General features: G+C 40.7%; 5 protein-coding genes across 10 annotated transcripts in view; 2 read left to right on the top strand and 3 right to left on the bottom strand.

Moving 5' to 3' along the window:
- LOC111979131 (ras GTPase-activating protein nGAP) overlaps positions 1 to 13,004 on the bottom strand; it is a 108,014-nt gene extending 95,010 nt beyond the window's left edge. Inside the window, exon 1 of the mRNA XM_024009449.2 lies at positions 12,776 to 13,004. Coding sequence (XP_023865217.1) covers positions 12,776 to 12,902 — 127 coding nt within the window. The 5' untranslated portion in view covers positions 12,903 to 13,004. The remainder of the gene's footprint in view (positions 1 to 12,775) is intronic.
- A 1,216-nt stretch (positions 13,005 to 14,220) lies between these two features.
- Positions 14,221 to 16,023, bottom strand: ankrd45 (ankyrin repeat domain 45). Its single transcript, XM_024009843.2, is given in 6 exon segments — positions 14,221 to 14,394; positions 14,575 to 14,713; positions 14,809 to 14,903; positions 15,198 to 15,302; positions 15,305 to 15,364; positions 15,599 to 16,023. Coding segments are annotated over 6 exon segments (753 nt in total). The 5' UTR covers positions 15,921 to 16,023; the 3' UTR covers positions 14,221 to 14,362.
- A 162-nt stretch (positions 16,024 to 16,185) lies between these two features.
- Positions 16,186 to 23,595, top strand: LOC111979353 (kelch-like protein 20). The gene is given in 12 exon segments (XM_024009842.2): positions 16,186 to 16,315; positions 16,939 to 17,002; positions 18,356 to 18,929; positions 19,451 to 19,609; positions 19,984 to 20,194; positions 20,399 to 20,582; positions 20,821 to 20,964; positions 21,117 to 21,250; positions 21,631 to 21,685; positions 21,687 to 21,834; positions 22,039 to 22,145; positions 22,251 to 23,595. Coding segments are annotated over 11 exon segments (1,824 nt in total). The 5' UTR covers positions 16,186 to 16,315; positions 16,939 to 16,979; the 3' UTR covers positions 22,336 to 23,595.
- A 1,776-nt stretch (positions 23,596 to 25,371) lies between these two features.
- cenpl (centromere protein L) lies at positions 25,372 to 28,177 on the bottom strand. Of its 3 annotated transcripts, none has more exons than XM_024009565.2 (5): positions 28,040 to 28,177; positions 26,718 to 26,886; positions 26,297 to 26,548; positions 25,684 to 26,229; positions 25,372 to 25,586 (listed from the first exon to the last, which is right to left on the bottom strand). In XM_024009565.2, exons 1-5 carry the CDS (start codon positions 28,162 to 28,164, stop codon positions 25,512 to 25,514), a joined length of 1,167 nt encoding a protein of 388 aa, XP_023865333.1. In that variant the 5' UTR covers positions 28,165 to 28,177; the 3' UTR covers positions 25,372 to 25,511. The 3 variants fall into 3 exon arrangements, with proteins under 3 accessions (XP_023865333.1, XP_023865335.1, XP_023865334.1); XM_024009567.2 differs by lacking the exon at positions 28,040 to 28,177 and adding an exon at positions 27,253 to 27,415; XM_024009566.2 differs by lacking the exon at positions 28,040 to 28,177 and adding an exon at positions 27,077 to 27,233.
- A 215-nt stretch (positions 28,178 to 28,392) lies between these two features.
- Positions 28,393 to 46,189, top strand: dars2 (aspartyl-tRNA synthetase 2, mitochondrial). Of its 4 annotated transcripts, none has more exons than XM_024009563.2 (17): positions 28,393 to 28,912; positions 29,315 to 29,414; positions 29,555 to 29,621; positions 29,770 to 29,871; positions 29,963 to 30,058; positions 30,175 to 30,298; positions 30,389 to 30,435; positions 30,580 to 30,686; positions 30,824 to 30,893; positions 31,085 to 31,264; positions 31,392 to 31,499; positions 36,188 to 36,250; positions 36,694 to 36,846; positions 38,983 to 39,201; positions 39,572 to 39,682; positions 44,800 to 44,875; positions 45,096 to 46,189. In XM_024009563.2, exons 1-17 carry the CDS (start codon positions 28,729 to 28,731, stop codon positions 45,281 to 45,283), a joined length of 1,995 nt encoding a protein of 664 aa, XP_023865331.1. In that variant the 5' UTR covers positions 28,393 to 28,728; the 3' UTR covers positions 45,284 to 46,189. The 4 variants fall into 4 exon arrangements, with proteins under 4 accessions (XP_023865331.1, XP_023865330.1, XP_023865329.1 ...); XM_024009562.2 differs by having other exon boundaries at positions 36,160 to 36,250; positions 36,698 to 36,846; XM_024009561.2 differs by having other exon boundaries at positions 36,140 to 36,250.
- Positions 46,190 to 72,089: the final 25,900 nt, after the last annotated feature.

The raw sequence follows: 72,089 nt of genomic DNA, 5'->3' as shown, positions 1-72,089 counted from the left end.
AATGGACAACGCACCAATCCTGTCCAACCTGGCATGGTATAATTTGATATGGAATCTTTCATTAAATTTATAGCCTAATCAACAATATATAGGATATGAATATGTTGTGTGTGTTTGCTTCCATTTTAATGATTGCGATAGTATGAAGATGAAATGTACATAGATGTTTCCCCTTTATACTTTGCTTGTCTATTATCTTATACCCTACTTTCAGAAAGCCGAAGGTAGGCCTAGGTTTTTTTATGTTTTAAGGAAAGGAGAAATATTTGCTTGTGTCTGACATACTCTGGTGGCTTTGATTGACGGGTCCTTTTACAAGGGAGTGTGTGAGTTCCCTGATTATCTCTATAGGCCTATATGTCCATTCAGAATGTTTTCCAAAGTAGCCTTTCTGGACTCTCTCTCTTTAATAAGAATCAAACGCTCCTGTCATGATTTAATCTTGTAAAAGGCCCATTTTCAGTAAAGGCCCTTTCTCACCAAGTCCATTATTTTTTGTCCAAATAACTAGAAAAAAAAAAAAAAAAAAAGAGAACATGTCTTGTTATTGACGCAGGTTCACACCAGTTGTGAAATATCATCCAGTAACAATCAGTCAATTATTTACTCAAAACTGGTTAAAAGATGCAAAAATCAAACCCATCTACCTGGGACACTGCCACTGACTGGCTGTGCACTGCCACTGACAGTTCTGTGGGTTCGTTGTGTGAATCACTTCATTAATTTCTCTTCCTGTTTTTTTACATTTGCAATGCAAATGTAAAAAATWATCACATCACACCAGAGCTAGGCTACATGTCGCTCTCGCCATTCAAACTTGTAGCCCATTTTATAGTCATTCAGCAGGCAAGAGGTTTGAACAACGCTTTTCTCCTTGAATAGGCCTAGTATATCGTTTTTAAAACAGCTCGAAATAAGTTTCAAACTACACTACAGTTCAAAAGTTTGGGGTCACTTAGAAATGTCCTTGTATTCCATGAAAACATACATAAAATGAGTAGCAAAATGAATAGGAAATATAGTCAAGACGTTGACAAGGTTATAAATAATGATTTTTAAATGAAATAATAATTGTGTCCTTCAAACTTTGCTTTTGTCAAAGAATATTCCATTTGCAGCAATTACAGACCTTTGGCATTCTAGTTGTCAATTTGTTGAAGTAATCTGAAGAGATTTCACCCCATGCTTCCTGAAGCACCTCCCACACGTTGGATTGGCTTGATGGGCACTTCTTAAGTACCATACGGACAAGCTGCTCCCACAACAGCTCAATAGGGTTGAGATCCAGTGACTGTGCTGGCTACTCCATTACAGACAGAATACCAGCTGACTGCTTCTTCCCAAAAAAGTTCTTGCATAGTTTGGAGCTGTGCTTTGGGTCATTGTCCTGTTGTAGGAGGAAATTGGCTCCAATTATCGCCATCCACAGGGTATGGTGTTGCAAAATGGAGTAATAGCCTTCCTTCTTCAAGATACCTTTTACCCTGTACAATTCTCCCACTTTACCACCACCAAAGCACCCCTAGACCATCACATTGCCTCCACCATGCTTGACAGATGGCGTCAATGTCACGGCTGTTGAAGGAAGTGGACCAAGGTGCAGCGTGGTAAGCGTACATTTTATTTTATTTTAAAAAATGACACCAACAAAACAACAAACGAGAAAACAACCGTGACGTTAAAGGCTATAGTGCCAACAAACAAAGACAACTTCCCACAAAGACAGGTGGGAAAAAGGGCTACCTAAGTATGGTTCTCAATCAGAGACAACAATAGACAGCTGTCCCTGATTGAGAACCCTACCCAGCCAAAACATAGAAATACAAATAATAGAACATAGAATACCCACCCCAACTCACACCCTGACCAAACCAAAATAGAGACATAAAACGGATCTAAGGTCAGGGCGTGACAGTCAAGCACTCCTCCAGCATCTTTTCATTTGTTCTGCGTTCCACGAATGTTCTTTGGGATCCAAACACCTCAAACTTAAATTTGTCTGTCCACAACACTTTTTTACAATCTTCCTCTGTCCAGTGTGTGTTCTTTTGCCCATCTTAATATTACATTTTTATTGGCCAGTCTGAGATATGGCTTTTTCTTTGCAACTCTGCCTAGAAGGCCAGCATCCCAGAGTCATCTCTTCACTGTTGATGTTGAGACTGGTGTTTTGCGGGTACTAATTAATGAAYCTGCCAGTTGAGGACTTGTGAGGSGTCTGTTTCTCAAACTAGACACTAATGTACTTGTCTGTCTTGTTTTGCACGCTAGGATATTTCTTAACGTAGCTCTTTATTAGCTAGCTATAACTGGCATGTTCACGTATCGCCAACCAGGATCAAACTGACCATCACCTAACCATATGGGTGGTCTTAACCAATCATAGCACAGTATGATATGGCGGTAAAATGCATCCAATTATAATTCAGTATGTTTACACATATGAATATTACATCCCCCTTCTTTTAAAACAAAAGAAAAATGTTTACATATTCTAAGCATTTCTTTTGAAAACATGCTCTGCAGTTTGAACTCAAGGCAAGTAACCATTTATATTGCATACTATACCAACTGAATCAACATAGACTCTGAAACAATAATACAACATACTGTTACTTTTCAAACAAGGGATTCTCAGCAACTCAGCTTTCACTGTAGAAATAACATCTTAACATTTCAAGTGAACTTTCAATAACAAGTTTACAGTCTGGAACTCTTTTAGGGCAGCAATCCGRCTACACCCTTTGACATTTCACAGGTCTAGGACAGCTCTGGGCTTGACCTCTCTTCCTGACCTTGTGCGATATGATGCTGAGCATGCTTCTGTGTCAGTCAACAGTTCTTGTGGTGTTGCAGGTAAGTATGGTGTATGTTGTGCTGTGTGTGTGTTTAGTCCATCACGTTCTCTTTCAGGGGAACAGTTCATCAGTGTGTTGTTCTTTTGTGTTCAGTAGGTGACGACGATTGCGGCGGTACACTGCTCCTTCTGCGGTGCGCATGTGATATGAACGTTCAGTGTCAGCTGGCTGGATGATGACTGCTGGCTTCCAGAGGCCATGCTCTTGGATTCTAACTTACTCTCCGTCGATCAGTGGTGGCAGTGGTCTAGCTGACCTGTCGTAGTATCGCTTTTGTTGTTGTTGTTGTCTCTGTGCACGTTTTCCATGCATTTCCTTGTAGCTGACGACCTCAGGTTGCAGCTGCTGGTTGGTGCTGGGAAGGATTGAGCGAAGTCTGCGGCTCATCAACAGCTGGGCTGGTGATTTGAAGTTGTCAACTGGAGTGTTGTGGTATTCGAGGAGACTGATGTAGGGGTCTCTCTTGTCTGCTTTTGCTTTATCCATGAGTGATTTAACAATCTGCACTGATTTTTCAGCAAGGCCATTACTTTGAGGATAATGTGGGCTTGTGGTGACATGTGTAAACTCCCATGCTTTGTGAAGGATTCAAACTCATTTGATTTGTAACAGGGCCCATTGTCAGATATTAAAGTCTCTACAATGCCATGCCTGGCAAAGGCTGCTTTCAGCTTGTGTATCACAGCTGCAGATGTGGTGCTGTGAAGCTTGTCGAGTTCGAAGTATCTGCTGTAGTAGTCCACTGTTACGATGTAGTCCTCGTTGTTCCAGGTAAACAGATCGGTTGCCACGACCTGCCAGGGTCGGTCTGGGATACAGTGAGGTAACATTGGCTCTTTGGTGTTTGAGGGGCGTCGTTCAAGACATATGGCGCATTTACCAACAATGTCCTCTATTTGTTTGCACATTCCGGGCCAAAACAAAATGTCCCGTGCTCTCTGTTTGCACTTTTCCATGCCCATGTGTCCAGCATGGATCTTTGTCAAAATCTCTTCTCTGAGACTGGTAGGAATAATGATTCTCTCCTTTGAAAATTATTCCGTTGATCTGTGATAGTTCATCACGATGGTTCCAGAATTCTGCGACGCTCTCGAGCGCCATTATTTCCTCCTCTCTCACGGCCATCTCATCCTGCTAGTGACTTTCTCAGCTGTGCAGTCCCTTTTCTGTTTCTGTTTTTAGTGATCATTTCCTTCACGTTTTGTGTCACTTCTGTGTAAGTTGCTGTACACAGTGTGCACTTGCATGCCATGGGCCATTCACTGAGGCTGCTGCTCTTATAGGGTAGAAACATGTCTGGAGTTGCGATGTCTGCGACCGCCGTGATGAGGTGTCACTGTTCGGCCTTGGTTATGGAATCACGCAACGGTTTCTGTCCCGGACTCTAGCTTATTTTCAACTCTTGATGACAGCTACATGAACGAGCTAACTGAAGAATTATTCATGATTATTATTTTGACCATGGGCTTGTCACTTATGAAAATTTTTGAACATCTTGCTAGTTCTGTTATAATCTCCACCCAGCACAGCCAGAAGAGACTGGCACCCTCATAGCCTGGTTCCTCTCTAGGTTTCTTCCTAGGTTTTGGCCCTTTCTAGGAGTTTTTCCTAGCACCGTGCTCTACACCTGCATGCTTGCGTGTTTGGGGTTTTAGGCTGGGTGTCTGTACAGCACTTCGAGATATTAGCTGATGTACGATAAATAAACTTGATTTGATTGCCTGGACGGTGAGTGATTGGTGAAGTCTTATTTTTGTAGTTGAAGGATCATTCTCTGTAGCCTGGCGGGGCGCGCTAGTGGTTTCCTCATGATTGACTCAAGGGGCTTGTGGTCGGATTCCACAATGACTTGTCGTCCATATATGTACTGATGGAAACGTTTACATCCGAATAGAATGGCGTAGAGCTCCTTTTCAATTTGAGTGTAGTTCACAGTCTGTGAGAGATTTGGAAGCGTAGCCGATGGGCTTTCCTTCTTGCAGTAGCACTGCACCTAGTCCATACTTCGACGCGTCCACTTGGAGTCTGAGCTCTTTGTCGGYGTCGTAGTAGGCAAGGATTGGTCCTGGTTCTCTCGTGATCAAGTCTTTCACATTCTGGAAAGCAATGTCGTGTTGCTTGTCCCAGAGAAACTCACTGGACTGCTTTAGCAGTTGACGCAGGGGTGCATTAGCATTGGAGGGGCTGGGTGCGAACTTGGCTAAGTAGTTGACCATGCCAAGCACTGTTTCCAGCTCTGCACGGTTCTTTGGTGGCTCCATTTCTTTTATGGCTAAGATCTTCTGTGGATCTGGCTTGATTCCAGTCGCTGTAAGAAGATGTCCGAAGTAGCTGACCTCTGTAGCGCCGACTGTGCTCTTCTCGGGGTTGAGCCGGACCCCTCTCTCGCGGGACCTTTGCAGCATCGCGCGGAGGTTTCTGTCGTGCTCCTCTTTGGTTCGACCATAGACAAGGATGTCGTCCACAATTGCCACAACTCCGTCGAGGCCTTCGTACACATCGTCGATCTTTCGCTGAAACTCGGCTTGGGCTGAGATAATCCCAAAAGGCGGGCGACGGAACCTGTAGCATCCAAACGGTGTGTTGAATGTTGTGAGCTTAGATGACTCTTCTGTGAGCTTGATAGCCCAGTAGCCTGATCTAGCGTCCATTACACTGAAGTAGTGTGCTCCCGCTAGCTTGTGTGTGATGCCATCTAYCGTCGGTAAAGGATAATGGGGGCGTTTGWTAGCCTTGTTCAAGTCTCTTGGGTCGAGYRATACTCMGAGCTTGCCTGTGCGTGGTTTCTCCACCACCACTAASGCYTTTACCCAGTCAGTCGGTTCRGTAACCTTGGTGACTATGTCAGATTGCTCCATGCTCTCCAACTCTTTCTTCAGACGGGCACGGAGAGCAAGGGGAATCTTTCTCGGTGGGTAGACCACAGGGATTGCGTCAGGGTCAAGGTGAATGGTACATTCTCCTGGGAATAATCCTATTCCTGGAAAAACATCATCAAACTCCTCCAGTACATTGTCTGTCTCTACTGGTGCTGTCACTGATAAAACTAGCTTGATGAGGTCCATGTCTAAACATGCTTTAAGACCTAGCACTGCAGGTGCTCTAATGTCAACAACATAAAAGTCCAACATCATGTCACTTTCCTTGTATTTGCATTTGAAGGTGCATGTGCCTTTTACTGGGAGCTGTTCACCACCATAACCAGTCAGTCTGCACGTGGTGGGCTGTAGCTCACACTCAGATGTCAAGCTGTGGTACTTATTCAGAGGAATAATGTTTACTTGTGCACCAGTGTCTAGTTAGAACTTTAGCTTTGTGCCTTGTGTTCCTATCTCAATGTCAGCAAAGGCTTGCTCTGTCTCTGATATTTGACTTTTCTGTGTCACTAAATCAAAACAGTTCATCAGCGTTTGACTCTTTGATTGACATTTCATCTTCACTCACTGTGTGTACTGTTTTTCCACYGTAAGCTCTGCACACTTTTGCAAAGTGATTCCATTTTCCACATTTAGTACACTGTTTGCCTTTAGCTGGGCAATTTCCTTGTTCGCCATGCACTTTGTATCCACAATATCCACATGTTTTGGGGCGTTTTGAYTATGTGTCGCTCTGTTTTGGAGTTATGTCTCGCTCTGTGCTAAAACGCGCTCTCTGCGCACCGGAAGGGTGCTTTGATGTCTGCCTGACTGCGTGCACTGCTTGTTCACGTGATGCCGCGCGAAATGGTTTTCATCTGAGCCTGTGCTAGCTCATGAGATCTGGCTATGTCGATAGCTTTGTCCAGCGTTACCTCAGACCCAACATTCAAAAGTTTCTCTCTCACTCACGGTGAGTGTATTCCAAATACAATACGGTCCCTGACCATCTCATCCTTGTTTGCATAATCACAGTCTTTCACAAGCAGACGCAGCTCAGTCACAAACTGTTCAAAAGACTCGCTAGCTCCCTGTACTTTCTCATGGAATTTGTACCTAGCGAATATCGCATTGGTCTTCGGCACAACATAAGCTTCAAAACAATCGTAGTATGTTTTCAGTACCTTTGATTCAGCCTCGGTAAGTGTCCATGTGTTGTAAATATCTCTCCCCTTTTCACCGATCCAGAGGAGTAGGCAGCTAGCTGCACTTTTCCTCTTCTCCTCTTTCCATCAGAGGACCCGTGAACATGAGCTCCACATGCTGTTTGTACTTACGCCATGCATCGGGTAAGTTTGTAGACTCCCAGTCCATTCGAGGTGAAGGAACTCCAGAAAAATCCATATTTTAAGACCTTTTACTCTGACACCATGTCTTGTTTTGCACGCTTTGTACAAAATAATAAAATGCAGTACTACAGGATATTTCTTAACGTAGCTCTTTATTAGCTAGCTATAATTGGCATGTTCACGTATCGCCAACCAGGATCAAACTGACCATCACCTAACCATTTGGGTGGTCTTAACCAATCATAGCACAGTACGATATGGGGGTAAAATGCATCCAATTATAATTCAGTATGTTTACACATATGAATATTACATTGTCCTCTTGCTCAGTTGTGCACCAGGGCCTCCCACTCCTCTTTCTATTCTGGTTAGAGACAGTTTGCGCTGTTCTGTGAAGGGAGTTTTCATTTAACTAGGCAAGTAAATTAATTATTTTCAATGAAGGCCTAGGAACAGTGGGTTAACTGCCTTATTCAGGGGCAGAACGACAGATTTTTACCTCATCAGCTCGGGGATTCGATCTTGCAACCTTTCGGTTACTAGTCCAATGCTCTAACCACTAGGCTACCTGCCGCCCCAGTACAGTGTTGTATGAGATCTTCAGTTTCTTGGCAATTTCTCGCATGGAATACCCTTAATTTCTCAGAACAAGAATAGACTGACGAGTTTCAGAAGAAAGTCCTTTGTTTCTGGCCATGTTGAGCCTGTAATCGAACCCACAAATGCTGATGCTCCAGATACTCAACTAGTCTAAAAAATAGCTTCTTTAAAATCAGAACAGTTTTCAGCTGTGCTAACATAATTGCAAAATGGTTTTCTAATGATCAATTAACCTTTTAAAAGGATAAACTTGGATTAGCTAACACAACGTGCCATTGGAACACAGGAGTGATGGTTGCTGATAATGCGCCTCTGTAGATATTCCATTAAAAATTAGCCGTTTCCAGCTACAACAGTCATTTACAATGTCTCCACTGTGTTTCTGATCAATTTGATGTTATTTTTAAAATGGAGGGGGAAAAAGTGTTTTTCTTTCAAAAACAAGGACATTTCTAAGTGACTACACATACATACAATTACACACATACTACAAGTCAAACGTTTGGACACCTACTTAGGGTTTTTCTAAAAAAAAATCTATGTAGAATAATAGTGAAGACATCAAAACTATGAAATAACACATAGAATCACATAGTAACCAAAAAAGTGTTAAACAAATCACAATATATTTTAGATTCTTCAAAGTAGCCACCCTTTCCCTTGATGACAGCTTCTAACACACTTGGCATTCTCTCCTGGAATGCTTTTCCAACAGTCTTGAAGGAGTTCCCACATATGCTGAGCATTTGTTGGCTGCTTTTCCTTCACTCTGCGGTCCAACTCATCCCAAACCATCTCAATTGGGTTGAGGTCGGGTGATTGTGGAGGCCAGGTCATCTGATGCAGCACTCCATCGCTTCACAATGGAACCAAGCAGGTTAGCGTTCTTTGGTCATGAATCTTGTTCTGGAGGTAGCTCTGCAGGGGTCACTAGCTAGCACAGCCACAAAGTCATACATTCAGATTTTAAACCTAACCTTAACCACACTGCTAACCCTAACACCTTAAATTAAGACAGTCTAATTTTMGTTTTCATAAATTTTGACAATATAGCCAATTTTGACATTGCTGCTGGCCTAAGGAGAAAAATCGCTCAGTTCTGCCTCCAGAACAAGACTCATGACAATAAACATCAACCGGTATTTTTTAAAGCCACGATTAAAATGATTAAAGCCTAAGACAAATACCTATCATTTCTCAGACAACAACCCAATGGTGTTTGAGTCATTGAGGTATCTGATGTTATCACTGACTCATCCTAGCCACTGAACATCATATCATTCTCATAATCAGACGACACATTATCTTGGCCTATTCATGGATGACTGAACATATTGTTAACTGACCCCTTAACATAAAGTTTCTTTCCCAGGATATTAACAAATAAAACTAAAAATAGGCCTGGTAGAACATTCCCAGGATTCCCTCAAGAACAACTACATCCATTGAAAACATAACTGTGCCGAAGTCAAAATATTCAATTTTTCATAAAGAAAAAGCTCTCTTCCAGTCAATCTTCAAGTAGGCAGCCATCTTGCATATTAACATGACCACTGTCAACAACATCATTATGCTTCTGTTCTCCAATGTATCACTCCTGTCCTTTAAAGGTTCAGGGTCGTTCCATTTCATTACGGCAAGCCATGACACCCACCATCTCAGATTGTTCTAAAAATCATTTCTGTAATTAGAAAAGATAAGATTATCATTCCTGCAACATTATTTTGTTTAAATATAATTTTATCTCTGAGAAATTAAGCTAATTGATTGCACTCAAATTGGCCATTTTAATTTATAGTATTCAATAAATATACTACCTAATGTAACCGATGTGAAATGGCTAGCTAGTTAGCGGGGTGCGCGCTAATAGCGTTTCAATCGGTGACGTCACTCGCTCTGAGACCTTGAAGTAGTTGTTCCCCTTGCTATGCAAGGCCCGCGGCTTTTGTGGAGCGATGGGTAACGATGCTTCGAGGCTGGCTGTTGTCGTTGTGTGCAGAGGGTCCCTGGTTCGAGCCCAGGTAGGGGAGAGGAGAGGGACGGAAGCTAAACTGTTACACTAACATCCGATTTGGACCAATGTTTTTCTAACAATAAGTAAGACATGAGGAATGCAAAGAAAATGCCAAAAAGCCACCCACGGACCCCCCACACCAATGAGCATACAGTTCTCTATGTCTAACAAATTGTATGGATCTGCGGCTCAGCGTATTGTTTCTTCATTCTGTGTAATGTATTCTCAGTGAATTTGGTGATGTTTTTCTCCCCTGTTCATGGAAATTAGTAATTAAAGTTGTTAGGTTTATGTCCCATCCTACATTCTGATAATAACCATTTCAAACCACTAGATGGCAATGTTCCTGCTATTAGGTAGTATATTTTTCTACATATTGGGTTTCCTTAGCCTGTAAGCAGTTTATGGACAAGGTATGACAGCAACCCATGCTTTGGTTTGTTTACCTGACCACTTCAATTTTTTGCATTTGTGGCACAAGTCCAATGGAAGTCACTGGTACCTTTATTAGCATTTTCACACTTCATATCTAAATCATCATTGAGTTACACAATCGATTGTTTTATACTTTAGGGTGATTTGGACATGAAGTGTGAAAATGCTAATATAGGTACCATTGACTTGCACTAGATTTGTGCCACAAATGCTAGACAGTTAGCATTCGAAACAGTGGACAACAAAACCAAAGCATGGATTTCTGTCAACCTTGTCCATAGATCGAATACAGGGTAAGGAAACCAAAATGTCCTTTGTAACCTGGAACAGCACCATCTAGTGGTCAGAACCTGGTCATTTCAMAATGTAGGATGGGACATAAACCTAACTTCAATGACTCCTTTATCTGAACAGGAAGATTTTTTTTATTTTTTTTAAATCACCAAATTCACTGGGAATACATTATGTAGAATGAATAAACAATACTCCAGAGCCGCAGCTCCATACTACTTGTCAGACAGAGAACTGATACTGTATACTCGTTGTTGGGTGGGATCGGCGTGGGGTGTGAGTCAGATCCATGAGGGGGCTTTTGACAATTTCTTTGGATTTCTCATGTCTAACTCATTGCTAGAAAAGAAAGTTTGGTCCAAATCAGATGTTTGATACTATATTTACTGAATATTATATGAATTCTATCAACTAAAATGGTACATTTGCAATCGATTATCTTAATTTCTCAGAAATCAAATTATATTTCAGTAAAATCTTACCTCATTTGCACACACTGTATATAGACTTTTTCTATTGTGTTATTGACTGTATGTTTGTTTATTCCATGTGTAACTCTGTGTTGTTGTTTGTGTCGCACTGCTTTGCTTATCTTGGCCAGGTCGCAGTTGTAAATGAGAACTTGTTCTCAACTAGCCTACCTGGTTAAATAAAGGTGAAAAAAATATATAATAATAATAATAATAATGTTGCAGGAATGCTAATCTTATCTGTTCCTAACAGAAACAATATCAGGGCAATCTGAGATGGTGGGTGTCGAAATCCCCTTTCTTGGGCTTTTTGAGGTGGAACGACCCTTCAATAATAATTTGAGAGAGAGGAGCAGGAAAAACCCTAGAAATCAATCCAGTCTATACATGTCATTACAGTTCAATTACCCAAAGTAGCTCTAGGTAGCTTATAGCATGACCAAGGAAATGCAAATCCAATGCAGGCCAAGACTAATTGTGAAAAATAATTTATGGARGCAAACATCAAGAGAAAACAATACAGAACGGAATCCAAGCTTATCAAAAAACTATAAAAACATTGAAGAAAATCCAGTAGCGGAAAGCAAAGGATGTTTTGTCTAAGCATAATATTATTGAGCATCCCTTTCTATTCATCGAAGTGAGTGAGCTACCATGACAACAGTCCCTGCCTATTGGTCCTGTGTGGCTCAGTTGGTAGGGAATGGCATTTGCAATGCCAGGGTTGTGGGTTTGATTTCCACGGGGAACCAGTAAAAATGAAAATGCATCCACTCACTACTGTAAGTCGCTCTGGATAAGAGCGTCTGCTAAATGACAAATGTTTATGTAAACATGACCACAGGATGTAGGCTACAAAGGCACATCAGTTCAAATGTAGCTAGCAATTCTTAGATCAAACCCTGCCTGGACGTAAAGACATGTAATCAATAAATAGCATTGCAATTAATCAGGCCAGTAAATTAACACCAGCTGAGAGCAATTACATTATGCGCTCATCTTCCTCTGATCACAAGTCACAACCATATTGCATAGTGGTGGTAATGCTGCAATCCTATTAGCTACATGTTCACCAGTGAGGAATGTCATTTTCAGAGGGTCAAAACTCACATACATCACCTTGTCAATTCCTACTGCTCATCATCCAGCCCCAACAATAGGATCTAACTTATTCATGTAGATACATAATAAGGTGCCTGAAAATCCCCCATTACTGGTGGTAGTGGCGTGAATTGTCCACTGATAATATAGACGTGTTACTGTTAAATTAACAGCTTTTTATGTATGTTCTGTGTGTAGTCTATGATGGGGCTTTGGAAATAAGCATGCAAAGTATTGGATATTAGGCTACTGCTCAGACCTATGATTTCATATGAATTGAAAGAATGTCAAGAAGAAGAAATGACCTTCATTTATCTTTGGTTGTTGCTATATTTCATTTTTTGGACATATGATGCACATGGAATTCTTAAAGAGCCTTTCGTGTGTTCTAGCCACTTGACAAAAATATGTAATTCAATCTCTCCATCATGACTCACCTTAAACAAATATGAAATAAAGTAGGAAGTTGGATATCCTTCTGTTGGGTGGCAAATATGCACCAGTGCAATGGCAACTACTCAAATTATACTTACTGTGGCATGATCGACAAAGCCAATGTACATAATCGCACAATACGGTCAACCAATGGTGTCATATTATATATGGGGTAAATTATGTCTATGGTTACTGGGAAGTAGATGCTTGTTCCCTTAAGCCATGTGCCATTTTTTCCAACCATGACACTGATGTTATATGGCAACGTTGGAATAGGATTTTTAGATGTCAAAATGAACAGAACATTTCTCACCTCAGTGCACAATGCAGTTATGAAGAAGCTTTGAAAATTGGCTGTCCATCTTACCATATACGCGCACCCATCCTTGTTGCTGACATAAAGAATCCCGCAGGATTCGGTCCACCACTGGATCCAAGGAAATAAGTCCACCATGAAGAGAATCCACGTCGCCTGTGACTAAGTCGGTCTGCATACTAGAATCACCTTTCCAATAACTTCCAAGTAGAAACTGTGTCCAAATCGGAAAGTCCACAACGTAACGTTAATCCTCAAAAGGAAGCAATGACGTTAACTACTTAATTTAACTGCTGGTGAGTTTGCTTTATGTCAAAACATTACAGTTTAACCGGGCTAAGTTTGCTCGCGTTTACTAGCTCGCGCTAGCAATTTCATTGTTTGGTATAAACTAGCGTTCTAGCTAGTTAGACGAAAGCCCTACCATCATGTTTTCTTTCATACTACTTACTGCGGGCTAGCAATCAACATTGTATTGCAGTCTAGTGGTAACAATACAGTTTTTAGCTATTGATAGCAACACTGTTGACATAGTCGCCAACGGTCTTGTTCGCATATCCTCCTTTCCCCAGCGATGAGAGGTATAGTACTGCTCCAACAGGACCACGCGCAGAAAAAGTCCCGAACGTCTTGTACTATCCCCTTGTTATTCCAAGCAAATGTTTAGGTACCCAAATAAGTTTGTGCAGCCGTGACGTCAATGATTCGCCCATTCTTGAATACTCGAACAGGTACTCACGAGGTTAGGTTTCTCTTCCCTCTTCCATGGGGGTCACATTTATTATCCAAACCCAAATTTCCACTTCTATCGCATGCCAGCGCAAGATTATTGGGATCCAGGAGAGAGCAGAGGATCACAGAGCCAATCGTTTACGCATGGGTTCAAGGCAAAGGGGTGTGCCCTGCTGTGTCAGATTCCACATGAACAAGAGTAAGAACAATTATTTAGAAGCGTCTATGATGTGCATATATTATGAACAGATTTTTTGTAAATTATTAGAAATCTTTGAACTATAGACTCCAGCAATGGGACACATTTGAATTGTATTAACATTGCAAATATAGGTCTGATGTAGGCCGCAATTGAATATACTATTTCACTAATAAAACCATAACGGTGCAGCAACTAATTTTCTTTTTGATACCTAGCTAATTGTCTTATTTGATTACCATTTAAAATATGCAAAATTGTCTTCAAGTGAGTGAATTAAACTACCATACCTCAATTATGTTATTGCTAGTTTTATAATTTATATCATCAATAGATTACATACTACTTTCAGCATGTCTTATACATGCTTATATCAATTATGTATATAAACCATTGTTTTATGTCTTTTCACTCAGACTTCTCATAACACCAAACTGTGTACTATGTCTCCCCACTGTGGTAAGTATAGTTTTCTCAGTCTGTTGAGAATTCCACCTCAAAATCATAATCCCAGTCATCAACCCAGTGATCTGTTAACTTGCAAAGACAATGCACACATGATAAATTATGGTGGTTCTGATATTTTATTATTTAAAATATTTTGATAGTACATGCAATGGTTGATAAATTCCACTTTGGTCAGTTTAACCGTTTTAGACTTTCTCTGGACTCTTTGAGTATATTTGATTGTGACACATTGTTTATCTTCAGTTTTTGCTTGCTTTAGCTGTGACTTCAGCTGCAAATAGAAATAAAAATGCATCACTCTCAAGTCATAGATATTCAGTCAGTATACATCCACACAATGTCAAAGTGGGTAGAATAGGTTTCCAATATAACACATCTAGGATGCATAATGTGCTGTGTAGATAGACTTGAATTACGATCCTGCACAAAATCATTTGATAGTCATACTCACGTTGAGTCGTGAGCTTGGACAGAATGGGGATAATAATGTCCTCAATATGTCTCCTCTGCTCAATGAAGTCTTGGATAGATGGGTTCTTGGCATTCTGGATCCAATCCGACTTTACTGAGCAGGTGTTTGTACATATGATCTAGGTAGCGAGAAAAAATTGTTGTAAAAAAGGACAAGAGAGGGAGATGTCTACTGGGAGTATAATAGTTTATTGAGTTAATGTAATTGTGTTACCTTATCCTCCTTGTTGAGTTTCCCTTGAACCTTCTCTGGGTCAGCAATGGTGTCTCTCACATGTGTTATGTAGGACTGCAAGTCCTGCTTAGCCTCTGGAGTGTAATAATCATGTTAATAATTATGTTTACATGCAGCACATGCTATGAAAGGAAGTGTATCTCATATATCTCATCTATCTATCGCTCTCTCTCTCTCTCACACACAACACACCACACACACACACACACACACACACACACACACACACACCACACACACACCCACACACACACAACACACACACACACACACACAACACACACACACACACACACACACACACCACACACTGGCCTCATCCTGAAGCGTATACAAGTGCCTGACTCTCATACTTCATTCTATCTCACCTGCCCAAGTAAGATATCCTGCACAATCCATTTTAGAATAACGGGAGGCAACTTCCATGGCTCTCTCCCTGCGGAAGTTCTTCGCCTGCATGTCAGCACCAAGTCCACCAAAGTTTTCACTGTCTCAAGCTGGCCCCAGAGAGCTGCACAATGCAGTGGGGAATAACCTGCATTTGAAAATCAAAATGACCATGGTATTGTGTATTATTACTAGAGATGTGATCCTTTGATGTTTAATGTGTGTGTGTGTGTGTGTGTGTGTGTGTGTGTGTGGTGTGTGTGTGTGTTGTGTGTGTGGTGTGTGTGTGTGTGTGTGTGGTGTGTGTGTGGTGTGTGTGTGTGTGTGTGTGCGCACCAAGTAGTATAGTTCCAATTCTATTGTTGGAACTTGGAACACTTACCTCTTGCAGTACACTCGTTAACATGAGCTCCATGCTTCAAAAGTTCCCGCACAGTGGTGCTTCTTCCCAGCATACATGCAATGAAAAGTGCATTTCTACCCATTTCATCCTTTTCCCAGAACAAATCCTCCGGTGGCTCTTCATTGCCAGAAAGGCACTCGTTTTCCAAATGTTTTTGTAGACCTTCGATGTCTCCAGTCAAAGCATAGTGAAATACAGCATTTTCTTCAATTGACTGCATTGTTCTGGTATAGCGTAGTATGCTCTGGTTCATTGGCAAAGTAGTTTTGCTAGATAAATAAATTACACGTATTGTTTCCATGGATACAAGGGTCACTCCTTTATCCTTCCCTGCTAACACCAATCCTTAAAAGGAAAGGATGACTACCTGTATTGTCTTTTTGTAATTTGATTGGTGTGGAAAGTGCAACGTTATATACACACAAAAAAGACGTGGAAAGTGTATAATCCCCACAAACATTTACTAATTCTTGTGTTTTCCTGTGCAATGCGCACATCGGAACTATGTGCTAGTAGAACACCAGCCAATAATCGTWCCGAGGGGGAACCTTGCGCTGAAATACACAACAATGCACATTTCCTGTCGATTGTAATTTTATGGAATGTCTAAAGAAAGCGTAGCTTGTGATTCTGCAATGTAGCTTTTGAAATATTGGCGATCTGTCACTTTGCTAGACGTTCGAATGGAAATATAAGGTAAGTATTTGTTTTCGACCTGCATCTTTTCTTGATCCAGTAACGATAGCATTTCTCCATGGAAAATATTTGTGGTTAGCTAACCTAGCTAGACCGTTAGCTCTGGCAGGAGGCGGCTAGCTAACGTTAGCTGCTTTCCTGAAAGTTGACTAGAGTATCCAGCTAGCTTGCTAAATGCTAACATTCGATGTTAGCGAGATATCTTTTTTTTTAAATGAAATGCAGTCTGCTAGCTACATAGCCCTCTAAATATAACAATTAGCAAGCTAGTAAGCGTTAGTTATTTCCTAGCTTAGTTTGAGTCTTTGTCTAATAGTAGCTTGTTTTTCTAGTTTGTTAGCTACAGTAGTTAGATTTCAATCTCATCTGGATCAACAGTACCTAGCTATTAGCCTATCGGCCTGTTAGCTGGTCAGCTATCTACCAAGACATTTCGAATAGGGTACACATTTTTCAAGCTAGTTGTCTGACTAGTCATTACTTGCATATCATGGTAACCTCAATATGGGAAACACAGTGTGTTTTTCCCCCTGTATGTTACAGTAGTAGTGGCTTGTGTGTGCTAACATTCCTCCTTATAATAAATTGGAACTTATCCCTCCTTTGTTTTTCCATTCACAAAGGTTGGCAAAAAGTTGTGGGACCAAAGGTTGTTTTTCTGTGCATGGACGGAAAGCCAATGCGCAGGTATGTGATGACTTTAGTTTTTTTGTGTGTGGCTTAAATGTTTAAATCTCATTCTGTTAAAAATACATGCWCAACCTTTGACATCCAATGACAATTGTGTCCTCGTTTAGTTAATTATTCTATATGACAAATTATAGAAATTTCAGGGTGGCTGTTTTTTATTATTATGTAGGCTAGGTTTGCTGGAAATGTATAAAAATGTAATATGATCAAAATGAATGGGGGTTGAGTTCTGTATGCTTCTATTATATAAGTGGAGTAGGATGCTTCACCTATGATTATTTGGAAATGAACCCAAACCAGTGAGGTGTCTTGGGGTTGGTAAGACAAGTTTTTCTGAACTCAACAATCTACATCACATCAATGGAGTTGAGTGGAAACAAATGTGGCCGGTCTGAACCTCCGACTACATCAAGTCGCTGTCAGTCGATACTTATAAAACTATCATTCTTAAACCCTTGTGGTGCCCCTATGTTTGTCTTCTGTAGCTGATTGCCTTTCAATGTTTGCTGAAATCTATACTTTTTTAATGAAACTTATATCAAATGCAACTACTGGCTGTTTCCTCCTATCAACTGACAGCAACTCCATGTAGTCGGAGGTACACTCCGCCGACAGACGTTGCAACCCAACTCCACAGAGATGAGAACCCAGCTAGGGGTTGGTGAAACTGGGAGTGCTAGGCCTGTAGCCAGTATCACTTGCATCAATACCCAAACAGCTGTGGCCCCATGTTTCAAGGCCAATTTGAGTCTTTGTGGTTTGACGAATTCATCCACGTAGAATCAACTTTRTTTTGAAGAAAGACCTTATTTAGCCCGGTAAGTATTGATGTACCTTGGACCTCCTGTAGAACTAGATTTGAAAGACAGTCCTCATTTGTTCTGTGTAGTAGCCTATGCTCTATTTACATTGTGTAGGAGGTCAGAGAAAGTCTCCTGTTGCCACTGCAAATTGAGCTATAATTGGAAGAGTTGATTACTGTTTGGCAACAAGAATTGCTCAGGCAGTTGCTCGGGGGATAACAGATGCCAACTGAAGAGGCCTTGGATTGCACTGTAGACAATGTAAGTCATAGCCTAGTTGAAAGGGGATGTTTCTGTCTTGGTACTTGGTTCTTTCACATATAGACCTCAACTGTCCATAGTTCAGACATAGCTGATGTCTCTTTAGCTTAAGGAATTAGGCTATTATGTCTTTGATTCTGGCTCCCACCAATACCAACATTAACAGTACCAACAAGACCAATTATTACCTTTGATTAGGTTTTGTGGTGGCTGTTTTTTATGATAAATCAGTGTTGGATTGTGGATGTTTATCCCTGATCTCTGGCTTTATGTGTCTGTTCTGCAGGGGTACAAGTGCACGCCCAGACAATACCGGAATGGACATCACCGCACGCTGCACACTGGGTGACCCCAACAAGCTCCCAGAGGGTGTGCCCCAGCCGGCACGCATGCCCTATGTGTCGGACAAGCACCCTCGCCAGACGTTAGAGGTCATCAATCTGCTACGCAAGCACAGGGAACTGTGTGATGTCGTGTTGGTGGTCGGCGCCAAAAAGATATATGCCCACCGGGTGATCCTGTCGGCCTGCAGCCCTTACTTCAGGGCCATGTTCACAGGCGAGCTGGCTGAGAGTCGGCAGACTGAGGTTGTGATCCGGGACATTGACGAGCGGGCCATGGAGCTTCTCATTGACTTTGCCTACACCTCGCAGGTTACTGTAGAGGAGGGCAACGTGCAGACGCTGCTGCCCGCCGCTTGTCTGTTACAACTGGCCGAGATTCAGGAGGCTTGCTGTGAGTTTCTCAAGCGTCAGTTGGACCCCTCCAATTGCCTGGGTATCCGTGCATTTGCTGACACCCACTCCTGCCGCGAGCTGCTGCGGATAGCTGACAAGTTTACACAGCACAACTTTCAAGAGGTGAGGTGGTCTCTCTTTTGCATACATGTGAGTCTGTGCACTCACTCTCTGAGGCACACTCTTGAATCTGTTTATTTTATTATTTAGAAAATTTAGCTTGTCTTACCTCTGCTTATAAGAAGGACATTTTTGTTTTAGGATTAGTTAGTCACTTAGTTTAGCTATTAATTTGAAAATCCACATTGGTTACCCGTTATTGAACTCCAGAGAGAGTCTAATTTTAGCCCCACAGTCTGGCAATAAAGTTAGGCTAATCTCTTTTCTACATTGTCAAAAAAAAAATCACACCCAGTTTAGTATTTCTATGAATTTAAATCCTCATGTTATTTGTATCCTCAGGAAATAATTGCCATTGATCTTTCAGAATTTTCAAATGTGAATTAGATGCTGCTGCCGGTTTAACTTTACTGCCTTACCATTCATCATTCTTTTGAGCACAGCCCCTGTCTTTTTTGTGGGCTTTTAACAGGTTTCAACTGATGAAAGGATGACTGAAGTAATTTTGCTTACTTTTCCCTCAGGTGATGGAGAGTGAGGAGTTCATGCTGCTTCCAGCCAACCAGCTGATAGACATTATCTCCAGCGATGAACTGAATGTGCGAAGTGAAGAGCAGGTTTTCAACGCAGTCATGGCCTGGGTCAAATACAGCATTCAGGAGCGCCGGCCACAGCTGCCACAGGTGATAGCTGCTGTGTAAACACTTGATCAGTTCAGGTGATAGCTGCTGTGTAAACACTTGATCAGTTCAGGTGATAGCTGCTGTGTAAACACTTAAATCAGTCAGGGTGATCAGCTGCTGTGTAAACACTTGATCAGTTCAGGTGATAGCTGCTGTGTAAACACTTGATCAGTTCAGGTGATAGCTGCTGTGTAAACACTTGATCAGTTCATAGTATGAGATAGAATGTTGTTTTCCATTACTCAAACTTTATACACATTTTAGTTTTAATTCAGAAAGGAAATGTAAGACATAAGACTAGCGACAGTGTGAAACCGAACGTGTGTTTATCGACCTGGTAAGTCATTGATTCAGGATATGTTTTCTGGTTGTAGGTGCTCCAGCACGTTCGTCTTCCTCTTCTGAGCCCTAAATTTCTGGTGGGAACGGTGGGATCAGACCCTCTCATCAAAAGTGATGAGGAGTGCAGAGACCTGGTTGATGAGGCAAAGAACTACCTCCTCTTGCCCCAAGAGCGACCTCTAATGCAAGGGCCAAGAACACGGCCCCGGAAGCCCATCCGCTGTGGAGAAGTGCTGTTTGCAGGTTAGTGTCTTAAAACTGTTTAACATTACAGCATTCTTTCAGTACGTGTGTCTGATCACATCTGCTTATAAAAGGTTTTCAAAATAACAGTCATGCCTAGTTTGGCCAACATGTTGTCCATTGAATATACAAAATATTCCAAAGGGTAGGGTTAGAAGAGACAAAGTCCTACAAAGTGTTTTATTTCCTCTTTCATATTCGAAGTTGGAGGGTGGTGCAGTGGGGATGCCATTTCCAGTGTGGAGCGATATGACCCACAGACCAACGAGTGGCGCATGGTGGCTTCCATGAGTAAGAGGCGCTGTGGAGTGGGGGTCAGTGTCCTTGATGATCTTCTCTATGCTGTCGGCGGCCATGACGGGTCCTCATATCTCAACAGTGTGGAGAGGTTAACATTTCCTTCCCTGTTTCTAAAACAATGTCCACGTGTCACCACCTCGTTAATGTTTATTTATAGGGCCTCATCCCAAATGACACTATGTCCCCTACTGTATATAGTGTTCTGGTCAAAGTAGTGCACTAAATAGGAAATATTGGAACACCTGCCAGATCTTATCAAGAGGCTTATCTTCCTTCCATTGTTTAACCTCCTTATCTTACTGTACTGAAATCACTCTCCACAACAGGTATGACCCCAAGACCAATCAGTGGAGTAGTGATGTGGCTCCCACCAGCACGTGCAGGACCAGTGTGGGTGTGGCTGTCCTGGGAGGGTATCTGTACGCAGTAGGGGGCCAAGATGGAGTATCGTGTCTCAACATTGTTGAAAGGTGACTATACAGTGTGTTCTATCATGCTGAGGCAAAGACAAATCATCTTGCAGTACTAAAAGTATTATAATAAACATTTTTACATGCATCCTAAAATATCACAGAAAGCTGACTCCTCTGAGTAATCTGACTGTATGCATGATCTGTTGCAGATATGACCCCAAGGAGAACAAATGGACACGCGTGGCCTCGATGAGCACCAGGCGCCTGGGTGTAGCCGTGGCTGTACTGGGGGGCTTCCTCTATGCGGTGGGAGGCTCTGATGGCACGTCCCCTCTCAATACAGGTACATATGAATTACTTAGGAAACAGTACAGTAGCTTTCATTGGTCAGCACATCACTAAAAGGGTGTATACTACTTTATTTATTTATACTTATAAGTCACATGAGAAGCTTTAGAGATCCTAAGAAAAGCGATCCTAGAATCACATAAATGCCCACAAAGTTTCCTACAGAGATCTTTATCGTATTAGTTAGGCACCAAATGGAAGAAGACTGACTGAAACAGGGAGGGACCACCTGAACTTGTTCAGTAAAAAACACTTGTTTTTGTTTTGTTTTCTTGCCTACGTTTGCTATGGTGTACCCTAATGAATATGACCTTGCTCTACCCCCCCCCCCCCCCCTAACCCATGCATGTTTGCGCTGCTCATTTGTGAGCACAGTGGAGAGGTACAATCCGCAAGAGAACCGCTGGCACACCGTCTCTCCCATGGGCACAGGAGGAAACCGGCTGTGCAGTGTACCAGGATATGATCTACTCTGTAGGCGGTCGTGACGACACCACCGAGCTGAGCAGCGCCGAGCGCTACAACCCCAGGACCAACCAGTGGTCACCTGTTGTAGCCATGACTTCAAGGCGTAGTGGGGTCAGTCTGGATCTCTTACATTTGACTTTTGATTGGTTTGGGTCTTTTATTTTAGGATAAGCAGGCAAAGTGTTAGACCTTTCTATCAAATCAGGTAATTTAACCAACTTTGTTGGGATGAACTAGATGAAGTGTGAAAGAATAGGAAATTAATCAAACGTTGGCTTTCACCTGTTGATGTTTGGAGCATTGGTTGTCTTGCAGGTTGGACTAGCGGTGGTAAATGGTCAGTTAATGGCCGTGGGTGGCTTTGACGGGACAACATATCTTAAAACAATAGAGGTCTATGATCCTGACGCTAACACATGGAGGTAGGTAACTGCATGCAAGAGGTTACTTAAGATGTATTACCCTAAGAGTGCTTGTGTTGAACCTGAGAGAACCTGTTATTCATATTCATTCTTCTTGTCCTCCAGACTCTACGGTGGAATGAACTACAGGCGACTTGGAGGAGGGGTTGGTGTTATCAAAATGACTCACTGTGAATCCCACATATGGTAACGCCACCCGTTTAAAGGCCTCACCGTCGCTTGTGCCTCTGAAAGAAACATTGTTTATCATGCAAGGAAGGAAGACTATATTAACTTTAACTTATCCACAGCCGTGTAATTGGCAAGCCAAGGAAAAGTCTTGAGTGACTACAAGATGTGTCAACTCTGGAAGGCTTCTCATCTAGTAGTCTATGGTTCATCTCTCCATTCTGTAATTCCTGTATTATGACTTGACACGCCAAGCCAGCCAAGGCCAAGAGGAACCAACTGAATTGGCCTGCATCAATCACATGAGGAACTATTATTTATGACATCACTGCGGCAAACTCTTAATTTCCCCCTTTTCTGTTACTGAAATGCAATGATGCAGCTGCACTTTAGGATACAGTTCAGACTTTTGCTGTGTGACCTGTTATACTATACCAACATTGAGTTTACATTTAAATATTAAATGGGGCATGACGAAGAATCGTCAAATAGAGCTGATGTTTAACTGAAAATGTAGGATGTGGTCGCATTATTTCTCCTGATCTTGATTGTGAATAGTTGAACTTGTTAGGCAGTTGTTTAAATCTCCTCTAAATTGAATGCACTGTGATTATAATTATTTTAGAATATGTTATTTTTTGGCTGTTTTTATTGGAGGTAGACACTGAGCATAACCTGGAGTTCTATATTCACAACTGGGGGTCAATTGTTGGTCGACTAAGATGTTAGCACTGTGCTGCTTACACAATATTACACTGAGTATACCAAGTATTAGGAACACCTTCCTAATAATGAGTTGCACCCCCCATACCATGTTTGAAGGCACTTAAATGTTTTATCTTTTCCACCCTCTGAATGGCACACATACACTAACCATTTCTCACATCTTAAAAATCCTGTTTCCCCCCCCCCCCCATCTACACTGATTGAAGTGGATTTAACAAGTGACATCAATAAGAGCCTTCACCTGGATTCACCTGGTCAGTATGTAAAGGAATGAGCAGGTGTTCTTAATGTTTTATATACTCAGTGTATATAACTGTTTCATACAAGATTGTTATTGCCCATTTAAGGCTGGATAACAGTTGATATTATTTTAGGAGCAACTCCTTGACACATCGCTTGTGCGTTTAACATTATATGACACATTTCTGAGACAGTCTTGCACTTTAATCTATTATAGATTATTCTTGAGGAATGAGTTGCATTGTCGTTAATCTAAAACGCAGTTACAAAGGAATAATAAACCGGTTGATGTATTATGCATTTTAACCTATTATTTGGTGAGCATGCAAAACATCGATGGACATTCAGTAATATGCTTAATTGAAAAATGACTTCATCTTAACCTTATCAGACCCGACCCAGGCAATCCCTGGGTGAAAAACCTGAAATACACTACTTTCATTTATCTGCCTGCGACGCCCTCAAATTTAGCCTCACATTGAAGTGTTTTGCCATTTTCTTTTCAGGACAACCATGGCTACAAGTAGAACACAAAATAATTTGACCTGAACAGTTGCATTTATGAGTTTTATTCACAAATGTCAATGAAAACAAGGTTCACCAAGCAAAAACCTTATAGAAAATTGATTTATAAGATTGCTGTAAGTATAGAAATTGTTTTCTCAGTTGGAAATAAATCTCCAACTATTCAGTGACAGCTGTGTAGAATTTGTGGTAGCAACTGTGAGCTTATTACAGTATTATAGACACTATGTCCTGGGGTGTCCAATCTATGTAGAAGAGCCTTTACCTTCTAACGACTCTTGTGGCTTGTGAGCAAAACAGTGCATGTTTGTAGGTATCTCGAGTTTCATAGTGGAGTCATAAGTTTGTAGTCAAACCGTTCAGACTTTACAGACATTTGTGAGAACTGTCTTCCTTGTCTCACAAACACAGCTCCAGCTCAGCCGCTGTTAATCGCGGAAGAAATAGACGAATCCAATGCAAAAACCCAGAAGCCTGTTTTAAAAGGGGTTAAGGCACTAAAACGCACCAGCTTTACCGTGATACTCGAAGCATTTTGATACTCYAAGCATTTTAATGTCTATATAAATCCCATGTTACCATTGAGCATAAACATATTTCATCATGTGTTCTGCTGAAACTCTATCCCTATGCGTATATCACCCAAATGTGTCATTTGCTCAAGTAATTATTAGCCTATACCGGTCATTCAGTGGGAGAGAAATTGCTACCTTCTGAAATGAATGTCCCTCTTTCATGCATAAGTATGGAAGCGTTTTGGGGGCAAATGTTTAGGAAGAAAGATGAGGGATGCTTAATTTCTCTTTATGAGCTATAAGCCTTGATAAAACACGTGGCATTTTACCCTTATTAACTGTTGTGGATTTGTCTGTGTACTGACAAAATAACCCATTCTGTTAATAAAAACCTTTTTTATTTCCAACTTTAATAAGCTCAAAAAACAATCTGTATTTGAAAAGTATTTATAGGTTCTGTTCTTTCAGCAGTTACTTCACTGTTAACCATTTAGGAAATCACTGCACAGGGATTACAAGGCTAGTTCTCTGGGAAACTAGGCTTTGTTAGTTTTCACTTAGCCACCTGATTCACTGTACTGTAAATCTGGACTGAAAGGATTGTGTATATATAGGAGAACTTCTGCCCAAGTTACTTGATGGCAATGGATTTACCATGTCTCAAACCTGATTATATAATAAATTATAAACTGGGTGATTTGTGCCTTGAATTCTGACAGCCGTGGTATATCAGACCGTATACCACAAGTATGAGAAGACATTTKTTTTTACTGGTCTAATTACATTGGTAATCAGTTTATAATAGCAATAAGGTACCTCAGGTGTTTGTGGTATATTGCCAATATACCACGGCTACGGGCTGTATCCAGGCACTCCGCATTGCGCTTAAGAACAGCCCTTAGCCATGGTATATTGGCCATAAATCCCCCCGGGGCTTATTGCTTAATTATCACCCACACACTGACGGAACCATGCTGTGCCGTTTTAAGCGGTAGCACAATTATGTCTACACTTTTAGCTTGTAATGAATAATATCTATAGAGAACAAAAGCAGCAGGAATGGTTATTTTGTAATGTATGCACTTGCCTTTTCATACAATACAGGTACTTATGCTATTTACAGGAATATAAGTGTCAAACAGTATAATTTCATATGGACAGTAATTGTGGGGTTTACATGCACAAATGTTGATTAGATGGGCATCTTCAGGAGGGCACATTCTGTCAGCAGCTGCAGGATGGTGGTGATGTAGGTAGGGCTTGCAATCTGTGAAGGAAAAGAGATAGCAGATCTGTTTCAGTCATAGCATTTCATTAGGATCTGAAGTTCTAGATATTTCTCCAGATGTGTGCATGATATATACCTTGATTTTTCCACTATGGTGAGAAGAACCCAAAGCCGTGGAGACCTGCATCAGTGACCCAGCGGACAATTCTATCCTGAAGTGCCTGAAGAAGTGTGACTGCAGCCCTTTGATGAACCTGGTGACCTCCTCGATGCTGACATCTGTTGTGTCATCCTGCCGCACACTGTCCCAAAGCTCCCAGGCATCTTGTGGGTGGATGGTGTACTTAACATCCATAGGGGGTAGTGTTGGGAGGGTCCAAACCAGTTTCAGGTATTGGATGTTGATGGTGGGGTGGCACCCAATCCACAGGGCTGCGAGCCACTGGAGGTTGGTAGAGTTGATACCAAGAGGGCCAAAGCAACAGTCAAATGTCTTTTCAAACCAGGATTTTACCAAAACTGTGAGAGACTCTGGTCCCCTGGTACAGAGCAAAGGCAAACTGACAAATTCTGATGYTAGTGATCGGAGATACTCCAAGTCACCGTTGACGCAGGTCAGCCAGCCACTCCACACAACCTTCTGAGCATCATCTTTTGCAGCAAACACTTGTCTGGAGAGAATCTGAGGATGAGAACAACAGATGACGTTGAACACCAAAGAATATAGTATGTACTGTAAAAAACCTTACCTGTATGAAAACCGTCTCAGCATCTTCATCCGTCTCTGCCAACCCAAGGACCACCGAGAAATTGACCTTGAAGCCCAATTCCTGGCCAACTTCAATCGCTAGGCCCTGTTGCTTCTCTGATACAATGAAAGCTGATAGGTGCTTTGAATAGGATTTCAACTGAGTGTGTCTGAACTGGTACAAAGGTGTGACGTACGACAGCTCCCATTCCTTCTTCACCAGGAGTGCCACTTGGTCTGGGTCAACCTGTTTCTAGAGAGCAAAGAGAGAAGTCGGATGGCTGCAAATACTACACTCAAAGGATAATGTCTAAAAAGTTCAAACAGGGCTACAGGATCAAGCCTACCCATTAGTCGAGTCAACTTTACACAATGATGTTGAATAGTTGTGAATACAACCACAATTGGTTTTAGCTACTTACTGTGATAACACGTGATTTTGGAGTTCTTCTACTTCTTGGTATTCTTAGAGCTGTCAGATGGCCTGATGTGTATCTCAGATTAGTTGCTTCAACGCAGCTTCGCATGGATCGCCGGTAACTCGTGCTCTTTCGTTGTGCCAAGACATTGTTAAGTGGGGTCTTTACAATGCTGTAAAGAACATTATGTTATGATAGGTAATGTAACATTTATTTTACACCAAGCAGTGTAAAATAAATAAGAAAAAAAGGAAAGCTGAAGTGATGAAGTAGAAAACATTGTCACAAACTAGCTAGCATGGCCTTGTTCTGATAGTATACAAAAGGGTTGATACTGCTAACGCTAGCAAGCTTTGGCTTACTCCATTCATAGAGGCTAAAATTCGCTTATGGACGACAGTCTCTTCTGACCAGAGGTGTTTTGTTAAGAGCCCCATCGCTTGCTCTAAACATTAAAACATCGCTTGRGGTATGGTTTTGGAAACAGGAAGGCATCTTTCATATCAGCGAGCAATTAAAAAAAAAAAATACTACACACCTTAAGGTTAGTGTTCCCACACTGCCATTGTTCCATGTCACAGCGCGAGTTTAAAGAAAACAGACATAGTGGACTACTTGCGCTAATTAGCAATCTGCATCTCTGAACACCTGTGTGTAAACAGATGACAGACGCCAGGTGTAGCCATTGAAAAATACTTTGCTGCAACTGGTGTTAAAACAGTGTACAGTAAGTGTTTATTTTACATTTGTGAAATTGTGATATGAAAGTAGAGGGATTTATGTTTCTAAAACAGTACTGCAATTGAGAATCAATTCACATTTAGATTGAATATTTGTCTATTTTGGCTTCCAGAGCCAATTCGCCCTTTAAACAGAACATGTAAGGTCATTTGACTAAGGAATAAACTCCTTTTGTCAAATATTGGTCTAGAGGCACCCATAGCCATATGGATCTGTGCAAAAGTGCCAAGTTACAGTATATGTTTTATTTGGAGTCTTTCTCGCTGATGAAAGATAAGGACCATTTGTTTCGAAAGCCGTATTGCAAGTGATGACTGACATTAAAACACAGCATTGGGGTTGTAGTTCACATGGGCTAGTCGTCGGTGAAGCTAACCCGCTGAAAACTGTAGTGTACAGAAGGCAGAATGCCGACTAACTTAAYAGTTTATGAGAGCTAGTTTTGGCTAAGCAGCTGCTGTTTTGATACGGTCTGATTTCATCGCTCGCTGACCAACAGCTTAGTTAGCTATCTTTTTTTATAACGCTAACGTCGTCTAGCGATATTAATTAACAATAGATAAGCGATCTCATTAGTTGTGTACCTGCTCCGTTCCTCCATGACTGAAAAAAACACACAACCGGAAGTGGATTTTGAACATCGCGCTTTCCCATGATGCAACTGGAATCTTGATAAGGAACAGTAGTCGATTACAGCATCATTCAACATTGACGTCAAATATATGCGTCGAATCGGTTCATACGGTTGAAGCTTCAAATGCTGTCCAATGTCTCGTATCTATCTCCAAATATTGTTATATATCCTTATCGTAGTTTGACATCTTTGGTCAGAAATAGATCGCTCCTTCCCCACCATGTGTTATACAAGTTGAGCACACTAATATGTAAATACAACGGATGGACACACTACAAGCAACTAACTGTCGATACCAAGCACACCCATATATATTCAGACTTGTGCTTTCTACTTCCGCCTGAACGTGGACGAGACAAGGAAGGAATTAGAGGACGCTGGTGCCACAATCACATTGAAGGAACCAGGGACTTTTAGCTACCTAGCGCCGTTGTTTGGACAAAATCGACATGATGCAGCAACATTTTTTACATCAAGGTTGCCAGTCGCTTTGATCGGGCGTAAATCGTATGAGGTTTATGTAGCTATCCAGCTAGCAGCCATATGCAACAAGCAGCCAGCTTACAAGACATATCTTTACAATATTAGATAATAGCTGTTTAGTTAGCTACAGTACTGTTAGCTAGCAAGCTATCTGAAATGGCCAATAAAAGCAGAGCATTGGCACAGAGGATGCTTCTCATCTGTAGACAGGAGACCAGAGCATATTCACTATGGCGAAGAACAACAATTCCGATTGCAAGCCAAGGACATCTGATCAAACCCAGCATTATGCATTTGAGGTTTTCTCTCAATGTCAACAAACACTCAACGTGCACAACAGGTAGCCTATATAATTTACTTCATGTCGGTCCATCAATTCTGATCTTGGAGACCCAGGGTGTGTGCAGGCATTATTTTAGTCTGACACTAACTCCTGACTTAAAATCTCAAGAACTATCTAACATCATTGTCCCGGACTGGGGTTGGTGAGCACTGATGTTCTGGAATCCAGATCATGGACACCCACAGAGGTCTGCAGCGTTTTCCCCCAGCCCAGCATTAATGTCAAGTGGTCAATAACTCATGAAGCTCATGACTAGCGGAGTCGGGTTTGTTACTAGTGGGCTGGAACCAAAGAGTACAACGTGGGTGTCCCGGACCAGGATGGAAGAACACTACTCAACAAATAATTATGTCTATGCTTAATATAGAGCAAGCATAACACTTAACTTTGTCTCTCCAGGTTCTAGCAGCTTGTCCTTTCGGAGTCACACTTGTGGGGAGCTACGGCCTGTTGATGTAGGAGAGGAAGTCACTCTGTGTGGCTGGGTTCAATACCTGAGGTTTGACATGTTTCACTGTTTCAAACACATTATTCTTCTCATACTGCTTCTATTCCTATTTAAAGTGGCCTATATTGTCACATGGAAAGAATTGCATTTTGCTGACTCTAACAGTGTACACATTGTTTTGCTCCAATCAGACAGGATTTATTTGTTATCATGAGAGATTTCAGTGGCTTGGCACAAATTCTTATCCCTCAAGACAAGGTAAGACTGTTTAACAGTTTTATGAATTATTCTAAAAACACTACTGCAGTTTATATTTATGGTAATCAAATTCCGATGTATATGTCATATATTTTAACGTTACTATATATTGACTATATATTTATTTGTAATTTGTGTCTCGGTCTAGGACAAAATTAATCTGAAAACAGCCTTGTGTGACTTACCACCTGAATCAGTGATCAGGGTGAAAGGCACGGTCAGGCTTCGACCAGATGGACAAGAGAACAAGGTGAGACTGATGACAAGTGGCAGTAACATTTACCATCAGTGTTATTGTGAATGACTCCATTCTGATTGTGTCGCCATTTTGTAAATTGTAGGAGATGCCCACCGGAGAGATCGAGGTTCTTGCAGAGAGTGTGGAGATTCTAAATGTCTGCCGTAAGCTTCCCTTTGAAATCAAAGATTCTGTGAAAGTGAGTACATGATTAAACACATTATTTACGCATAATATCATCACACACAAAAAACAAACACATTTATTGTTAGCATTATTATTTCAGTATTGATGAGCTTTACTCTTTGTTTACAGAAATCTGAATCCCTTCGGATGCAGTATCGCTATCTGGACCTTCGTTCGTCACAAATGCAGTATAACCTGAGGCTGAGGTCCCAGCTTGTGATGAAGATGAGAGAGTACCTGTGCAATGTGCATGGTACGAGTCCTTGAGTTGCCTCTCCAGTTCCTATCCTACTGTACTGGAGTGTATTTGTTTTCAAAATATGTTTTGTTTCCCTGATTCCAGGGTTTGTGGATGTTGAAACTCCCACCTTATTTAAGAGGACTCCAGGGGTAGGTGCTCTCCATTGTACTCAACACATTTGACTTTCTCCAAACACTATTTTGGATCAATTATGTGTATTATAGTGTAGGAGCTCCTCTATGAAATTATTTACAAAGGAGTCAGTTCTCCCTTCATGTTTTTGTATTTTCCAGGGTGCAAAGGAGTTTGTGGTGCCCTCAAGAGAACCTGGTCGATTTTACTCCCTGCCTCAGAGTCCTCAGCAGTTTAAACAGCTTCTCATGGTGGCTGGCATTGACAGGTAAACAATATAAATCCGTTGTACTGAATCACCAATTACATTGTTACACTTGATGCCCTGTGTCCATTGTTTCATAGATCAACAACTTTGGTTTTGAGCTTCTAATTGTAGCTCTCTAATGTAAATTTATCTTGCAGGTACTTTCAACTGGCCCGGTGCTACAGAGATGAGGGTTCCAAACCAGACAGACAACCAGAATTTACCCAGGTAATGCGATGATTAGCTCTGAGAAGAGACATGATCAACTATTTCTTAGGGCAGACAGAATAACTTTGGCAGATGAGTGTCGAACAGCTTTAATTGAGTTCCTAGTTTGATACAGACACACACACACACAGATAATCCAAGTCTAATTCTGCCCTCATTCCTCTATATTGCCTCTTATCTATCCTCCATAGGTGGACATTGAGATGTCCTTTGTGGATCAAGCTGGAATCCGAGGGCTGATTGAGGGCTTGGTCCAGTACTCCTGGCCTGTGGAGAAAGATCCTGTCTCCACACCCTTCCCCTGCATAACGTATGAAAAAGCAATGAAGGACTATGGAGTGGACAAGCCAGACACACGATTCGCCATGAAGGTTTGCTCAAAATACTTAGATATGATTTTTCATTTTGGAAGGTATTTTTAAATGCTACAATCTGATAGTGAAGTAAGAATATCCTGCTCCAGTGTTTTAGGTTGAAATGTGTTTCCTACTTGTATAGCTCATGGACATCAGTAAAACATTCCACAACACAGAAATAGAGTTCCTTAAAGATGCCCTCAACCAACCAGGAGGCTGTATCCAGGCAATCTGTATCCCGGATGGAGCAGTAAGTACAGTTTAAAATAATAATAAAGGATTCTGGTAGACTTAGGGTTGCAAAGGGTCGGAAATTTTCCGGGAAATTTCATTCCGGGAAGTTAAGCCCTGGAATTTGGGGAATTTTGCTTAAATTCATGAAAAAAGTTAGCTTATAACAGTGAACCTTTTTTTGTGGGATACACATAAAGCAATTCTAGGTCTTGTGGCATATTTTGGTTAAACTATCCCCAATTCAATGGAATTGCAACCCTCTGCATGCACAGTGCATTCTTCCATCACATGTACAGCTGATTCTCAAGATCTTGCACACTAATGAGATGCTATTGAGCCCACACTACTACACTATCTGAGCCAAGGACTACATGCTTTCTGGTAAGTTTTGATTATAATACTGGGTGGGGTGAATATATTTTATATGACATAGATTATTTTTTGTTAACTAGTAAATAGTAGCCTACAGCAAAGTGTGTTTAATGCAACAAAGATGCAGAATCATCTGGCCAAGTGCATAAAGTTCCCTCAGCGCTCACAAGCAACCTCTGACAAAAGTCCCTGTACTTCTATTCGAGGTGAAAATGATGAATCAGACACCTTATCGATAGCAACAGTTCATGGTCCTCCTGGAATCAGAAGTTTTTTTTACTCAATGGAGGAACGTAGTCAGAGAAATGCTGACGAATGTCTTGCTCAAGCTGTGTATGCAACTGGTGCACCTCTGATGCTCACAGGCAATGTATATTGGAAGAGATTTCTGAATGTTCTTCGCCCAGCATACACCCCTCCAACCAGACATGCTTTATCTACTCATTTGCTGGATGCAGAGTTCAACAGAGTTCAAGTGAAGGTCAAGCAAATCATAGAGAAAGCAGACTGTATTGCAATCATCTCTGAGGGGTGGTCAAATGTTCGTGGGCAAAGAATAATTAACTACATCTCCACCTCTCAACCAGTATTCTACAAGATCACAGACACAAGGGACAACAGACACACTGGTCTCTACATTGCAGATGAGCTGAAGGCAGTCATCAATGACCTTGGACCACAGAAGGTATTTGCAGTGGTGACAGACAATGCTGTGAACATGAAGGCTGCTTGGTCTAAAGTGGAGGAGTCCTACCCTGGTTAGGGTAGTACCCTACCCTGAAATGGTTAGGTATGTGAAGGGTCATCAAGTTATAGCAGCAATCTACCTCACCAAGCAAAGTGAGAAGAATAAGAGCACCACATTGAAGCTGCCCAGCAACACCCGTTGGGGTGGTGTTGTCATCATGTTTGACAGTCTCCTGGAGAGGAAGGAGTCTCTCCAAGAAATGGCCATATCACAGTCTGCCGATATGGACAGCCCCGTCAAGAGGATCCTCCTGGATTATGTATTTTGGGAGAGAGTGGTAAGCAGCCTGAAACTCCTGAAACTTATAGCAGTAACCATTGCACGGATTGAGTGAGACAATGCCATCCTGTCTGATGTTCAGACTCTGCTTGCAGATATAAGAGAAGAAATCCGTACTGCCCTGCCCACTTCACTGTTGCTCCAAGCAGAGGAAACTGCAGTTCTGAAATACATAAAAAAGCGTGAAGACTTCTGCCTGAAGCCCATACACGCCGCAGCGTACATGTGGCAAGAGCATCCTGTCTGGTGCAGAGATCAACAAGGCCATTGATGTCATCAATACCGTGTCTCGCCACCTTGGCCTGGATGAGGGCAAGGTTCTTGGTAGTCTGGCAAAGTACACTTTCAAGCAAGGTCTTTGGGATGGAGATGCAATATGTCAGTCGTGCCAACATATCTCATCAGCTACCTGGGTGGAAGGGACTTTGTGGATCTGAGGCTTTTTCCCCTGTTGTCTCCATCATCCTCCAAATCCCACCAACATCAGCCGCCTRAGAGCGCAACTGGTCCTTGTTTGGGAACACACTCACCAAAGAACGCAACAGGCTGACCAACACAAGGGTTGAAAATTGGTGGCCATTCGGGCATATTTGAGGATTTTAAGCCTGACCACGAGCCATCAACAAGGTTGGAAAGTGACAGTGAAGATGAGGAATCAGAGTCTGATGTTCAAGAGGTGGACATTGAGAAGGTCCAGGGAGAAGACATGGAAGCCTGAGATGAAGACAAGCAAAGCTTTAGTTTCTCGACTATCATTTTACAGATGTATGTTTAAAACGTTTGTGGAAAATGTGATGGATCATTGGGGATCATTCAATATTCCCTTTCTTTTGTTGTTCAGTGAAATCATCCCATGTGAAGAGTCAACTCATTTAATTAAAGTTCAATCTGTAACTAAATTGTTTTTTATTTCTATTGGAAGGATTTAATCATTTGCAATTATGTCTGCTTATGATAAGGTGAAAGGTTTATGCTTCTCTCTTCGTATGATATGGTAAATATATCCAATGCAAAAAACATCTACATTTAAATTATATTAATCATATTAATTTTCATATATTTCTGTTAATTCCCACGGAACGTTTCCACCTCTGAATATTACCTAAAATGTGCAACCCGAGGTAGACTGTTCTAGTAGATTCTGTTAGCCTATTACTTTTGTTAAGATTTGTGCATCAAATAAAGATTGTCTATGCTTGTTGTGATGATATAGTGCCAATAGAAAGTCTATACCCCCTTTCAAAATGTTCACCTTTTGTTGTCTTACTGCCTCAAATTACAGTACATTGAAATAGTTGTTTTCCCATTGATCTACACATCCTACCCCACAACTTCTAAGTGAAAAAAATATTCATTTTTGGGGGGGGAAATCTATAAAAAACTGAAATAGCTTGGTTGGATAAGTGTCCACCCCTTTGTAATAGCAATCCTAAATTAGCTCAAGTGTATCCAATCACCTTCAAAATCACACACCAAGTTAAGCAAACGCTCAACAATGAGCACCAAGGAGCTTTCAAAAGAACTCTGGGACAAAGTTGTGGAAAGGCACTGATAAGGGGATGGGTATGAAACATTTCAAAGGCCTTGAATATCCCTTGGAGCACGGTCAAGACGATTATTAAGACGTGGAAGGTTTATGACACCAACAAGACCCTGCCTACATCAGGCCATCCCTCCAAACTGGATGACTGAGCAGTAGGAGACTGATCAGAGGCTATCAAGAGTCCAATGGCAACTTTGAAAGAACGACAGGCATTTATGGCCAAGACTGGTCAAAGTATGCATGTGACAACAATATCCCAAGCGCTTCACAAATCTAGCATGTATGGTAGGGTGGCAAGAAGGAAGCCATTACTCATGAAAGCCCACCTTGAAGTATGCAAAAAAACATTTTGGAGTTTTGTGGACTGGACAAACTAAAATTAGAATTCTTTGGCCTAAATGCAAAGCGTTACGTTTGGCGCAAACCCAACACGGCACATCACCCAAAGAACACCATCCTTACTGTGAAGCCAGGGTGGCAGAATCATGTTACGGCGATGTTTCTCATTGTCAGGGACTGGGAAAGAAGTGATGGTATGGAAAATGAATGGAGAAATGTACAGAGAAGTCCTCGGGGAAAACCTGCTGCCCTCTGCAAGAATGCTGAAACTAGGACTTATTTTAACCTTTCAGCATTCCAACGACCAGAAGCACACAGCCAAAGCTACAGTGGAGAAACTAAGGAATAAAAAGGTACATTTCCTTGAGTGGCCGAGTCAGAGCACCCACCTACATTCAATCTAAAATTTGTGGCATGATTTGAAGATTGCTGTCCATCAATGCTTCCGAAGGAACTTGACAGCGCTTAAACAGTTTTGTAAAGAATGGTCAAATATTTAGGTATTTTATTAGGATCCCCATTAGCTGTTGTGAAGCAGAAGCTACTCTTCCTGGAGTCCACACAAAACATGAAACATGACATAATACAGAACATTAATAGACAAGAACAGCTCAAGGACAGAACTACATACGTTTAAAAATGGCACAAATAGCCTACATATGAATACATATGCACAAAATATCTAGGTCAAATAGGYGAGAGGCGTTGTGCCGTGAGGTGTTGCTTTATCTGTTTTTTTAAACCAGGTTTGCWYTTRATTTGAACAATATGAGATGGAAGGAGGTTCCATGCAATATTGTCTCTATATAATACTCTATGCTTTCTTGAATTTGTTCTGGATTTGGGGACTGTGAAAAGACCTCTGGTGGCATGTCTAATGGGGTAAGTGTGTGTGTGTGTGTCAGAACTGTGTGCAAGTATACTATGCAAACAATTTGGAATTTTCTTATAAAAAGAAGCGATGCAGTCAGGCTCTCAACAACTCTTATCCAGGAAAGACTGGCATGCATAGTATTGATATTAGCCCTCTGATTACAATAAAGAGCAGCACCTGCTGCTCTGTTCTGGGCCAGCTGCAGCTTAACTAGATCTTTCTTTGCAGTATTTGACCACATGACTGAACAATAAGACAAACCTAGAGCCTGCAGGACATGTAGAAGTTGGTAGAGACCTAATCACAGCTGTAATTGCTGCCAAAGGTGCTTCCACCAAGTATTGACTCAGAGGGGGTGGAGACATATCCAATTATGATATTTCAGTTTAGTATTTTCAATATATATAATTTTTCTATGGTGGTAGATAATTGTATTTAAATAAGGATTTTATTCCCATGAAACTCTGATGCACTGACAACAAAATGTGAAAAAAGTTTAAGGGGGTGTCGACTTTTTATAGGACATCTGTGTTCAATATTTCACTCCAGAAACATTTGACGGGCAAAGATCACGAATCCCTGAAGCAAACTGCCAGGACCAAGTTCGGCCAGGTATGTAACCTCGCGTTTTAAACCCCCCCGCTGCTTTTACAGGACATTCAGCAAAAGAGAACAAACTGTCTTCATGAAATATTAATCTGGAATATGATCAATAAGCCAAGATGACTGTGAAGAAAATGTTGAACGAAGCACATGGCATAATTGCCCTGAGGCAACGATAGACCTCACCAATCCTAYAGTTGTGCAATCCTGAAAATCTTGTACGACCCCCTTTTATAACGAAGTGACATGATTGGTAAACACAAAACTCATTTGAGACTCCATTACGGCTAATGATGTATTGGGTTTAGCAATTCATAGTTAAAGAGATATGAAAACCCAATGACTGCTAGGCATTCAAGTCTGTCGGCGCCATGCCCGAAGGCTAGCTGCATCAGAGGAATGCCAATTAAGCCTAGTATTTTTTGTGATATTTTTGTATTTTTTTTCCCAAGGAAGTGAGTGTAGTTTTGGTGAAGGCAGATGGTGCATTGAAGTCTCCCCTCAACAGACTCATGCCTGCCTCAGCTAAACAGCAGCTGCTCCAGATGGCCCAGGCCAGACCTGGGGACCTGCTGCTCATCTCTGCTGGGACGCAGGAATGTGTGGTGAGTTACAATCTGATTTGGTCCCAAACGGCACCCTGCCTATATAGTGGACTACTTTTAACCGGGGCCCATATGGCTCTGGTGAAAAGTAGTGCACTATGTGGAGAATAGGGTGCCATTTGGGATGTAGATCCTTTGCATGCCTCACCTACATTAAAGATAACCATCATGGAACTGTTTCAAAGTTAGCCCTGTTGGTCGAAATAAGTGATGTGGTGGTCAGTGCTTTGAGGTTGATCGCTTTGATATGAACCAGTAGCACAGTATAGTTCATACACATAACACACTGGAAAGTTTGATTTGTTTTCTTTTTTTTAAATTAAAAGCTAAATGTTTATATTTTTCTCATGCGTCATTGGGCCTGATACAGATGATACACCAAAATTGATGGTTGTTTTGTTTCAAATGAAAAAGTCTTTCAGAAAGTATTCACACCTGTTGACTTTCTTCACAGTTTGTTGTGTTGTGTATTAAATTGAAATGTGTCACTGGCCTACACACAATACCCCATAATGTCAGCGGAATTATGTTTTTAGGAATGTTTACTCCTTAATTAATGAAAGCTGACATTTGACTCAATAAGTACTCCTTTATTATGGCAAGCCTAAAACAGTTAGTGAGTAAAAATAAGTTGCATGGACTCACTCTGTGTGCAATAATAGTGTTTAACATCATTTTTGAATGACTACCTCATCTCTGTACACCACACATACAGTTATCTGCAAGGTTCCTCAGTCAAGCAATTCATTTCAGACACAGATTCAACTACAAAGACCAAGGGTGTTTTCCAGTGCCACGCAAGAAGGGCACCTATTGGTAGATGGATGAAAATAAAAAAAAGCAGACATTGTATATCCTTTTGAGCATGGTGAAGTTATTAATTAAACTTTGGATGGTGTATCAATACACCCAGTAGCTAGAAAGATACAGGCGTCCTTCCTAACTCAATTGCCGGAAAGGAAGTAAACCGCTCAGGGATTTCACCATGAGGCCAATAGTGACTTTAAAACAGTTCCAGAGTTAAATGGCTGTSATAAGAGAAAACTGAGGATGGATCACCACATTGTATTTATTCCACAATTCTAACATAAATGAAGGAAGCCTTTAAAGAATAAAAATATTCCAAAACATGCATCCTGTTTTGCAATAAGGCATTAAAGTGAAACTGCAYTTTTTCTCAGAAATGAACTTTGTCCTGAATACAAAGTGTTATGTTTGTGGTGAATCCAACACAACACATCACTGAGTACCACTCTTCATATTTTCAAGCATGGTGTTGGCTGCATCATGTTATGGGTATGCTTTTTTTAGGATAAAAAAAATGGAATAGAGCACAGTCAAAATCCTAGAGGAAACCTTGTTCTGTCTGCCTTCTAACAGACACTGGGAGTCCAATTCACCTTTCAGCAGGACAATAACCTAAAACACAAGGGCAAATATACACTGGAGTTGCTTACCAAGACGACATTGAATGTTCCTGAGTGGCCTAGTTACAGTTTTGACTTAAATCGTCTTGAAAATCTTTGGCAAGCCTTGAAAATGTCTGTTTAGCAATGATCAACAWCCAACTTAACAGAGCTTTAAGAACTTTAAAAATAATAATGTGCAAATATTGTACAATCCAGGTGTGCAAAGCTCTTATAGATTTACCCAGAAAGACTCACATCTTTATTCGCTGCCAAAGGTAATTTTAACATGTATTGAGTCGTGTGTGAATATGTATGTAAATTAGATATTTCAAAATTTTATGGGATATTGTGTGTAGATGGTAGAGGGAAAAAAACATATTTCATCCATTTTGAATTCAGGCTGTCACAACAACATGTGGAATAAGTCAAGGGGTATGAATACTTTCTGAAGGCACTGTAGCTGTGGAGCAATAGTGTACTTTTGTCGAAAGGGTGTGGGAGGAATTGCAATCAAATGTCAGAATAGAAGAAAATGAAGAAGTGTGTCAAATCCACCCATGCAATAGTCAATTGTCAGGCGTCAGAGGCTTTTGTGACCAAGCAGTTGAAAGCCCGTGCGTTCTGAAAATAAACAATGTTTTTGACATTCAATAACACAGAACAACCTTTTGTTTTTCACGGTGAATGCAGTTTTCACTCTCCTGATTTCCATTATTTCCTCCCACAGCGCCCTTTGTTGGGCAAGTTGAGGCTTCAGTGTGCTGAACTCCTAGAGGGCTCCGGTGTGGCTGTTCGAGACCCTTCAGCGTTTCACTTTCTGTGGGTGGTAGACTTCCCACTGTTCCTGCCAAAAGAAGAGGATCCTGATCAGCTTGAGTCAGCCCACCATCCTTTCACTGCACCTCTCCCTGAGGATGCTCATCTCCTGTATTCACTGCCTCACAAGGTTAGGGTCATATACAGTAGGAGGAGGGTTGTCTCCTTGGTCACATATTTATAGAGAAGAACCCTCTCATCAACTTGTTTCTGTGCCCTTCCTTGCTGTTTGGTACAAATAGAAAACTGTTAAAGAAAGTGTTGTCTGACATAGCTGTCACTGTGCTATTTTCAACCAGGATGTGGTCCAAACAAGAAGTTTGGAAATTCAAAACTATGTATTCAAGTATAACCAATAAAAATGTATTTATTAGTATAAACTTCTCACCATAAGTCAGTCTATCAATATAAACAAAGTTGACATCAGAGTATCCTGTACTGTCACTTCCTATGCACTGAGACCATATCATTCATCTATGTCTCCTGTGTCAATATGGCAGGTACGTGGCCAGCATTATGACCTGGTCCTGAATGGGTGTGAGATTGGWGGAGGATCCATTCGTATTCACAAGGCCTCTGATCAGCAGCATGTGCTGGAGACGATCCTCAAGGTAATGAACTTGGACTGGATAAGTAAGAGTACCAGAATGCTGATTTCCCATGTCCCATTTATATCAGGTTGAGGAGGATATGCAAGCACAGTTACCATTAGTATACCGTATGTCGAAAGGTGCTGCATTGGAAAGCGAACATTTTGCGGGCTCCTGGCCAACCATTTCTTTTTTTTGCACATAATGTTACATAACGAGGACTTCTACTTCAATGAGTCGGAGGCGAAGACATATAGTTTTTTCTGGACCAGGTCCAAATCCCTGTCACTCATAGGAGGAGGAGACGGAACTATAGAGGCCGGCGCCTCTGGGAAGGCTTTCCACTAGATGTTGGAACATTGCTGCGGGGACTTGCTTCCATTCAGCAACAAGCATTCGTGAGGTCGGGCACTGATGTTGGACGAATAGGCTTGGTTCGCAGTCCTTCCAATTCATCCCAAAGGTGTTTGATGGGGTTGAGGTCAGGGCTCTGTGCAGGACAGTCAAGTTCTTCCACACCGATCTCGACAAACCTGTATGGACCCCGCTTTGTGCACGGGAGCATTGTCCTGCTGAAACAGGAAAGGACTTTCCCCAAACTGTTTCCACAAAGTTGGAAGCAGAGAATCATCTAGAATGTCATTGTATGCTGTAGCGTTAAGATTATCCTTCATTGAACCTAAGGGGCCTAGCCCAAACCATGAAAAACAGTCCCAGACCATTAATCCTCCTCCACCAAAATTTACAGTTGGCACTATGCATTCGGGCAGGTAGCGTTCTCCTGGCATCCGCCAAACCCAGATCCGTCCGTCGGACTGCCAGATGGTGAAGCGTGAGTAATCACTCCAGAGAATGCCTTTCCACTGCTCCAGAGTCTAGTGGTCGGCGAGCTTCACACCACACCAGCTGATGCTTGGCATTGCGCATGGTGATCTTAGGCTTATGTGTGGCTGCTCAGCCATGTAATCCCATTTCATGAAGCTCCCCTGACGAACAGTTCTTGTGCTGACGTTGCTTCCAGAGGCAATTTGGAATTCAGTAGTGAGTATTGCAACCGATGACAGACGATTTTTACACGCTTCAGCACTTGGCAGTCCCATTCTGTGAACTTATGTGGCCTACCACTTCACGGCTAAACCGTTGTTGCTCCTAGACGTTTCCACTTCAAAATAACATCACTTACAGTTGACCGGGTAAGCTCCAGCAAAGCTGAAATTTGACAAACTGACTTGTTGGAAAGATGGCATCCTCTGACAGTGCCACGTTGAAAGTCACTGAGCTCTTCAGTAAGGCCTTTCTACTGCCAATGTTTGTCTATGGAGATTGCATGGCTGTGTGCTCGATTTTATACACCTGTCAGCAATGYGTGTGGCTAAAAATAGCAGAATCCACAAATTTTAATGGGTGTCTACATACTTTTGTATATATAGTGTACATCTAGTTGCATCGGCAGGACAGAACGTCAGAGTCCGGTAAGATCACAGGGGGTGGTGTGTATCTTTGTTAACAACAGCTGGTACAKAATCTCTAATATTAAGAAAGTCTCATGGTTCTACTTGCCTGAGTTAGAATACCTCATGATAAGCTGTAGACCATACTATTCACCAAGAGTTTTCATCTGTATTTTTCGTAGCTGTCTATTTAGCATCAAAAACCGGTGCTGACACTAAGACCTCACTCAACGAGCTGTATAGGGCTATAAGCAAACAAGAACATGCTCATCCAGAGGCGGCTCTCCTGGTGGCCGGTGATTTTAATGTAGGAAAATTGAAATCTGTTTTACCTCATTTCTACCAACATGTCACTGACATTTTCAACCTGACCCAGTCTGTATACAGTTTCGCATACCGCCCCAACAGAGCCAGAGATGATACAATCTCTACTGCACTCCACACTGCCCTTTCCCACCTGGATAAATGGAACACCTACGTGAGAAAGCTGTTCATTTACTACAGCTCAGCATTCAACACCATAGTGCCCTCCAAGCTCATCACTAAGCTAAGGAGCCTGGGCTTGAACACGTCCCTCTGCAACTGGATCTTGGACATCCTGACGGGCCGCCCCCAGGTGGTGAGGGTAGGCAACAACATAGACTCCTGTACACCATGTTCATCCATGACTGCGTGGTCACGCACGACTCCAACACCATTAAGTTTGCATACGACACGGCGGTGGTAAGCCTGATCACGATGACAAGGACACAGCCTATAGGGAGGAGGTCAGAGACCTTGCAGGGTGATGCCAGGACAACAACCTCTCCCTCAACATGGGCAAGACAAAGGAGCTTATCATGGACTACAGGAAACGGAGGGCCGAAAACGCCCCCATTCKCATCGACAGAGCTGTAGTGGAGAGGGTTGAGAGCTTTAAGTTCCTTGGTGTCCACATCACTAAGGACCTATCGTGGTCCGAACACACCAACACAGGCGTGAAGAGGGCACGACAACACCTCTTCCCCCTRAGGAGGCTGAAAAGATTTGACATGGGCCCTCAGATCATCAAAAAGTTCTATAGCTGCACCATTGAGAGCATCTTGACTGGCTGTATCACCGCTTGGTATGGCAACTGCTCGGCATCTGACTACAAGGCGCTACAGAGGCTAGTGCATACGGCCCAGTACATCACTTGGGGCTGAACTCTCTGCCATCCAGGACCTTTATACCAGGCGGTCAGAGGAAGGCCCTACAATTGTAAGACTCTAGCCACCAAAGTCATAGACTGCTCTCTGCTACCGCATGGCAAGCAGTACCGGAGTGCCAAGTCTGGGACCAAAAAGCTCCTGAATAGCTTCTAACCGCAAGCTGTAAGACTGCTGAACAATTAATCAAATGGCTACCTGGACTATTTTGTGCCTTCAGAAAGTGTTCACACATTTTGTCTTGTTACAGCCTGAATTTAAAATGTATTAAATTGAGATATGTTGTCACTGGCCTACACAAAATACCCCATAATGTCAAAGTGGAAGTATTCAACCCCATTGTTATGGCAAGTCTAAATAAGTTCAAGAGTAAAAATGTGCTTAACAAGTCACATAAGTTGCATGGAGTTGCATGGACTCACTCTGTGTGCAATAATAGTGTTTAGCATCTTTTTTGAATGACTACCTCATCTCTGTAACCCACACATACAATTATCTGTAACGTCCCTCAGTCGAGCAGTGAATTTCAAACAGATTCAACCACAAAGTCTAGGGAGGTTTTCTAATGCTTTGCAAGAAAAGCACCTATTGGTAGATGGGTGAAAATTGAGCATGGTGAAGTTATTATTTACACTTTTGATGGTGTAATAATTCACCCAGTCACTACAAAGATACAGGCGTCCTTTCTAACTCAGTTGCCTGAGAGGAAGGAAACCGCTCAAGGATTTCACCATGAGGCCAATGTTGACTTTAAAATGGTTACAGAGTTTAATGACTGTGATAGGAGAAAACTGAGGATGACTCAACATTACTAATCTAATTGACAGAGTGAAAATAAGGAAGCCTGTACAGAATAAAAATATTCCAAAACATGCATCCTGTTTGCAACTAGGCACTAAAGTAATACTACAAAAAAATGTGTCAAAGCAATGTACTTTTTGTCCTGAATAGAAAGTGTTATGTTTGGGGCAAGTCCCATACAACACATTACTGAGTACCACTCTCCATATTTTCAAGCATAGTGGTAGATATGCTTCTAATCGTTAAGGACTGGGGAGGTTTTTTTGTATAGAAAAGTAATGGAATGGAGCTAAGCACAGGCAAAATCCTAAAGGAAAACCTCGTTCAGTCTGTTTTCCACCTGACACTGGGATATGAATTCACCTTTCAGCAGGACAATAACCTAAAACACAATGCAAAATCTTGCTTACTTTAGTGACTGTGATAGTTTTCTCCTATCACAGTCAGTTTTGACTTAAATCTGCTTAAAAATCTATGGCAAGACCTGAAAATGGTTTTCTAGCAATGATCAATTTGACAGAGATTGAAGAATTTTGAAAAGAATATTGTGCAAATGTTGCACAATCCAGGTGTGGCAAGCTCTTAGATACTTATCCAGAAAGACTCACAGCTGTAATTGCTGCCAAAAGTGATTCTAGCATGTATTGACTCAGGGGGTTGAATACTTATCTAATCAAGATATATTAGTGTGTTATTTTTCATTATTTAAAAATAATTATTTTTTTATGTTAAAATCACTTTTGGCAGCAATTACAGCTGCGAGTCTTTCTGGATAAGTATCTAAGAGCTTGCCACACCTGGATTGTGCAACATTAAAGTATTTTGTGTAGATTGTTGACCAGAAATGACAATTAAATCCATTTTAATACGACTTTGTAACACAACAAAATGTGGAATAAGTCAAGGGGTGTGAATACTTTTTGAAGGCAACCTCTTTATTGTACACATTTTATCTTAATTTTTTTGTGCTGATTTTCTTGCACTGGCTCTATGCACACTCACTAGACTACTCACACATACTACACGGACACTCCAATATACGCACACACGCTACATATGCTCAAACACATACATGCATATTGACGCCAGACATACACACTCATACAGACACACTTTCACACTTCACGTACGCTGCTGCTACTCAGTTTATTATATATCCTCATTGTCTAGTCACTTTTTACCCGTACCTACATGTACATACTGTATTACCTCAATTATCAACTACCTTTTACCATTGCACCTTGATCAGTACTCGTACTCCTTGTATAAAGCCACTTTATTATATTGTTACTATTTCCCTTTTTATTTAGCAAATATCTTTCTTACTTTTTAACTCTGCATTGTTGGGAATGGGCTCGTAATTAAGTATTTTGCGGTAAAGTCTACACCTGTTGTATTCGGCGCATGTGACCATTCAAATTTGATTAGATTTAGTACCGAAATAAACAACTGATTAAGATCGGTAAACACAGCGCTCATTTTGTTGCTGCCTCTAGCTGCAAGTTTCTGAGCTGCATGTTCTCCTAGCTTGCTGCAAGTTCAGTCGGTAATATTTATTATCACTGATAATAAGACAGTATTTACTACTGTAGATGTAGGCTAGATTCTGTCATTAGCCTTCCAGCTTAGCGGTGAATAGAAAATTGCAGACAACTCTCTCTAGAGTTGGGAAACCCCCTGACTTTGTTCTTTTTTTCAGGAGGATCCATCTCTCCTTTCTCACCTGTTAGAGGCACTGGACTCTGGGGCTCCCCCTCATGGTGGGATTGCATTGGGTAAGTCAGCCATAATAACCATCCTAACTGACACCAGACACACTCAGACTTGTGTTTCTCATGCTTTGATATTTCACCATTTGTTCTACAGATGCTTAGTAGTAGACGTAGTAGAACTAAGTAGACCAGTCCCCTTGTCCTCCTGCAGCAAAATGCAATACCTAATTTGTGAGTAATATTTTTTTCCCCGACTAAAATCCCTTTTTCAATTTTCCTCTAGGTTTGGATCGTTTTCTGTCTATTATCGTCGGAGCCCCCAGCATCAGGGACGTGATTGCCTTCCCCAAATCATTCAGGGGCCATGACCTGATGAGTCGTGCTCCAGATTTCGTCTCTGAAGACGAGCTTAAATCCTACCACATCGCTGTCAACTGGCCAGCAGGAGACAAAGGGAACCAGGAGAAATAGACATTGCTGCTGCTGCTACACCTTTGTCCTTAAGCTGAGACTCTGACTCATATTACAGCTGGATTTACATTGGGGAGATGCAGGACAACTAAGTAACGTGACTTAAATGCGATTCTTCGACCGACATGCTGCAACTTTAGGTTTACTCACACTGTGGATGACCATTAATTGCATCAGTATAAATTCTGTCGGCCGAGTGGGGAGTTTTTTAGTTGGGACTGTCSTTCCCGCGTCTCTGCAACTTAAACCCAGTTTACACCTTTGTCCTGAAGGTCAAACTCTGACTCACATATTGATGTTTCCACTTAGCTCCAGTTTCCGGTTGAAGACTTTTCCAGTTGCCTCCTTTTCTCAAGTTGCACTTTTTTGCCAGCTTGTAGTTGTCTTCACAGGCAGCTCCTCTGCTAGCCAAATATGGTCTTTATCGATGTGAGACTTTGTCCTGAAAGTGACATAATATATGTACAATGTAGACAGGAGACACTGTCACCAATAAATTGTCATGGTTTGACAAATTCCTGTTTTTCTTATATTCTTTCATGCTACAAAGTACAGTCCTGTATACATGCTTTATTAAATGTTACTCAGACTGTGTGAAAATATAGAAATGTCCAATAGGGGGTAGCATTGTTCCATTTGATCTTGTTCACTTTTTTCTTCCTCAGACACCCTTATCTAGGACAGCATGACATTAACTGAAGCAATTAAGGTTAAATAAATTTCTCAAGGGTACTACAGTACCTTCTAGTACATTAAGGCTCACATATGCTGAACCTTCAATCTACAGATCACCTTTTACAATGCTTACCACCTAGCTACTAAATCAATGCAGTGTCAATCACCTCAGATGTTCTTTTTCTCTAAGATTATTGAAATCCACACTAATAAAAAATTACAGACAAGGAACTTCAGAGACCAATTGAGTTCTGGAAATTGAAATTAGTAGTAAGAATTTATTAATTCCCCTTCAGACTGCAGAGTTATTTTAGTACCATGCTGATGTAACCTCTATGCCAGTGTAAACTGCCACTTTTACAACAACAGCTGCCTGCCCACGCCCCCTGCCCGCCACCTTCGCTAGGAGACAGTTTCTAACTCTGCCGGGTACCAGACAGATGTTCTCATTAGTGCACAAAATACAGCCAACACTACAGCTTGTCCTGGATGCCATTTTGTCTGTCGTTTGCGGGGTTGAAGATGGTGCTGGTAGTAGAGCTAGGCTTTCCCCTGCCTTGGCAATTATAGAGTGAAGTTCAAAGACTAGACTTTCTTTTTTAGTGTTTTTTTTTGCTGAAAGAGATGGCTGAGGAGAGAAGGGTTTGTCTCTCCACAGTCAATGTTGAGAGGGCAGTAAAAAGGAAGAGAGCAGCTGCAACCCTCAGAGCCAACCCACACTAGTTCCACATTGTGATGTAAAGGCTATACCTTTTCATGTCTGTGCAGTACAGAGGGAAGGCACTTGATGCAAAAGGAACAGCATTGCAAGGCTACTACTGACTGTAGGCACATTGTCTTGCCGCACATTTGTACAAAACGTTGAAGCTGTGAATTTATTCACAGTCACTGCCGGGCCAAATTACCTGTGGTCCATAGTAAATTATGTGTCAAACATGAAAGGACAAAGAGAGGACAATTATGTTTACCCTCTGAAAAATGGTGTGAGCTTGCATGTTTAAAGTAACACTGCATAACCATGACTGAGGCATAATTATAATGAATTCCAGAAGCTCAGCTACCATCATTCTCAATTTAATGAGTCTCTCTGAATAATTCCAAACATTTTGTAATCTCTTGGGACAAGCGGTCTCAATAGTGTAATCCAGGTTGATGTGGTCTAGGGGGGTTTCTACCGGTATCTCGGAGACAAGCCCAGGGTTTGTCCCTAATGGGCATTTGTTATGGAAAGCACTTGACCGAAAATAAACTGGATTTAGCATGCTCAGTTAGATGTCTTAGCCATACAGGGAAATTCCTGCAGAAAGAGAATTGCATTGTGTGATTTTCTACTAGATCCGACTGTACATWTTTTTTGACAGTTTGTGGATTCATTTTAATTAGGTTGTAATTAGTCTATAATGAATGTATGTATATAGCATATGTTTKTCCCTATAATGTATTATCTTGTAGCCATGCTAAGCACACATTAGTATCAGTAATAATTGGTTCGTTCCATGAAAAGACGGTCTTTTGCGTCCCTTTGATATTTGAAGTAGAAATTGTGCACCAATATTGCATTTTAAAAGACCGTTATATTAAATGAAGTGTCTTTTAATATATAATCTAAAAATATATGTTTGTTAAAGTGCCAAAATTCAGCATTTTGACATGTCCCTACATCAACCCTGTGTCACTTCTTGTCACGTTCTGACCATAGTTCTTGTGTGTTTTGCTTGTTTTAGTGTTGGTCAGGACGTGAGCTGGGTGGGCATTCTATGTTGTGTGTCTAGTTTGTCTGTTTCTATGTTTCTATGTTTGGCCTAATATGGTTCTCAATCAGAGGCAGGTGTTTTGTGTTGTCTCTGATTGGGAATCATATATAGGTGGCTTGTTTTGTGTTGGGGTTTGTGGGTGGTTGTTTCCTGTCTTTGTGTTTTCTCTGCACCAGATAGGGCTGTATCGGTTTGCCACATTTTTGTTATTTTGTATTGTTGTAAGTGTTCACTGTTTTCGTCTATTAAACATGTTGAGCACTGGCTACGCTGCGTGTTGGTCCGATCCCTGCTACACCTTCTCTTCTCTTGAGGAAGGCTGCCGTAACACTTCTAGGAAGATTTTAACCCACTTAATCCCCAAATTCCTACAAGTTTTACCATCATTGTAAAGCCCTAGTTATTTTGTTTCTTTAACAAAGTAATTTATGTAGATTATTATTTATTTCATATGATTAGWGATTCATTTAGATCTGTCCCTCATTTTAAGGTCAACCCTGTTACGTGAACTGAAATCTCGTTCCAATATGCTTAAACTTTCCTTTTAAAATATTTTTTTCTCCAAAAGAAACATTGAACATCTAATAGTTAAATTATAGTGTAAAAMCAGGTGAGCTCCTTCTACTCTTTTTGGCCATTTTCTGTTGTTTTGTGGTGGTAACCATGTTACCCATAGACAGGGTAGAAATATTTTAATTATTTTTGGGAAAGATGAAGCTTTCATTCAATTGCCACTCCCTGTTGCAGACAACAAATTTCCATTCCCCCTTTCAAAGGGGGATTTATGAAGAAATCGTGAAACCATGTTAGTCAACCCTGTTACTTTATTTGAACTTAATAGCCACTTACTAAGCTTTTGATACGGTAGACCATTCCATTCTTGTGGGCCGGCTAAGGAGTATTGGTGTCTCAGAGGTCTTTGGCCTGGTTAGCTAACCGCCTCTCTCAAAGAGTGCAGTGTATAAAGTCCGAAAATATGCTGTCTCAGCCACTGCCTGTCACCAAGGGAGTACCCCAAGGCTCAATCCTAGGCCCCACCCTCTTCTGAATTTACATCAACAACATAGCTCAGGTAGTAGGAAGCTCTCCCATCCATTTATATGCAGATGATACAGTCTTATACTCAGCTGGCCCCTCCCTGGATTTTGTGTTAAATGCTCTACAACAAAGCTTTCTTGGTGTCCAACAAGCTGTCTCTACCCTTAACCCTGTTCTGAACACCTCCAAAACAAAGGTCATGTGGTTTGGTAAGAAGAATGCCCCTCTTCCCACAGGTGTTATTACTATCTCTGAGGGTTTAGAGCTTGTGGTAGTCACCTCATACAAGTACTTGGGAGTATGGCTAGACTGTGCACTGTCCATCTCTCAGCACATATCAAAGCTGCAGGCTAAAGTAAAATATAGACTTGGTTTCCTCTATCGTAATCGCTCCTCTTTCACCCCAGCTGCCAAACTAACCCTGATTCAGATGACCATCCTACCCATGCTCGATTATGGAGACATAATTTATAGATCGGCAGGTATTGTGTTAGATGTTAGATGTTCTTTACCATTCGGCTATCAGATTTGCCACCAATGCTCCTTATAGGACACATCACTGCTCTCTATACTCCTCTGTAAATTGTTCATCTCTGTATACCCGTTGCAAGAACCACTGGTTGATGCTTATTTATCTGAGATATCTACTGCAGCTCTCATCCTCCACATACAACACCCGTTCTGCCAGTCACATTCTGTTAAAGGTCCCCAAAGCACATACATCCCTAGGTCGTTCCTCATTTCAGTTCGTTGCAGCTTGCGACTGGATCGAGCTGCAGCAAACACTCAAACTGGACAGTTTTATCTCAATCTCTTCATTCAAAGACTCAATCATGGTCACTCTTACTGACGGTTGTGGATGCTTTGTGTGATGTATTGTTGTCTCTACCTTCTTGACCTTTGTGCTGTTGACTGTGCCCAATAATGTTTGTACCATGTTTTGTGCTGCTACCATGTTGTGTTCCTACCATGTTGTTGTTATGTTGTGTTTCTACCATGCTGTGTAYTCATGTGTTGCTACCTTGCTATGTTGTTGTCTTATGTCTCTCTTTATGTAGTGTTGTGTTGCCTCTCTTGTTGTGATGTGTGTTTTGTCCTATATTTATATTGTATAATTTTTTTTTTTTAAATCCCAGGCCCCCGTCCATGCAGGAGGCCTTTTACCTTTTGGTAGGCCATCATTGTAAATAAGATTTGTTCTTAACTGACTTGTTAAATAAAATAAATAAAAAATACTACAGTGCCTTCACCTATCAATACACAATACCTCATAATGACAAAGTAAAAACATGTTTTTAGAAATGTTAGCAAATGTATTTAAAATGAAATACATAAATATCTCATTTACATAAGTATTCACACCCCTGAGTCAATACATGTTAGAATCACCTTTGGCAGCGATTACAGCTGTGAGTCTTTCTGGGTAAGTCTTTAAGAGCTTTGCACACCTGGATTGTGCAACATTTGCACATGATTATTTTTTAAATTCTTCAAACTCTGTCAAGTTGGTTGTTGATCATTGCTAGACAGCCATTTTCAAGTGTTGCCATATATCTTCAATCCAATTTAAGTCAAAACTGTAACTATGCCAGTCTGGAACATTCAATGCTGTCTTGGTAAGCAAGTGTATATTTGGCCTTGTGTTTTAGATTACTTTCCTGCTGAAAGGTGAATTTGTCTCCCAGTGTCTATTGGAAAGCAGACTGAACCAGGTTTTCCTCTAGGATTTTGCCTGTGCTTATCTCTATTCCATTTATTTTTATCCCAAAAAACTCCCTATTCCTTGCAAATTACAAGCATACCCATAACATAATGCAGCCACCACCATTCTTGAAAATATGAAGGTCAGTACTGCATTTCGTTGTACTGTACTTGTACTTGTTCAATGACAATTAAATTGAATCTAATCTAATGAGTGATGTGTTGTATAACGCTTTGTGTTGTCGTGTCTGACTATGATTAAATGATATGACATGCTATTTTATCAAATTGATTACGTGATTAAATTAAACCATGCAACAATTAAACCATTAATAACCTGGGGCACCACGGAAGCATTAATTTATATAGAGCGGTTATCTCCCGAATCCACTCTCTTAAAGATCTGAAGATCTTTTACATCAATAGCAGTTAATTATTAATCGTCAACCCGATCGGTCTCATTCTGATTGTCGTAAAGTACTTGGTTATCTGCACGAACCCTAGCTAATAAGTTTAATCAGCAATACACAAATTGGCTTAATTATATATTTTCTAAATACCTAAATAATCACACAGAATTACATATACAGTGGGGAGAACAAGTATTTGATACACTGCCGATTTTGAAGGTTTTCCTACTTACAAAGCATGTATGAGGTCTGTAATTTTTATCATAGGTACACTTCAACTGTGAGAGACGGAATCTAAAACAAAAATCCAGAAATCACATTGTATGATTTTTAAGTAATTAATTTGCATTTTATTGCATGACATAAGTATTTGATACATCAGAAAAGCAGAACTTAATATTTGGTACAGAAACCTTGTTTGCAATTACAAGATCATAGTTTCCTGTAGTTATTTACCAGGTTTGCACACACTGCAGCAGCGATTTTGGCCCACTCCCCATACATACCTTCTCCAGATCCTTCAGGTTTCGGGCGCTGTCGGTGGGCAATACGGACGTTCAGCTCCCTCCAAAGATTTTCTATTGGGTTCAGGTCTGGAGACTGGCTAGGCCACTCCAGGACCTTGAGATGCTTCTTACGGAGCCATCCTTAGTTGCCTGCTGTGTGTTTCGGGTCGTTGTCATGCTGGAAGACCCAGCCACGACCATCTTCAATCTCTTACTGAGGGAAGGAGGTTGTGGCCAGATTTCGCGATACATGGCCCATCCATCCTCCCCTCATACGGTGCAGTCGTCCTGTCCCTTTGCAGAAAAGCATCCCCAAAGAATTATGTTTCCACCTCCATGCTTCACGGTTGGGGGGTGTTCTTGGGTTGTACTCCACCTTCTTCTTCCTCAAACACGGCGAGTGGAGTTTAGACCAAAAGCTCTATTTTTGTCTCATCAGCCACATGACCTTCTCCATTCCTCCTCTGGATCATCCAGATGGTCATTGGCAAACTTCAGACGGCCTGGACATGCGCTGGCTGAGCAGGGACCTTGCGTGCGCTGCAGGATTTCAATCCATGACAGCGTAGTGTGTTACTAATGGTTTTTCTTTGAGACTGTGGTCCCAGCTCTCTTCAGGTCATTGACCAGGTCCTGCCGTGTAGTTTCTGGGCTGATCCCTCACCTTCCTTATGATCATTGATGCCCCAGGTGAGATCTTGCATGGAGCCCAGACCGAGGGTGATTGACCGTCATCTTGAACATCTTCCATTTTCTAATAATTGGCCAACAGTTGTTCCTTCTCACCAAGCTGCTTGCCTATTGTCCTGTAGCCCATCCCAGCCTTGTGCAGGTCTACAATTTTATCCCTGATGTCCTTACACAAGCTCTCTGGTCTTGGCCATTGTGGAGAGATTGGAGTCTGTTTGATTGAGTGTGTGTACAGGTGTCTTTTATACAGGTAAACAAGTTCAAACAGGTGCAGTTAATACAGGTAATGAGTGGAGAACAGGAGGGCTTCTAAAAGAAAAACTAACAGTCTCGTGAGAGCCGGAATTTTTACTGGTTGAGGTGATCAAATACTTATGTCACGCAATAAATGCAATTTAATTACTTAAAAATCATACAATGTGATTTCTGGATTTTTGTTTTTAGATTCCGTTCTCTCACAGTTGAAGTGTACCTATGATAAAAATTACAGACCTCTACATGCTTTGTAAGTAGGAAAACCTTCAAAATCGTGCAGTGTTATCAAATACTTGTTCTCCCCACTGTATATACACAGGATAGATCACACATCAAATACTAATCATATCATGAAAAGCCCCTTGTGGGCTAACCCGATATGATGGCTGGTTACACAAAGGAAGGGGGCTGGGTTTGAATGAAAGAGCGGGAAGACTGAGGGACAAAGGGATTGAATCTCTATCGGACCTTGAGAAGCTATGCTACAGTAAATACAGAATTTTCTGCATTCTTATAACCACCCATTTGGAAGAGGAAAATGCAAGATACATATATTTACTCTGAGCTGCACTTTGATAGATGGGTCGAAGATGGAATGCTGGTTTACCCAGCAGAGATTGCCATTGTCCTTTGAATAATCTTTTTGGTTGTAGTGTTGTAGAGCGGATACGTTAAAGTACCCTGTCGTTCTTCTGAGATTGAAATTCACCCTTTTACACGTTAGAACAGCAGTCCTAACATTTCTAGAATTAAATGTTAATTTCGTTAGGTTATAGTTGAAATTAGCCCTTTTAAACGTATGGACACCAGTCCTCATGTCGTCGGGAACTAAGGTTGACTTCCGTCAACGGGCTTTTGTACTGTGGGAGAGAAGGGTGTGTTTCATAGTTCTCAACCAGTGTCTGTTCACTTGGGTGTGGCCACTGAATGAGCATTGTTTACTTATGAAAACAATTCTCTCATTTAGAAGCTAAAATTACATTTAATCTTTTCATAAATAGTTTCATATTTAAACATTTAAATTGCACAACAATTCCATGTGAATCTGATAACTAGAATGTGTAGACTTTCCAATATACAATTTATGTCGTTCTATCATCAGATATAATGTCCCAGCCACCAACTGATCTGACATAATATTCTTTAACTTCTCTAGGGTAGGGGGCAGCGTTCGGAATTTTGGATGAAAAGCATGCCCAAATTAAACTGCCTGCTTCTCGGCCCAGAAGATATGATATGCATTATATATAACTGGTAGATTTGGATAGAAAACACTCTAACGTTTCCAAAACTGTTAAAATGGTGTCTGTGAGTATAACAGAACTGATTTGGCAGGCAAAAACCTGAGAAAAATCCATTAGGGAAGTAGTTTTTCTTTTGGTTTTGTAGTTTTCTATTCAATGCCATTACAGTATCCATTGACTTAGGACTCAAATTGCAGTTCCTATGCCTTCCACTAGATGTCAACAGTCTTTAGAAATTGTTTCAGGCTTGTATTCTGAAAKATTTGGAATTAAGAGCAGTCTGAATGAGTGTCATAGAGCTTTTTTATGCGTGACCGAGAGAGTGCCTTTCTTGTTTACCTTTCATATTGACAACGTTATTGTCCGGTTGAAATATTATCGATTATTTAGGCTAAAAACAACCTGAGGATTGAATATAAATATCGTTTGACATGTTTCTATGAACTTTACYGATACAATTTGGATTTTTTTGTCTGCCTGTTTTGACTGTGTTTGAGCCTGTGGATTACTGAAGAAAACGCGTGAACAAAACGGAGGTTTTTGGATATAAAGAGACTTTATCGAACAAAATAAACATTTATTGAGTAACTTAATGTCTGCTGAGTGCAACCATATGAAGATCATCAAAGGTAAYGGATTKATTRTYTCTCTATTTCTGACTTGTGTAACTCTTCTACTTGGCTGGTTACTGTTTGTAATGATTTGTCTYSTGGGCTATGTTCTCAWATAATCGTAAGGTATGCTTTCGCTGTAAAGCATTTTTTAAATCTGACACCGTGGTTGGATTCACAAGAAGTTAATKTTTAAACCTATGTAAAATATGTTTTGTTTTCTGAATTTTTATAATGAATATTTCTGTATTTGAATTTGGCGCCCAGCAGTTTCACTGGCTGTTGAAGAGGTGGGACACTAACGTCTCACGTACCCAAGAGAGGTTTTTAAGTACCAACAGACACTTTAAACTGGTTGAGAAAGGGAAATGTTGCTCCATTCCCCAACTTTTTGATGTTACCATACTCTCTCTATGTTAACAAAGGGCTTTCCAAGAGTCCATTCTGTAGAGTGGAGAGAAAAGGGGGAAAGGTAATTATGGGGGGTCATAAACCTCACCCAACAGGGCAACGCCATGACAGTATTAAGGACATAAACTTCATTTCCTGACACATTTTTTGCAGTTTTAGTTTAGTGCCTACAWACAGGATGCATGTTTTGGAATATTTGTATTATGTACAGGCTTACTTTTTTCATTCTATCATTAGGTTGGTATCATGAAGTAACTACAATGTTGTTGATCCAATCTTAGTTTTCTCCTATTACAGCCATTAAACTCTATAACTGTTTTAAAGTTACCATTGGCTTCATGGTGAAATCCTTGAGTGGTTTCCTTCCTCTCCAGCAATTGAGTTAGGAAGGATGCCTGTATCTTTGTAGTGACAGGTTGTATTGATACACCATCCAAAGTGTAATTAATAACTTCACCATGCTCAAAGGGATATTCAATTTCTGCAGTTTTTTATTTTTTACGCATCTACCAATAGGTGCCCTTCTTTGCGAGCATTGTAAAATCTGCCTGGTCTTTGTGATTGAATCTGTGTTTGAAATTCACTGCTCGACTGAGGGACCTTACAGGTAATTGTATGTGTGGTGTACAGAGATGAGGTAGTCATTCAAAATCATGTTAAACACTATTAGAGTGAGTCCATGCAACTTATGTGACTTGCTAAGCAAATTTTGACTCAAGAACTTTAAACTTTTCATTTTTAATTCATTTGTAAAAAAAATTAAAAACATAATTCCACTTTGACATTGTGGGGTATTGTGTGTAGGCCAGTGAAACAAAATGTAATCAATTTTAAATTCAGGCTGTAACAACAAAATATGGAAAAAGTCAAGGGGTGTGAATACTTTCTGAAGGTACTGTATCATCCTTTTTCTATTTAACCTGTTGAGATGGGATTACACTTCTCAAAAGGCACCGATTGGTGGAAAAATATCTAAGATTGTTTAAGCAATTTTATCTGTAACATTTTAAGTATCCATTCCTTCAGAGATTGAGATTGTTCTCTCTCCTGCCATCCGTCACAATGTTTTGAGACTTAAATGATAGATTGTCTGTCATGTGAGTGGATGTCAGTTTCTGTCAATATTCTAGCAGCTTGTGTAACAGTATGCTAAGGGTTATCAGGCACAGCCACAGGAATTAGATGGCACCACGATGCTAATGTATTCTGTGGACAAATATAAACAAATTGAATATTCTATGTGGACATTATATTTACCAATGAGAACTGAGTTACAGAGCAGTGGGTAATTTGTTGTGTGGTGTGCGATTGGATCATTGATTAGGCATGCCCTAGACATGGTTAGACACAGTAGAAACAAATGGCAGCTTTAAAATCACCATGATGTAACCTGAAAGCAGTATAAGAACAGTTCAGAGTAACTCAAATTGTGATTGTATCAAACTACCGATCTGAATACGCTTAGAGGTTGCTGAATTTCTAGCACCATTTACTCGGCTGCTTCTGGAATAATCTGGAGTAGTCATTCAATCTGTTTTGTTCATGTCAACCATTTAGTAATARTGTATGTGGTCCTCAGGGAGACAAAGAGCTCTTTTAACGGTTACAAACGTTCCCCAGGATGTCAGAATAGTAATGTGATCAATAAAGGAAATATGGCCTGATTTGCATCTGTTCAAATGTATACTGCTCTCCAATATTTTGAGAGTAGAATATAAAATGTGTATATACAAATCTTTCATTCTAATCTAGAGCAGGGGTTCGCAACCTTTTTCCCACAGGTTCCCCTTTTCACATTTGAAAAAGGTTTCTATAGCCTGTATTAAACACACCAGCTTGATTTTGTTGAATTTGAATGACCTAGGAACATTTTCTTGTTTTGAAGCTAATTTCCTGCAATTCTGCAGGACTCATGGCATCTTTCAGGTATTTAATTATACATATTCTCTTTTACAGATAGTAAATAGATCAATTTATAGCGACAGAGTCACACATTGTATAAGATCACTTCCCAAGCAAAGTCACATTTCTTTGACTCCTCGACTTTAGAAGGTCGCAGTTCAGCTTCTGAATGGCATAGACGAACCAAAGATATTCCCATGTACATCAGTCGCATCTTCCTCTGGCATATTACTGCTTGTTTCTAGCATAAAGCATCTCAGATAAAAAAAGGTTACCCCTKAAATAAAGAAAGTTCCCCACCCCCTCACACAAACCTTTGCGCCTACCTACAGGGGATCACCCCTAGGTAGGGAACCCCTGAACTAGATGGTGTTCAACATTTTTTATTTTATTGTGGGGAATATTCGTTTTTTGTCCTAGCTGAATGATAATAGTAACCTCTGTATATTGTGGGAGAGATGTCTCAGACTGAAGTTTAAATCAATTAGCCATTGGCCTTTAGTGCCCTGATTGATTCTATCGTTAATATTTAACTCTTAGAAGGATACATTTTTTTGCTTTCTGTCTCTCCTRTGAAGATTAAGGAGGAATGAATGCAACAATTATGGCAAATACACATCAATACATGTCCTTTTCAAATGATAGAGCGAGTAATAAAAACCCCTACATTCACTATACTCTAAATGTCTATTGGTATCATACTGATGGTATGAGGGTCACAAATACCCATTTCTTTCCTCTTTAAAATCTTTGTCCAAGATATTTCCCTGCCATTTAGCTGAGGATTTATACTCTATGTCTGAACTGACATTTTCTCTTTCCTTTCTGAAAGAGGGATTATAGTAATTGTATGGTATCCTGTAGTATAAGTTGTCACATACAACCATTGACTGAGTGCAATGGAGCGCAAATATACCAATCGTGCTGTTCTAGCGCAAGGTTTCTCTATTATCATTATGGCTATTGTTCTTATATACCCCGGGGACAGTATTACATCGTATTACAAGCAATAACACTTAGTGCACTGGCTATATTAGATGTATTAAAATCTGTCAAATGCAAAGCATCATGGGATTGCTCTGCTATTTAGGCATCACATTGAGTGAATATAAAGCATGACAGCCTGAGTCCCTTGTGCCAAGTGCTGTTAGGCAGCTGAGTAATGCCAGCAGGTCTCAAGGCAAGCATCTATACCGCATTGTAATAATAAACTGAGGGTGGGCGGAGCAGGCAGACGGGAACACATCACTGACGACTTCCGAGGTCACCCTGTTTGTAGAGTTTCAAATCAATGTGTCTCAGTTTTCCACCCAGTTATACAATGCAGAAGTGTAGACACGATTTATGCCACTTTATATGTGAAATGCAAATCATCACAGTACTTTGAGAATAAATATTCTAGTTGAGAGGGCTGAGGTTTCGAATCAGTAAATGATAATTCCCATGGTTGGGTAACCGATGAATCATTGTCAACTATTGGAAATGCCTTGCATATTGAAACTTTAGGTTTTCAAGGCATTTTCAATAGTTGACAATGATTCAATGGGAATTATAATTTACTGACTTGAAGTGGCTGCCAACATTTGGAGAAAAGCATGAAAATGCATAGCCAAGTGGGGAGTTGTTAATATAGTGAACTGAATCATCTTTTGGCATAGCCAAATGTTTATAATTCAAATGAAAGTTCATTGGTCGTGTACACAGTTTAGCAGATGTTGTAGCAGGTGCAGCGAAATGCTTGTGTTACTAGCTCCTAACAATGCAGTACAAAATGTCCAACAAAATAATAATCAAATAATAGTAACCAAATAATAATCGAAACTTGAAGCAAGAAATCACAAATGTCAGGACGAATCTAGGTAACAACAAAAATAACACTATCAGGAATCCAAATGCAATCTATGCTTATATACAGTACACCTAAATATATACTAAGGAAATGTAGATATATTAGAATGAGCTATGTCATGAATCCAGTATATAAATACAAATACAGGGAGTGTGTATAACAAAATAAAATGCAATGTACAGTGGTAGATATATTAGAATGAGCTATGTGAAGAATACAGTATTATTCAGCGTTTCTCTAACTCGGTCCTCGGGACCCAAAGGGGTGGACGTTTTGGTTTCTGCCCTAGCACTACACAGCTGATTAAAATAATCAACTAATCATCAAGCTTTGATTATTTAAATGTGCTGTGTAGTGCTGGGGCAAAAACAGAAACATGCACCCAGGGTGTCCCAGGACCGAGTTTGAGAAACCCTGCAGTATATCCTCCTTAGACCAAGCAATTAATTTTTGTCCTCTCTAGTGGACATCAGCTCTTGGTCCATATCTCTGAAGCCATACATTCCTGTTTTCCCATTGAGAGGACATTCTGGGCTTTTCATTGATATCACGTGTGGGAATGTGACCGTGACAACTTTATCTTCCTGGTTAAAAAACGAATGGCTGCTGTCAAAATTAGCACATTTAATAGAAATTGTAAAATACGTGTGTAATTATTAATTATAATTTTTGTGAGTTTGATATTCAAATTGTTTCTAGTAAGTGAATATCTCAGAAATAGTTAAGTGAGTGTCAGGACTGTCATATTTGTTTCACATTAAATAAAAGCTAAAGAAGAGCTTATCAAGAAATGTCCACTGTAGTAGACATCTAGATGCCGCAACTGTTTTTCACCTACTGTACCCATTGACTGTAGTGTAAATGTTTTCATATTTACGTCCTAATGACCACTACAGAGGATAATTTTGCACTTAAAATAAAAATACATTTAGTTAAAAAAATTATCTTGGTAACATTGAATAAGAATCTGGCATAGTGCCTAGTGAAAGTCTACACACCCCTTGCACAGTCTTCACATTTCACTGCCTTAAAATAGTTCTAAAAAGTTATTACATTTCAAATTAAATTGTTGTCCCCTACAGATCTATAGAACCTACTCCACATGTTCAAAGTAAAAAACTTTGCACATCTCTTAGGGCAACATATGCCCATTATTTTTGCTCAAGCTCATAACATTTGTTTGGACAGCTATATTCAAACATTGTCTCTGATTTTCTAGCAAATTTAAGTTAGGACTGAGATTATGGCCTATTTATTGCCTACCTCCTCATGCCTTTTGCACACACTGTATATAGACTTTCTTTTTTCTACTGTGTCATTGGCTTGTTTATTGTGTTATTGGCTTGTTTATTGTTTACTCCATGTGTAACTCTGTGTTGTTGTCTGTGTCACACTGCTTTGCTTTATCTTGGCCAGGTCGCAGTTGCAAATGAGAACTTGTTCTCAACTAGCCTACCTGGTTAAATAAAGGTGAAATAAATAAAAAATATGAAAACATTTAGACCACTCAGGAACATTCTGGTGTGTCTTTGGCATAAACATTTGTGTAATTGTCTTGATAAAAAATATGAACTCTATCCCAGGGTTATGTTTTCAAAAGATTGAGTTTGTTTAAGGTTTTCCTATAACTTTTACCTGGGCTTTTCCCCTTTCATATTTATTTTGATCCTGACAAACTCCCCAGTCCCTGCTGATGACAAGCATACCCATAACATAATGCTGTCTCCACAATACAAGTATTAACTCTGGGGTCTGAAGACATATGAAATCAATACATCCTCATTTTGTATTTTTTGGGGGAAGACTGTATAAAAATAATCCAGTATATAAATATAAGGTGTGTATAAACAGTGTAATACAAATGCAATGTATATACACTGTACAGTATATTAGAATGAGCTATGTGAAGAATCCAGTATAAAAGAAACGGTCCAGTGTTTAATGTCTCTTTATACAGTGGGGTAAAATATTATTGACACCCTCGATAAAGATGAGCTACAATGACTGCACTAAACAAATAATTCACACACTGAGTCATATTGTATGCGGACATTTTTGGGGGGAAATCACATTCCTCGCCTGTCAGATCTAGARTCTATGTACATAGGGCAGCAGTCTCTAAGGTGCAGGGGAGAGTACAGTGTCTAGTGACAGTGTCTAATCCTCACTCTAATATATCTTATTTCACCAAAATGTAAAAGTAAGAAGTGCTTATTGGTATGATTCTACCTCAGGTCACAGAGCATAGCTTGGTTGCAAAATGTAAGATATTTGTATTTCCCTGAGAATTTTTTTCCTAGGATGCTCCACCATAAGGTGAAACCTACCATGACCAGACTCGTGCCGTGCCGTCTGAGCAAAGAAAATGTCTCCCTTCACACTCCCTGCCTCTGCAGAGCCGTTTAGAACCATATATAAACCAGACTCACAATTCCCCCAGTCTAATAAACAACACTTTTCTTTTCTCTATTCTTTCAAATGGCATGCAGTGGCAGACTACTGTAGCTAATTTCACATTGCAAATATTATATTGTTGGAAGCAATGGACAATGACCTTCAGTGGAGTACATGTATAGACCTGATCTACAAAAAGAGTCAACAGAGACTGTACTTTCTCAAAAAGCTGGGATCTTTTAATGTTGACTGTACTATACTGACTCTGTTTTACAAATCTTTCATTGAGAGTATTTTCACTTTTTGTATTGTTTGCTGGTTTGGCAATGCCACTGTCAGCCAGAGAAATATGCTGAGAAGGATTATCACCACAGCAAGCAAGGTACTTGGAGTCAAACAGACAGGCCTGGATGAGATCTTTAAGGTCAGGGCCCTCCGCAAGACTCACAAAATAATTTTAGGCTCAAGCCACCCCCTGTACACAGACATTGAACTACTCCCCTCTGGGCGCAGGTATAGGGCACCCATTTGCAGGAAAAACAGAACTAGACAATCATTTGTGCCATGTGTGATATCCTTCCTAAATAACTCGGGCTAGTCTCTTTTAATTGGTACGTAACTGTTATGAAAGTTGTATTGTCAATTTGTTTTGTATTTAAACGCCACTTTAAAATGTGTACATGGCCTCCCGGGTGGCGCAGTGGTCTAGGGCACTGCATCGCAGCGCTAGCTGTGCCACCAGAGACCCTGGGTTTGCGCCCAGGCTCTGTCGCAGCCAGCCGCGACCGGGAGGTCCGTGGGGCGACGCACAATTGGCCTAGCGTCGTCCGGGTTAGGGAGGGTTTGGCCGGTAGGGATATCCTTGTCTCATCGCGCACCAGAGACTCCTGTGGCGGGCCGGCCGCAGTGCGCGCTAACCAAGGTCGCCAAGTGTTTCCTCCGACACATTGGTGCGGCTGGCTTCCGGGTTGGATGCGKGCTGTGTTAAGAAGCAYTGCGGCTTGGTTGGGTTGTGTTTCGGAGGACGCATGGCTTTCGACCTTCGTCTCTCCCGAGCCCGTACGGGAGTCGTAGCAATGAGACAAGATAGTACTTACTAACAACAATTGGATACCACGAAATTGGGGAGAAAAAGGGGGTAAAATAAATAAAAAATGTGTACCTGATACTGCAACAAAACAATAAAGTCAGTAAAGGAGTTGTTCTTTTTATTGAGTAGCCTTTGCATTTACATTACTAGGATGGATCCTTTTAATAATATAGATTTTCAAATGGTTATTAGCCGTGCTTGACTTGGATTAAAATAGGTGTCGGTGCTATTTATATTTAGATGCAGGAGCTCCACAATACTTTTGAGCTAATATTCAATAATAGGAGCTCAAGCAGTAGAATATTTGAGGTGCTGATACTCGGCTCTGGGGAGGTCCTGCCCAAGTCAATCACTGGTTATCAAAAATACATTATTAAGATATGAAAAATAAACAGTACAGAAGTCACAATCAGAACAGCATGTCCTTGGTTCTTGCATATTATTTCCATGTAGCTTTTGATGTAGAGACTTCCTACATCCTACTTCCTATTTTCCCATGAATCTTGACAACATTCAAATGTATCAAGGAAAATTCCATACACTCTTTGAAAAAAGGGTTCCAAAAGAGGTATTCGACTGTCCCCTTAGGATAGAACCCTTGTTGGTTCCAGGTATAACAATTTTGGGTTCCATGTAGAACCCTCTGTGGAAAGTTTTTTTACATGAAACCCAAGGGTTCTTCAAAGGGTTCTCCTATGGGAACAGCCGAGGAACCCTTTTAGGTTCTAGATAGCAACTTTTTTCTAAGGAATCTGAGTCATTACATGTTGAGCCCCTCTTTGATCTTAAGCAGTGGGAAAATTCCATGCTCTAAGTTCCTCATGTAATACCTTGGAGACAAACCGGATCTGAGAGAATAAGCTTAGGAAACTTGGGCCTCTGCCCTCCCTCTTTAATAGTTTAAAGACTCTAAGAAATGGCTGGTGAGCTGAATCACCTCCCTCAGCTAGTGTGTGGTCCAACCAATACTTGCAACTGTGTGCGTCACTCAGGCACTCTCTCTCTGACCACTGTGGATCAAACAAAGTGTGTGTGCGTGTGAATGTGTCTATGTACCTTGAGAATCAGAGAGGGGGTGCCCCCTCATGTTAATGCAGTGTCAGTAGATGGAAAAGTATTAGTTTCTGATGTAATGTCAGTTGTTTGATGTAATTGAATTAGTGCTTGCGTGGTTGCTCAGATGTGAAGAAGCCTGAGTGAAACATCCCCAGGACAAGACACAGATATGGAAATGGGGCCCTGCCCTGCAATGATGTGTAAACCTGCTGTTTGAGAATACAGATGACTATTCATTGGTGGTGGGAGCGGGACCGAACTGCAAGGGGGCGACAGTGGAACATGAGGGGTGGAAAGTCCCCCCTGCATTGGTATATTATTCCATGGCAGGGTTCCAATGGACTGCAGTTTCCTTCCAGAAGTGTGTTAAGCCTCAAAGCCTCTTTGAATTCAATCACTCATGTAGCTGGTGGCAGGTAAGCAGTGCTTTCCATGGATTTCAATGTGGGGACCAAAGGCCGACAAGGTGCATTTTCAATCTCTGCAGCTCGCACTGCTGTAAAAGTCACATAAATAATATATAAAATGCATTTTTATCACCACTGTTCTCTGCTCTCTGTGCATGCAGTGACTTGGTTGAGAGGACAGGACAGAGATATGCATGTTGAGAATCATCAACACCTCCCCTCTTCCTCTACTATCAAACCAACTCCATGTGTCTCCCACCAGTTTAATTTTCTTTCTCAGTTTCATTAGTACTACACACAATCATTTCTGACATGGTACGCTGACGACCATGAGCGAATAGTTATTAGTACCGGCATCTACTGACAGTGATTATCTGTTGGACCCTATTCCCTTTGTAGTGCACTACTTTTGACCAGGGCCTATAAGGCGCTGGTCAAAAGTATATACTACAAAGGGAATAGGTTGCCATTTTGGGCACAGACCATGTTCTCACTGCCACTGTCACTGTGGTGCTTTTTATTTATTTTTCCAGGCAAGTCAGTTAAGAACAAATCCTTATTTTCAATGATGTCCTAGGAACAGTGTGTGGCCTGCCTTGTTCAGGGGCAGAACAACAGATTTTTAACTTGTCAGCTCGGGGATTCAATCTTGCAACCTTCGGTTACTAGTCCAACACTCGAACCACTAGGCTACCTGCCGTGCTATGATGGATGTCGCCACCATCCTGAAATATAAAAGTGCAGGACACATCCATTATAACAGAGTTCAATGAAATCCCATCTGCTAAGCTTCCTCTTCTATTTCTTTTTAATAACTGCACATTATATATTTTCTGATTTGTTTCTGATTTCAGGTAATTTTATTCATAGAGATTTATGCAATGCCTCTGACATGTTATACAAAAAAAAATCTAAACAGTGACTAATGTCCTGGGAATGTTGTGAGATTCTATTCACAACATTAATCTGACTGTGTGCATCCGAAATGGCATTCTATTCCCTATATAGTGCACTACTTTTGACCAGATAGGGCTCTGGTCAAAAGTATTGCACTACGTAGTGAATAGGGTTCCAACTGGGACAAAGGCAGTGTCGGAACAGGTTGGCAGCTGGTATTAGAGCTCTGTTAAAGCAGCCAGTCACACCTTATCTGGGTTAACCTTGAGCCTGTACTTCACAATTTACAATTCCTCCCCCTCGTTTTGTGTCAAGTTGCTCTTAAGCTCTTATATAAAACTGAATATTTGACATAAAATGTATATTCTGTAAGTGTAGGCCTACTAGTCTATGATTATAATACAGGTGTACTATGAGAATCAATTGAACGTACAGATGTAGGATTTTAATTTTATCACCCTGTTTCAGGATAACTTTCCTGCATCGCAGGACATTTAAATATTGTAGTGTATTTGAGGTTTAAAAAGGCTTCTGAAGTTTGTAATTTACACTTTGAAATTTGAGACTTGATTTTCCCTTATAAAAAATGTGTCAACCCCTTACAAAATGTCATCCACACAATAATTCACATTTCCTGTTGCTCCAGGATTATTTTCCTGCTGTAGCAAACTGGCTCAAATGAAGATCCTACATATGTACCAATATTGAACATGTTTCAAAAGACAGTGAGGGAATAGTAAACCCCTCCTTGATAAATGTAACAGCTGCACGTGGTTGAGGAGACTGCCACTGTTGGAGGTACTGGACCAATTTCAGTGCCATGTCCCATCATGCACTCTGCCCAGGGATTAGTGTGACTTTATACATAATTCTTCCGTGGGCTGTAATTACAAGACTGTTTTAATCCCCCTATCTTATCCTGCTGCCATTTTCCTTGTGTGGCTTGACCTCTATCAATGATCAAGCGCCCACCTACCTTCCACTCTCAATAATGCTTCTACTTTTCAGTCATTTAGCAGACAATCTTATCCAGAGCGACTGAGTGCATACATTTATGTACCTTCTTGTACTGGTCCCCCATGGCTGTGCAAGCGCCATGCTCTACCAACTGAGCCACACGGGACCCAGTCTGACCTTCACTGATAAACCAACTCATGCAGCTTTAGTTTAAACAGCCTTTTGTCCCCCCTTACTCTCTGTGTACTGTGAACATGGACCATTTACCTGTCTGTGGAGCTTGACAAATCCAAACCCATCCAAAATATATTTTATTTATAGTATTGACCTGGCTGTCTCTGGATGGTCCCTGTAGAGTTAGGATTTAGAGGAGCTTTAATGAACTATGTCATTTTAATGTGCAATGTCAGTAAGCTAGAAAAGCCTATTTATGGATAACCACTTGAACAGTGGGAGTACTGTATGTGTATGGCTCTTCTCTAACAGACGATTGCATCCAGGAAGTTTAATTTAGAATCTACAATTGAACTCTTATTCAAACAAACGTCCATACATGCTGTGCAGAAGTGCAGCGTTGGAATGGAGATAGAGGTTGCTTGTGATGACAGAGAATTTCTCCTAAACAAGACTTGAAGAACACTCAGAGACATAGGGGGCTGAGGAGACGTAAATACCTTTCAGTAAAGCCCTTACCGGATAATAATCCAAGAATTGACTGCCTGTACCTGGTGAAGAAAGCCTATATTACCTGTTATTCACAATACAAAAAAGGCTCTTGCTCTTCCTCCTCCGCATTTCAGAGTAGCTGGTTCAGGGTTTAAACCAATCAGTGCTTACATGGCAGTAAGCAGCAACACATTGCCAAGCAGAATGTTACATTTCTGACACATTGTTTTATTTTTTACACATTTCATATTGGAAGTCACTCAGTGAGTGACTGTTGAATGCAATTTGCTAAAATAGCAATTTAGTGGAGGTGGTTTGAAACTAAAGTAGTCATTCATTCCCTTTAATTGAAAACTGAGGGGTCATTTCATTTTCAGAAATTATCATTTTGTTTTGTTGGTACTTGGTAGGTTATGAAAAGCATTTTCGGGAAATATAGAATCTCATATATTATTGTGAAAATATAAAATTGAACAAAATTCTGAAAGTTAAAAGTAAAAATGATCTAAATAGTTAAAAGCAATTGAAACGGTGAAAGTGATTAATAAGCTATTAAACTCTTCTAATAATCGGCCTCTCTGACAAATCCTCAGAGATACACCATCAACTCCCCCTGTTACACTGACGATACCCAGGTTTACATTACCACCTTACCAGAAACCATGATTTCTGTCCTAGCAAAACTCAGCAGCTGCCTAGAGGACATCAGGAAATGGATTAAAAATACAATTTCCTCCAGTTGAACAGCAGCAAGACTGAGGTTATGCTTATTGGGACACCCAAGCAGGCCACCAGTGGAAACATTTTCCCTAAAATTAACGTCCAGGCCATCCATCTGTCCTCTGTCATCTCCGACCTGGGAGTCAAATTTGATCCTTCTCTGTCCTTTAATGACCATATAAAACAAATATGTAAAACATCCTTTTACCATCTAAAAAACATTACCTGGATCTAACCATCGCTCTTCTGGCCAGATGCAGAGAAACTCATTCACATCTTCATCTTCTCGAGGATCGACTAAGTCAACAAGCTGTTTGGGGGCCTTCCAGCCAAATCACTGCAGAGGCTTCAAGTAATCCAGAACAGTTTTTGCCCCTCGGCTTTGGAATACTCTACCTGACCATCTCAATCATGGACATTAAAATGGACATTAAAATTCACTTCTACAGACTTTCTTTCACGTAATCCTAGTCCCAATCCGAAATGTCTTTTTAGCCCAGTAGCTGACTTTTACCTGCTTTGATTCTTTATCAAAAAAATGTTTTGTATATACAGTGCCTTCAGAATTTTTTCATACCCCTTGACTTACTCCACATTTTTTTGTGTTACAGCCTGAATAAAAAAAATATTTAAAAAAATCTCACCCATCTACACACAATACTCCATAATGACAAAGTGAAAACATGTTTTTAGAAATTTTAGCAAACTTATTAACCACCAAGGTGATCATTTACACAAGTATTCACATCCCTGAGTCAATAATACATGTTAGAATCACCTTAGGCAGCGATTACAGCTGTCAGTCTTTCTGGGTAAGTTTCTAAAAGCTTTGTACACCTGGATTGTACAATATTTGCACATGATTCTTTAAAAACATTCTTCAAGCTCTGTCAAATTGGTTGTTGATCATTGCTAGACAGCCATTTTCAAGTCTTGCCATAGATTTTCAAGATGATTTAAAACTGTAACTAGGCCACTCAGGAACATTCAACATCATCTTGATAAGCAACTCCAGTGTATATTTGGCCTTGTGTTTTAGGTTATTGTCCTGCTGAAAGGTACATTTGTCTCCCAGTGTCTGTTGGAAAGCAGACTGAACCAGGTTTTCCTCTAGGATTTTTCCTGTGCTTAGCTCTATTCCGTTTCTTCTCATCCCCCAAAAAARGACCTAGTCCTTGCCGATGACAAGCATACCCATAACATAAAGCCACCACCATGCTTGAGAATAGGAAGAGTGGTACTCAGTAATGTGTTGTGTTGGATTTGCCTCAAACATAACGCTTGGTATTCAGGACACATTTTTTGCAGTTTTACTTGAGTGCCTTATTGCAAACACGATGAATGTTTTGTAATGTTTTTATTTTGTACAAGCTTCCTTCTTTTCACGCTGTCATTTAGGTTAGTATTGTGGAGTAACTACAATGTTGTTGATCCTTCCTCAGTTATCTCCTATCACAGCCATTAAACTCCGTAACTGTTTTAAAGTCATCATTGGCCTTGTGAAATCCCTGAGCGGTTTCCTTCCACTCCGGCAACTGAGTTAGGAAGGACGCCTGTATCTTTGTATTGATGCGCCATCCAAAGTGTAATTAATAACTTCACCATGCTCAAAGGGATATTTAATGTCTGCTTTTTTATTTGTTCCCATCTACCAATAGGTACCATTCTTTGCGAGGCATTGGAAAACCTGATCTTTGTGGTTGAATCTCTGTTTGAAATTTACTGCTCAACTAAGGGACCTTACAGATAATGTGTGGGGTAAAGAAATGAGGTAGTCATTAAAAAAATCATGCTAAACACTATTATTGCACACAGAGTGAGTCCATGCAACTTATTATGTGACTTGTTAAGCACATTTTTACTCCTGAACTTATTTACGTTTGCCATAACAAAGGGGTTGAATACTTATTGACTCAAAACATTTCAGCTTTTAAAAGTTCAATGAATTTGTTAAAAATTCCACTTTGACTTTCTGGGGTATTGTGTGTAGGTCAGTGACACYACATCTCAATTTAGTCCATTTTAAGTTCACAAGAAAATATGGAAATGTCAAGGTGTGTGKATACTTTGAAGGCACTGTATTTTTTTTATCCCTAATAGAGCTTTGAATTAACTCAGTAATGAAAGCGCTTTACAAATTCTATGTATTATTATTATTATTCTATATTGAATAACCTAGATAACTGATATGGTGCTTGAATAAATAATTTCCAGAGGTGAATTTTGAATGCAGTCACGTGTAACTACAGGTTGTTATGGTTGAAGTGGATATTGTACTGTGGTTACCCAGTCTGTATCCAAAAAGTCTCCGCCTTTATGGAGCGATTTCAGTGCTAGTGTATTTGAATTCTATATTTTTTTTATTTGTTATGCACAAATGTATTAATTGAATTCATCAATCAACTTAAAATTCACTTTCAATTTAGTTGAATATTCAAATTCAGTATTTATACAGTACCAGTCAAAAGTTAGTGTGCAAAGCTGTCATCAAGGCAAAGGGTGGCTACTTTGAAGAATCTCAAATATAAAATATATTTTGATTTGTTTAACACTTTTTTGGTTACTACATGATTCCACATGTGTTATTTCCTAGTTTTGATGTCTTCACTATTATTCTACAATGTAGAAAATAGTAAAAATAAAGAAAAACCCTTGAATGAGTTGGTGTGTCCAAACCTTTGACTTGTACTGCATATTCAGTTTCCAAATGGTAAATATTACATTAATTGTCTGTTTATCAAGTTTACAAACTAGAATATATTTTTTACCAGAGTTTCATATATTCTACTTCTCATATGCATTCAGATTCAGTTTTCAAATTCAGTTATCTCAATTCAGATTCAAAACCAGAGACAACAACCTGGTACTTTGCCAGCCAGGAAAGGTAAAAGAGAACAGATTAAATCAAATGCTCTCTGTGGTAAAAAATAAGCTACCTTCAGAGCAAGGTAACAACTATTTCAAGGACTTGAGCGGATGTCACCGATTGAACACTACAAGCGCGCAAAGATAACTATTTCACATGGGCTATATTAGCACAACAGCACAGTATGGTTTTGTGATCATGCAAGTACATAAATATGTCGCAGCCAGCTACCATTTATGTGTCTGTAACCTGTAGATTCAGTCATATTCCAAGTCAAAGCCTTGCATGATGAATAACTTTGTCTTGACTGAGATAGTCAACTGTCTCTCTGTACTAGAAGCCAGCTTTTCTAGCTGTATGGTACTGGGCACTTTGAAGTGCGGAGCATTGACCAGCAGCAGGGTTTTGATAGAAGTCGTTTTGATGTGCTGTGCTGTGCTTAGACCTTCAGCAGCTCTCCTTCGCTAAGGAGAAGGATGGAGAGAGCTATTAAAAGTAAAAAGTTAATTAGGAGTCATTCATCTATTTCTGGAAAACTACAATCCCCTTTTCTCCAAAGTCTATGGCATAAAACTATCAGAAGGAAGTGAAGGAGATGCAGGCCATTATTGTTGAATACCAGTCACTGCCTTTCCCCTTGATTGTTCAGAGGCGAGGCAGCATGCCCATTTGATCTGAAGCCCTGGCAAAATTATTGGGTGCACAATGACATTTGAATGTGGGCCCTTAGCTTTGTAAACGCAAAAGGCCTTTACCATTGTTGACACATTTCCCATTGTTTGAATAAACGTTGATTCAACATAATTTCTCAACATATTGTAATGTGAAATGAGAGCTGTGTTTACAGAGGTCCCTGCCTTGATGCACCTGTACTGACCTCGCCGTCTAGATGATAGCGGGGTGAACAGGTAGTGGCTCGAGTGGTAGCTGTCCTTGATGATCAGGAAGTCCAGGACCCAGTTGCACAGGGCGGGGTTCAGACCCAGGACCTCAAGCTTAAGGATGAGCTTGGAGGGTAAAATGGTGTTGAATGCTGAGCTATAGTCAATGAACAGCATTCTTACATAGGTATTCCTCTTGTCCAGATGGGATAGGGTGCAATGTCTATTGCATCGTCTGTGGATCTATTGGGGCGGTGAGCAAATTGAAGTGGGTCTAGGGTGTTGGGTAAGGTAGAGGTGATATAATCCTTGACTAGTCTCTCAAAGCACTTCAGGATGACAGAAGTGAGTGCTACGGGGCGATAGTCATTTAGTTCAGTTACCTTTGCTTTCTTGGGTACAGGAACAATGGTGGCCACCTTGAAGCATGTGGGGACAGCAGACTGGGATAGGGAGAGATTGAATATGTCCGTAAACACTAAAGCCAGCTGGTCTGCACATGCTCTGAGGACGCCGCTAGAGATGCCATCTGGGCCAGCAGCCTTGAGAGCGTTAGTGGCACTGTGTTATCCTCAAAGCGGGCGAAGGTGTTAGCTTGTCCGGAAGCAAGATGTCGGTGTCCACAACATGGCTGGTTTTCCTTTTGCAGTCCGAGATTGTCTGTAGACCCTGCCACATACGTCTTGTGCCTCAGGATATTTGGTTTCCAGTTTGCACAAAGTCCAGTGAAGTTCTTTGAGGGCCGTTGTGGTATCGGCTTTTGGGGAATATACTGTACACGGCTGTGACTATAACCGAAGAGAATTCTCTTGGGAGGTAATACAGTCAGTATTTGATTGTGAGGTATTCCAGGTCGGGTGAAGTTTGCCCCCTTTCTGATTTTCTCTTTTTTCCCGCCAGGCATAATTGGACCCATGTCGTCCAAAAAGTTGACTTAAGTTTGCCAAAAAGCAGCCGGAAGCACCTGGATGATCATCAATACTCTTGGAAGAATGTTCTATGGACAGATAATTAAAAAATATAACTTTTTGGACAACATGGGTCCCATTATGCCTGGCTAAAACCAAACAKTGCATTCCACAGCAAGAACTTCATACCAACGATCAAGCATGGTGGTGGTAGTGTGACAGTTTGTGGATGCTTTGCTGCCTCAGGACCTGGATGACTTGCCTTAATAGAAGAAACCATTAATTATGCTCTGTATGAGAGAATTCTGTGAGCTGAAGCTGAAGCACAGCTGGGTCATGCAGCAAGACAATGATCCAAAACATACAATCAAGTCTACATGAAAATGGCTAAAAAGTAACACATTTGAAATTTGGGAATGGCCTAGTCAAAAGTCCAGACCTAATCTCAATTTAAATGTTGTGGCAGGACTTGAAACGAGCAGTTCATGCCTGAAAACCCAAATAATGTCATTGAGTTACCACAGTTCTGCATAGAAGACTGGGCCAAAATTCCTCCACAGCAACGTGAGAGACTAATCAATAACTACAGGAAGCATTTGGTTGGAGTCATTGCAGCTAAAGGTGGCACAGCCAGTTATTGAGTGTAAGGGGGCAATTACTTTTTCACACAGGGGCATTGGACGTTGCATAACTTTGTTCGTGAGATCAATTAAATGAGTAGGTAATTGTTGTGTTATTTGTTCATTCAGGTTCCCTTTATTTAATATTTGGTTTTGGTTGAAGATCTGATAATATACAGTATAATAAATATGCAAAAGTAGAGAAAATTAGAAAGTGCAAATACGGCACTGTACATTTCCACAGGCATTCCATCTTACCCTGCTGATTTTCTTAAATTAATTAATTTGACAGATTCCC

This window comes from Salvelinus sp. IW2-2015, linkage group LG19, assembly GCF_002910315.2.
Source record: "Salvelinus sp. IW2-2015 linkage group LG19, ASM291031v2, whole genome shotgun sequence".
Classification (NCBI taxonomy): Eukaryota; Metazoa; Chordata; class Actinopteri; order Salmoniformes; family Salmonidae; genus Salvelinus; species Salvelinus sp. IW2-2015.
This window is presented reverse-complemented; position numbering and strand designations above follow the sequence as displayed.